The 72,089-nt window shown below is 39.7% G+C and overlaps 1 pseudogene; it reads right to left on the reverse strand.

Moving 5' to 3' along the window:
* Nucleotides 1–43,357: 43,357 nt before the first annotated feature.
* LOC141462692 (U2 spliceosomal RNA) lies at nt 43,358–43,537 on the reverse strand (annotated as a pseudogene).
* Between the last annotated feature and the right edge of the window lie 28,552 nt (nt 43,538–72,089).

Raw genomic sequence — 72,089 nt, forward strand, 5'->3', positions numbered from 1 at the left:
CAGCGTGAACCTGTCAGACATTGCAAATCCATATTTCCCAGGGAGAGAGAAAGCAGGAGTTGGAGGCAGGAATTTGGTAGGACAGTAATAAGTAATTGTATTAGGAAAACATGGCATGGTGGGGTATAAAGCTTTGATTATAGTTGTATATATATACACATAGGCAATATATATCTGAGAAGAAAATAGATTCTCTTATTCATCTAGTGGGAAGGTCTGATAAGGATGCATTAGTACAGACCTGGTTTTCTTTGTCTAGGCTCATCTCAGTTGGTTTCCTCTTTTTCCAAGGAACTTCACCTCCAAATTAGGCAAATATTAGCATCATCGTTCTGTAATTAGTTATACTTACATACGCTGTCTTTGTTTGACAGAAGTGGCTATGCCCAGCTGAAATGGATGTTTCCCACTCTGGTTTCCCACTGGCCTTTTTTATCAAGTAGGCAACTTTCTGTGAAGAACCGCTGCCTGTGCTCACTGATGCAATCATGCCTCTATTTACCAAATAGATATGGTATGTATATGGTAGTACATATATGACTCTCTCCTTAGGCAACTGGCAGGGAACACTCAAGCACAAAGGGGTCTCTGGAGGAGATGGGTGTTAAAGAGGGTGATTAGGGAAGAAGCTAACATAGTTAAGAGATCCAATCTTAAATTTCCAAGGTCTATTAATTTTCCATGCAGGAAATAAGGTAAAACATCTAAAATGTCCTCCTCCCCACACACATAACCCAAAAGCAGCTGCTGGAGCGGCTGATACAAAGAGGCAGCATTCAGACACCTTGCACAGCCCTACCACGGTGCAAGGCAAGTCAGATCAGATGTACAGTCCTGTTCCATTCCCTCACACCTCTCGTCAGCTTCCTTTCCACATCTCCTTCCCTTCCTCTTGGAGAATTTTTCCCCTTCAGTTGCTATTTTTGTAAAACCAAAACTTTTACAGAGTTCAGGGGTTGTTTCATGTGATGTCTTTGCACATCATAATTGGGAAATGTGTTAAATCAGCTGTTAGCTTTAGTAATTGAAACATGCTGACTGGGGCCCGCGAGGTGTGGAGTCCCCCAGCTGGGACTAACAACAGCCTTGGAGCTGAAAGCAGAAGCTGGGAAGAGCATGCAAGGAAGGTGGCTGGAAGCAGAGAGAAAGGCTTGGCGTGGGATCTGGAGAACCTGGCTCGGGGACCCCATTGTGCCTGGCACGGTATGAAACACAGTGCAGAGCCAAGTGTGGCCGCCCCCCTCCCCAGCTGCCAACAAAGACATAAGTGTACCCATTAGTTTCACTGCAGAGTAGCAATGAGTGAACTTCTAACAGTTTGGAGGTCATTTCACTACATGGTCGGGGTGATTATCTGAGCCCCTTGGGCCTGCAAGACCAACCTTAAATCTCATGTAAACAAGCTTAATTGTGAGACGGTGAATGTTTTTACTTCCCCTTCCCAGACAGTGCAGAATGGTTTGAAAAGCTGAACTTTTAAAACCTGAGGAAGACATTACTTCATTTTCACTTGCAGATGAGAGTTTGTAACATTTCTTATTTCTTATCCATCATTTCATTTCTTATTTCATCAGAAATGTTGGGCATCCCCACACCCAGATAAGTGCAGCATTCACTAAGCCTTACAGGCACTTATTTGGGGTGGCAAAATTGTAGCACTTGGTATGCATGTCTATGCATTAAGGAAAATTGATTTGCAGCATTTCTCTCTGTACGTTCAGCTGATCCAATCTAGTGTCTATCACCCCTCTTTCTCAGCCCCAGCCACACAATCTCATTGGCATTAATAAAAATATTAAGATGAGAAGAGCCTCATATTTCTTATCCAAGAAACAATCCTGATTTCTTAATTCTTAAGGCCTTCAATCTGCTTGCATTAGTTGTTGACAGTGACCTTGCTTTCATACATAGTTTTCTGAGTAAAATTTGTGAACAAGGAATCTATAGTACACTTATGTTTTCACCCAAATCACTACTACACAGGCTTGTCTGCCCAGCTGCACATACCTTACCCGTATGTTCAACACCTCCTTACTCCACGGTCTGCTGAACTCCCCCAGGTTGCTCTCTACTGAATTGCACTGCTGAATACAACCTGTGAACGCCAGCATCTTACCTTGCTGTCTGGCTGACAGCCCTGTGCACACAGATGCTTCCACTGTTCTTTAAACCTTCCCAAATTGTGTGACCCTGTCATTGAAATCTGGTGGAGTCTGCAACGGTACAGGGTTTATGTATGTGTGGAATACTTTCATGGCCTAGAGGGGCAAAAGCTATGCAAAATTAACCTGATTCTTAAGGGGTTGCAGATTGCACAGGCACCAGCGTGCTAAAATGGGAGATGCTCCTTCATTCACTTTAAAAACCTCACCAGTAAAGTCTCATGAGAGACTCATGAGTCTCATGAGTTTTCCAGCTTTTAATTGATACATCCCGGGGACTGATGAGGAATAGAGACAGCACTCCCACCCGCTGCGGCAGCACACGGTGGGGAGTCCAGCGGTTCCTTTAGCACAGCTATGTGCAGTGTGGCACATGGCTTAGGTAGCCCTAAAATGTATAATCGGTTAAGCTCCTCTTTTACAACATGTATCATCACCGCAGGGAACTTTCCCACCTATTCCCAAACCACATCCCCAGGGCTACGTCAGGAAGGAGCCTTAGCAGGGCAATCTCCACTGGCTGTCCCACCTGCACTGCAGTGACCGGGACACGGCCTGACCAAGTCCCTCCTGGCTTTGTGCAGAAATCATGCAGTTAAGCCTAGAAATCCTGGGTGTGGAGAGAAACTCTTAGCCTGCAAAGCCAGAGAGCTTCTCCATCGGGTGAATTTGATTTTTAAGTTAAGACCAGAAGCGCATTCCCCTGTTGGGGGGGTGACTTGGTGAATCCCATTAACTGCTCATCTCTCCTGGCTATCTGCAGGTACTATCAATACACCTTCCACTGCCTCTCCTGGGATAGCTGAGACACTTGGCAATTAATTTGCAGGATCTCAAGCAGAAAATTATCTCTCTGTAGAACGAGCAAACCCTGACTGGTCTCCATTTTAAGACAGATAGTATAGAAATGGCTGCTATTCCCATGAAATCCTGAGTGTGCACCCCTCCTCCCACTTATCCCTTCTTACTCCTTCTGGGATTTATATAGGTGATAAAGGACAGCGCTGTTGTACAGAAAAATCACAGCCTAAGCGCGGCCAGAACTGCACCCAAAACTGAGCAGAAGCTCTTATGGAGCCATCTGACTATCACTGCCTGCATCTGTGTGAAAATACTGGTTCTAGCCGGCTCTTTGGAGCAGGCTCAAATAGCTGGGTATACAGAAAGTGTTTCCTTCTTTCTTTTAATTTTCACCATGGAAAACAGTGCCTTTAACACATAAGAATCAGGACCTGCACATTGCAGAAAAGAGACAGAATTTCTATTTTCTACATGCAGAGAAATCATTGAAGCGAATATGTTTCATTGACTATTTTGATTGTCGATCTGGAGAATAGGATCTATTCCAAGTGACATCTGCCATTTAAAACTTTAGCAACATGATAATTAAATAAAAGTCTGTTAACATTTAATTTATTTTTATCAATTTATTTTCCAGAACTACTAAACTGTGTTCCAGACTAGACAGTGCCCTCCTCAGAATTTAAAATGTATCATATTAAGGTTCTTTATAGATACTTGGAATTTCCTTGTGAAATTGAAATCTGTTGCTATGAATACTCATGTTCAATACAAGTAACTATGACTCTTACCATGCAAATCAAGAAGAAAAATGAATTCTAACTGAAAGAAATGTTTTTCTTGGAACAGCTTCACAGGGATATCAAAAATAGTAATAAAATGGTGATATAAAAATGTGTATAAAATGAAATGCTAAATGCCATACTTTCTATTTAATATTTATCTAAAATAAAAATCCTAGCTTTCTGTGAATACTGCAATCTGCTTCCTGTTACTATAAATATGATAACACCTATTCTAAGAAGAATTTTCTTTGACTGTGAGGTGGGAACTTTGTAAATTGATCAGGTATGTGAATAACAAAGAAAAGCCAGATCAGTCCAAATCTGGTGCTACTGATTCATTTTCCCCACTTCCAGGTGAGTTAGTTCACAGCAGCTCAGCAGATTCAGACCTACATTCTTAATGAAATCATGAACATTTCTTTAAAGTTCCCACAAAACTGGTTAATTCATAATCAGGGCATGAGCAGTAAACTTCTTTTCTCTCACCTAACATTAAAGTAACATTAATTACTTAACATTAATTAAAATAATGTTAATTATTTTATGAAAAGACCTTTCTTCTCCCAAGTTCCCACTCAATTAAAGCCTCACCCATACTTTGAACAAATAGATCCTAAAAATAAACAAAAGCAAATCCCAGAACCCCTGGAAGTGCTCTCCTGCCTGGAAATGTCCTGGCAAAATCTGTCTGCTTATCCATTTGAGACGCTGATATTGCCTCCAACAGCAGGCTTCCTGAGTACCTCTCTGTATTAAAGGTGTTTGCTGCCCAGCCTCTCTGTGCCATTACCCTGTGAGTCAGAGATACAAAGCACAATGTTTGTCTGCCCTAATTTGAGTAGCTAAAGTTAGATGTCACCCCAGGCTCATCTGCTGAATAGCCCTCCGGAAACTTGCCCGTCTCTACCTCTGCTGCTAGGGCAGTGCAAAGTCATCGGCTCAAACTTAGATGTCTTAATATTAGATCAGAGTCAGATGAAATGTAGCCCAGCCCAAGTGGTTTCCCTAAAGTGCAATACTGAGAAAAAGATCTCATCTTTCAAGCCCAGCCAGCTACTAGACTATTCTTTCTCTGCCCCAGTTCAAAATGGAGCAACTGCCATTGTTTCAAGCAGTACTTACACAATTTACATATTTTAATGCTCTAGCATTGACGTCTGGTTAATTAGACAATGATTTTATTACATGGAAAAGTTAGAGAGCATTTCACAAAAAACACACATGATTTATATAGTATTTGGGAAGAGATATATATTTTTTTAACATTATCCTCACTTAAAATGTTTCCAATACGGAATTCATGATATCTTTCAAAATTAGATGAGATTTTATTATCAATTATATATATGTGGGTGTTCATAATTTTATTATTATTTATAATTATAATTACCATAGAATTATTTGGGGTGAATCTCAGTGCATCCCATTTTTGTATAAAAATGAAAGAGATAGCCAGAGAGTTTAATGAGTCAGCATACACAATGCATGAGCATAAAGTGTCCCACATGTTTATGAAGTGAAGAAAAAGGCAGCTACAAAGGGCAAATGGTCACAATGACAGGAACAGGATCAACATAAGTAACACATTAGGAGATATTCTGTAAGATTTGGTTAACTACTAGGTAAAAAAAAGCCATTAATATTTTATAATCTCTTTATAAATAGACCCTCCTTGCAAAGTCTCACCTTAAAAATCTATAAGGATCTAGGCATCACATCAAAAATATCTTCTAGCTACTTTTATTGAGAGTGCTGTGCCTGATGTCTCCAGCCCAATAGATGAACCTTTCCAAGTCTGGCCCATCTAAAACCAACCAGCAGCCATGTGTTTGTAAATAGACTTGACAATAGATACCAAAAAAAGCTGTATTTAACCCAGAAATCATGTACTTATGTTATAAACAAGGAATAAATGCTCAGCAAAGAGATTTCTTAACTAGACACAGTTTATTATGCATGTACTCAAGGTTATGGAGATCTAGGGAGATGTAAGTAACAAAAATCCTTTGGATAATGCCTTGCCTCATCCACAAACCCCATATTTGTTCACTTTTCAGCCAGAATAGAGGAACCCCTGTCCGCTTTCTAGTCTGTAGGTTGACGTGGTAGTTGTTGGGCTCTCAGTAGCAGCTTTTTAATAGTGGTTGAAAAGATGTCTCTGTGCATACTGGTTTTAGAAGGCTTCATGAATACGGTACAGCTACAACTACAAGTGACAACCCTTTTCCATTATCATTTTCATCTCCCACTTTCGGACTGCAAAACAAACCAAAACCATCAACTCTATTAAAAAAAAATTTATTCAAATTTGGCAAATTGCTCTTCTTGTAGGATTGCACCTTCAGAACATAGGTGCTAAACCTTTATTGCATAGAGTTCACATTTTTTTTTCAAAACTGTAACAAGAGAGTGAAATTGCTCCTGCTTTATCATTTACAACATAAGGAGGATCTGAACCATGGGTTTCATGTCGGGAAGATGCTTGATTGATTTTAGAATAGAATTTTCAATGTTTTATACAGGTTTTTTTTATACACCAGTCGAAGTAAAAATTCAACTCTGATTGTACAATTGCCTGCTAAGAAGAAAAAGAACACAGAGGTTTTTTGCAGACATTTATTTCTAGTCCTTATGAGTCTCTTGGTATGTCATTATAAACTGGGGAAAACACTGACTGGAGATATTAATGGCTTTGTTCTCATTTTCTTGTCTTAAAAAAGGATAAGATAAAATGAACTGAATTCAAACTTGTTGTGAGCCTCATGAATTTACATCCAAACGGATGGTAAAAATAAATAAAATGAAATGCTTCTACTTTGATGAGCTACACTGTTCATCTTGGGTAGAACTGTCTTTTATATCCTCCTGGACATTATTTTTTGTAAATTCCTGTGTTAGGCTGTGTGTTAAACTTTTTCATCAGTAACTATAAAGGTAAGAAAACATAACATTTTATCTGATATGCGAGTGAGAACAAACTGTAAACAAGATATAAACTTTAAAAATCTTCCTTGGAGAGTTTCCAAATCCAGCACTGAAGCACTGGGTCTGTTATTTCCTTAGCTTAAAAGCCCATTTAGAATATATCACTTTCCATTTCCAGCAACAAATAGCCTGCTAAAATAATTTTGATTTAAAGGGTCATATTGCCAACCATAATGGACCATACTGAGTATGTCTGATAAGGTCTCCACCGAGATGTGATTTTTGATATGCAGAGATCATAACTTCTTTAAATATAGTGGAAATCACAGTTCAGAGGTTGGCTCATGCAAGAGGAACGTTTTTTTTCTGGTGACTTGCTAGGGTGGTTCTTCTCTCAGAAAATGTGTAGATTTCCCCAGGGAAAACCACCAAGAAACGTATTCTTGACTGTCCAAAAACAAGTAGGGGAACAACACTAGAAAACAAAAAAACATGAGGGCAAAAAAACCTTGTATGAATGGGTGGGCTATAAGAAACAGCAGTATTTCACACACATGTCCTGCTCAGCATCCCCAGGACAGGCGAGTGGGTTCCTGTCCACCCCCAGTGGCACCGACAGACAGTTCTCAAGTGAACAATACCAAATTACAACAGCTTAATAATTTACCGCCTCCCAGTTGAGCGACCAAACCCCAACTTTCATTTGATAGAGCCCTCCCCATTGATGAGTTAAAACAGCAGCTGAAACTTCTTCCCAACTGCATTAGCCTGTCTATTTTATTGAGGTTTGGACTAACTCTATCTCCCAGTTCAGCCAGGTTCACCCTGCACACAGGGACAATTAGGGCAGCTCCTCTGGCGGGTGGTAACACATGACACTGGTAGTACTTAACCTTTGACAATCACATGCTAGTCTCATCTCCAGCCAGAGCTTAACCCTTCTCTATGATAGATTACTTTTACTGTATATAGTCTTAAATCTTCCTGACAAAACATGCCTTTTCCTTTTTAAACAATGTCATACTAGTTTTTTAATACTACTACTGCATAGCATAAATAGGAAATCAAAGATATCATTAATACATTTTTATATATATAATTCTATTAGATGCTATATATTTATGTTCTTTACCAGTATATAGTATAGGTCTCATAGGCATACCCTCCAGCCACGTGTTCCGCACCACATTTGATACCTGCCATTTATGTTTTATTCCCTCACTGCTCTTCTCTCCAGGGAGAGAACAGGGAGTGCAGTAGAGCGCTTGGTTTTGTCAGAGCCTTTGGTTTGGTTCTGGTTTTAAACATACACATTGCTCCATGATTTTGTCAGGGTCTGAGAGGTCCAAGAGGTGCTTCTTGCTCTGGAGCAGCAGATGAGGAGGTGGCCAGTGCTCCTGCAGGAGGACATTTGCTCCCACCCCAGTACTGCAGAGACCCTCAGCCCTCTGCACAGAGGAATTTCAAGCTAAATCTATGAATTCACGTGTAAAAAGGAAGCTGTTTCGGAATGCAAAACCACAGCATAAACATTCAAGGAAGCTTTCTATTATAAAGAAGTAGTTGATATGTCATGATTGAATGTGCTAACACACTTGAAACTGAAATAGCTTCACAGAACATTTTTCTCTGTAATGGCCAGAAAAGGCATTTCGGCAGCGGGGCGGGAGGAAGTCGGCTCTGTCACTCCACTAGTTCCTCCCGAGAATAAGCAGACAATAGGAAATGTGAGTATAAAATAGATGCCTCCAAGTAAAATGCCCTCTGCCACCAGCACGATGAGTTAATTTTGGCAAGCTGACATCTCTGATTGTTTCGCTGGGAACCAACACTTCCTATGCCTGGAAATTATCTTTCAGATTTCCAGTGAGGATGGGGACAGATTTTACTCTTGTCACTCATGGGTTGCAAAGACAGATCTTGTGACAAGAACTAAAAGTCTGGAACTCATTTTAAAAGTATATCTGATATAACACTAGCCATTGGAATACATCCAATTTATAATTATAAGACTGGAAAACTTTAAATTAGGTCAAACTTCAGCTCCAAATTAAAATGAAAGCATTCAAGGGCTTAATGCATACCAGCAAGACATGCAATGTTGCATCTGCTTTCACACTGGTGACTTGAAGGCTAAATTGATATTAAAAGCAAGAATGTTAAATAAGTGGATTTCTTTTTAATCAAGAGGTGGTGGTTTTGTTGCTCATCATTTTGTGCTAGAGGGCCATGAAACTATCTCAGCAAAACTGTCAGTGCTTGCAGCCTCTGTAGCCTACTCCCCAGTGAAGCTGAGCTACTTATTTAGCTGTAAAAATGTTTCACTAGTTGGAGTTTCTAAAAGTACACACGGAAACAAGAAAAAAGGTTGATAAAACTCTCCTGGATATAATGGCGAACATCAAGAAAATTACCTTTAAAAAATTTATTTACCAGAGCCAATTCAGTTTAGATGAAGTATTTGCTTTTCCACAAGGTTTTGCTTTTCCACAATTTAACAGCAACGTTGACTGCTAAAAAGAAAAGATGGTGACTTGCGACAAACCACATAATGAAATGGTGGCTTTGTTTACAATAAATGCTAGAACTCTGCTGACTCCCACATTTTTAACCCTCACCATCCTGACATCTTACTGCAGACTGGCAGGAGCCAAACTGGGTCCTTTTCTTCTTCCAACACAGAGAGTGACAGTGACATAGGGAGAGAAGTGGTGATGTGCCCCGCTCTCTGTATTAGGCTGCTGGGCACAGGTCTGAAATGAGACAGTAAGAAATAAAATAAAATAAAATAAAATAAAATAAAATAAAATAAAATAAAACAAAACAAAACAAAACAGTCAGAAAAAGAGACCCAGTTAATGGTAAAATGATTTCTATTTGGATTATGAAGAAAATCTGCAGGCTTTGGAGTGAAACAAAGCCTTCCCTAAGCCGAAAGGGCAAGCGGCTTACATCCTTGTTGTTTCTTTTAAAATTCCCATTTTATGACAGTAAGACTAGTGAACTCTCTACCATGAACCCACCTCTCAAAGACATTTCATCAAAGTAACAAGGTTACCTACTGGAAATCTAGCATCAAAGATATGGTGCTGTCACACAGGGCAGGGGCAAAAAGTACAGGGAATTCATTGTTTCCAACTTAACTGCAGATAGAAAGAAGGAAGTTCAGTGATTATTTTTACAGGTTTTTTTTTTTTTTTCATGTGTGTATGTGAAGGCAATTACACTAGAAAATAACAAAAAAAAACCCAACAAAAAAAACCCCAAACCATAATCCCTTCTCCCCCTTAAAATATCCCCTGCTAAATTACCACTATGCCTGTTCAATTATATCTATATCTTTTCCCTTCACCTATTTTGAGAGCTGAAATAGACTGCAAATATTAGACATCATGTTTGGATAGTACAACAGAGAATTGCTTGAATTAATTAATGCAAACTATTTTCCACTCTGTCCAGGGATGCAAAAAACAAATGTAACTAACAGATGGGCAAAATAATAAATATTCCATTTTATTTTGACTTTTAATCACTTTCCCCATGTTGTATTAAAAAGAACATAGATAAACAGCCTCTTTTTAATATGAGCATGCTAAATATAACCTATTCCTTAAAACCACAATATGCAAAAATAAATAGCTTGCTTGAAATTGAGCTATTAGCTTATCGAAGCTGGAGCAGCAGATAGAAAATTTATACAGGAGTTTGGGATTTTGTTTTGTTTCTTTTTACATCACAGACTGTGGTTTAAAAAAAAGAAGAAAAAAACCCAACAGGAAGCAACCATTAAAAAAAAGGAAACGGGCATCTACTTAATTGTGGTTGAGGTCTCTCTGTATCTGTGCCCCTGCAGCCTCCAGCGCAGTATCACACTTTCCTCCCACTGCCTCCAGGATGTCATTCCTCTCCCCGGTACCATCAGCAGTGGCTGCCTCCATGGCGTAGAGAAGGAATCCACCAGGGCAGGGTGTCACCCCCAAAGCCATCCTGCTTGTAGGTAGAAGAGGGGGCTCAGCCCCGTAGTTTGGGGACACAGCCCCCTAGGGCAGGATGGCCACCCCAGAAGTTACTCCAGGCTGGGGCTGGGTATGGTCCATCCTTATTCTGCAAAAAATTCCAAGTCCAAACACTTCTTTCATTTTCTTGCTGGGGCAATGGTGTTTTGGGGCTTTTTGCTTGAACACCAGACCCACGTTTTAAAGGTGTGCTGTGTTTCTGCTCAGAGGGCAGGCAGTGCAGCGGCTGAAACCCACCACCCCACCATGTTGCTGCCCCATCACCTTGCTCTTCCAGATCTGCATCCCGCTCTCTAGAAAAGACCGTGAAACACCTGTTCATCATCTCCTACCTTCAGGCGATTTTTTTTTCTTTTCGAGTGGTAGTTTATTCAACACAGTGCTTGCAAGTCTTTGATGGCGTGAGGTAGGAAATCATCGCACAAAGAGCGTAACTCCCGGCAATCTGAACTCTGCTTTTAACACAAAGCAACATTAGCTTTATCAAAAGATATATTGTTTCTACCTGCAGTTTAGAACCTTTTTGTTTTCATTTTGCCGAGCCGTTCCTTATGTTTCTTTCATCAACTGCCTTTCAAGAGAGGAAAGAATATAGCTTTCTTTCTTCAGAAGCAGACTGCCCAGACAAATCCCCCTTGCCCTAGAAATCCCTATTTAGGGTCAAATTTCTTTCTTAGATACTTGATTAGGGACTTTCAGAAAAATCAATGGGAGCTGCTTTCAGGCCTTTAAAGTCTGGTCCTGCTGAAGATAAGGAAATATAAAATTCCAACAGAAGAATCCGCCTTTTCAGAAGAAATCCTTTCAAACATTCAAGTTAACTAGACACTTGTTCTTCCATTCACTTTCAAAGAAACAGAGCAGTACACTTAAGTATAGTGACCTAACTCGCCTTTTAAACAAAAAGACAAATAAGAAAATAAAAGCTGTTTTGAGCCCTTAGTTTAAAAAACCCAACCTCCTACAACATTAGCTGCATGAGGATATGAAATATTGGATGTATATTCTTTGGGGAAAATATTGTAATCTCTCACCAGGATGAAATGTATACACAGAAGTGTGGTCATCAATTTGGGAAATTTATATACTTGAAATAAATACCAGCATAGTCAAATACATTGTTGAAATGCAAGTGAGTCTTTTACAGGCTATAAACATATCGGTCCCATTACTTGAGTGCAGCATTCACATATATTTAATGACAAATAATCAAAAGCTTTGAAAAATTAGGGTGCAGTTAGATCTAAAATGGCCAGGGTAATGAACAATTCTGCTACAGCATCACCTTTGAGCCACTAAGAATATCTACTTCTTGCACATAAAATAAACATGGAAAAATATAGCAAGGGAAGGATAGATTTTAAAGTGGATTTTGATATAAATTTGGCAATATGTCAATGAAGAAAATACCACTCTGAAATGTGAATTGTTCACTTAAAGATAAGACCATTGTCCTCAACAAAACAACTATCCAATAAAGATTCAATGTTTTATAGGATTGTAGTCACAAGGGAAAAGTTAATTTAAAAGTACACATATTCTATACATTTTTAAATCTGCACAGATCCAAGCCCCAGTCAAATAAACCAATTTGGGTAGTTCTTTTCATTAGTCACATGCCAACATGCATTGCTAAATTAGCAAGAGAGCACAGAACACTTTCAACAATAATGGCCAGGCTTTCTTTGGCTGCTGTAAGGTCAGGATTTCAAGTTGTTTCACTACATATACGTTAAAAATTTCTACCAAGACCAGTACTGCGTCGCTAATGCAGAGCTTTGGAAGAATGATCTAAGTTCTCTTCTGCCTTCTGTATTGTTAGCAAAGGTGCTGGAAAGCATTCCCAGAGCACACAACATAAAATTCTAAGTAGCAGAAAAAAATCCAGATCCATCTTAAGATGTTAGATCTTAAGATGCTCAGTGTTCAGTCTTCTAAACTGAACACATTTGATATAAAAGATAGTGAGAGGTACATTGCATCAGGATTTTAGGAAGGCATAGTAAAGTATTATGTTAAAGTATAATTATTTTTTAAGGATGTAAGTGCTTTCATACTTCATTTTTTTGAAAAAAGTCTATAAATAGCTGACACTTCATCCCCGTAGTCATGAATATCAAGACAACCTGTAAGAAAAAATGGGATATCAGCAATTAAACTAATTATCCTGAGTCTTCTTTGAAGCTTTCAAAGAAAGAGAATTGAAAATGTTGGAAACAGGACAAATGAGTTTTAAAGTTTTATTACAGAAATAAATAAACAGCAGAACAGTTTCAGTGGTTATAAACCAGCTGAATTTATGAAGTGACATTTGGAAAATGAATAGGAAAAGTCAGCTATCCCCTTCATTTGTAAGGAAAAATAATCACAGTGTGCTGTTCTCAAGGCTACTATGTGAACATGTGCCCATTAAAAGAAAAAAAAAACACAAAACAATAGTAAAATGATACCTTGCACAAGAGAATATCAAATAACAGCAGTGAAAATGCAAGCAGCCTTGCAAGCTACCATAAAATAAAGAAGTATTGTAAAATTAACAAAAATAGACAACTACCACTGATATTCAGAGATACATACCAGAAGTTTGACTGATGGGAAAAGCAAATTTTTGAAAGAATTCATGCACAAAATTTACGGGACCAGCATTGGGACAGTGTATGGGTATGGTGCAAGATTCCCCTAGGACTCTGCCTGCACAACTCAATGCGTTCAATTAGCCACATTATATGCTTGCAGGGTGTCACATCTTTTCATGATAGTGGAAAAGCTGGGCATGGTACAATAATCTACCAACATTTTGAATGCACAAAGATCAATGTGCCAGAGATGGTTGCAGGTGGAGGAACTGCTTGCAGATCAGGAAATCACATTTGAGAGCCCGATGGATCTTCCTTTACCTCTGTCTCAGCAAAGGAAACAGTATGAGCTGTCTTACTCTCGTTAATTTTGGTCTGAAAGACACAAGCTGTAAGTGAGCACCTACCAGTAAACAGCATTTGTGTTTCTAAAAACTAATGTTTCCAAAAGTGAGGGATGATCTTGTAATAGAGAAGTCTTTGCATGCAACACAGCTCACTTTCGTAGACGTCAGTGTGACAGTCTGAGTCGCACCACTGGGAGCAGACAGTTGCCCCAGGGCAACTGAAAGGGGAGGTTGCATCAGGCGGAATCTGTCCTTTTCTTCAGATGTGGGAGGAAGCACTAATAAGTCATCTTTTGAACACTCTCAAATTCCAAATTAACATTTCTATCATTGTCCCAGAGTAGAGCACGTAGCTATGAAGATAGTGTTAAATCTGAACCTGTGTGCATGCTTCAGCTTCTGCAAGATAATATGGAAATAAGGAACTCAAACTGGACTTTAATCAGTGGCAGAGAATGACCAGGTGAGGTTAGGAAGCTGGGAAGAGAAGGGTGCTGCTGGACATGGGCATACAAAAATTGACAATGGGGGAAAGTACATGCTGGGGTTCAAATCAAGCAGGTGTAGGGTGGCAAAAAGAAGAGACTTTCCTGTTTTACCTAATGTGGATTGGAAGCAAAGCCCTCCTTTAAGATAATTCCACCAATTTCTCTTATTTACAAATGCCAGTAACAAAGCAGATATTAGCTTGAGACCAACCACTAGCTCAATGACAGGCTGAAGAAATTTTTCTTCAGAATCTTCAAGAATGCTTCCTAATGTGGCCATCTTTCCACTAGCTTAGCCAAAGTGTGTATGAAACACCTTTCACGTATCCTCTATTTCAACTGGTTGTCTGGATAAAACAAGATTCATCCAGGTGCTCTGTCTTCATGGTGATCGCATGGCCTGATGCAACGCCTCCTACCCCCTCATGTCCAAGCACGGTGCCTGGGTGAGTAGCACCCTTAGGGCGGGTGGCACCCTATGGGAGCCACCTTCTCCAGAAGGAGAATGACAAAGAAATACTACTGATATATACCGGAAGACTGTATTGCTTATTTCTCTACAGCTCCCTGATAGCTACTGTTTCCACACTTGGAATCATGTTACTTTTATTCAGGCACTGTAAAAAAAAAAAAAAAAAAAAAAACCCAAACAGAAAATACAAAGGAAGAGATTAAAGAAAAAAAAAGGAAAAATAGCTGAGGCTAGTAATCCAAACACTTTATTATGAATAACAAATATTGTTGGGGTCAGAAATCAAAAGGTTGGATTTCTCTTTTAGAATATTTATTACAGAAATTAAATCACTGTTTTTATCTCTAGTTTGGGGAATGCACTTGCAGAAAAGATGAGTTTGCTTCTTTTGCTATCTACCAGCATGATAATGTCCTATTTCATTTTCCTGTTAGAATATTACTTTTCTTGTGATTATGGCTGTGTCAAAGTGTACTTTCTTTAAGCACACAGAAGCAGCATAATATCTTTCTATGAAATGAGAGAAATTCTGAAGTTATTTGAATTGTGTGATCCATTATAATGTAATATCTGGCTTGATGCAGAGGCATATTAGCTAACTTCCTCTACAGCCTGAAATTCTTGTAAATACTTACCCCTGTGACACGGTTTCAGGCCCTGTAACATGCCAGTGGTGAACTTATAGCCATTTAGATCTTAGTCCTCAGAATTCTAAGGGAATGTTTTATTTCTTATCTCTGCCATTTATTCCTTCCTACAGTGTGTCATTAAGAAAATTTTCAAGTGTGTGACTAAAAATATTTAGAAATTTCAAAAACCCCACTGTGTATTCTGAATGTTCTTTTGCAAATACTCATACAAAATTAAGAGTGACAGTATTAGAGCTTTTGAAGAGCAATTAAAGATGATGAGGCAAAATTTTGGATCTACTCACTTTAATGGAAAAATTCCCAGTAGAATTCCCAGTGGTTTTCCCTGCAGGACATTTACAATCTCTGTGTTTTTATCTCACCCATTCCGACACTTACAAAGGAATGAATAACTTTGTGGATTTCTAGATTCAATAGGGGATGAGAGCGGCTTAGCTGAGCTTGTGCAGATGAGGCCAATGTCACAGTATTGGACTGAGGGAAGAAACCAGACATGTTGCAAAGATGATATTTTTTTTCAGTTGAAGTCTACAGAGTAGGAGCTGCGTTATATCTGAGCTCTTTTCAGGACATGAAAAAGCCTCAGAAACCCCAAAGCCTTTCCTGACTCACAGCTCTGATGTTAGCGCTCCAACACAGACCAAACTGTCTTACTGCCAGGCAATTACAGTGATAATGAGCGGTGGCTGGGAATAATTGTGGGGATTGACCAGCAACCTGAACCAGAAGAAGATACCTACTGGCCTCTTATGGATTTCCAGGCACTGTTCTAAATATGCTATAAAAGCCTTCAAATGATATCAGACCATTCAAATGTCTGTGTGGCCTCTACCAAAGTTACCCTGTACCAGCTCGCTCCATCTATGTCAGCCTCTGCGTCCCAGGGGCTGAGAAATTCCTTAATCAGGTATATTGCCTTTTGGTTAGATAAAATCCTTTGCAATTTGTGTGGCATATCTTTCTTTGGAAATAAATTCTTGAGCAATTTGAGGAGCAGAAATACCACACAGGTATTTCTGTGTGTATTGCCTTTTGGTTAGATAAAATCCTTTGCAATTTGTATGGCATATCTTTCTTTGGAAATAAATTCTTGAGCAATTTGAGGAGCAGAAATACCACACAGGTAATGGTTTATTTTCCAGTTTGAAAATATCTATAATTCAAGCCAGGTCTCAGAATTAAAACAAACACACACAAAAGATAAAAAGACAAGTAAAACAAACATGGGAGAAGTGTAATCTTGCAGTTCAATCTATCAAGTCTATATTATTATATCCAGTGTATGATAATATATTAAAATAACATAATATAATACATCAGAATGGATTAAAAAGTGCTAAAAAACACATTTAGGAGTTTAACCTATGTTACAGTATGCATATTTAGCCCTAACCTTTACTTCACTCTAGCTCTAAGTTAATGTAAGAATACAGGTTCTGGTGACCTTACATTAAAAGAGTGAAAAAAGAGTATCTGTTTGCAAGCATGAATCCCATTAAAAAATGAAACTGCATGGGATGAGCTAAAATAATTTTAACTGCCAGCAACAAACCTTTAACAGAAAAGGAACTTATTTTTTAGAAATAAAAACAAGAAGTATTCTTCTTGTTGTTGATTAGTGGCATGCAGAAATTACAGCGAATGGTAAGTATCCTAGTCATCCACTCTAATTAAAATTTAAATTGAAAACTGGGTTCTAATGAAGAGGAGCTTAGTGCTGGTCTTGAGGGATGTCCTGTCAGTGGGCAAAGGAAAAAAGTGCACAAAGGCAAAAGAGATTTCACTCAGGCATTTACTTGGTGTATGCTGTACTCTAATATAAAAAGGAGTGGACGCTGCCTCTTTTTCAGAAAAAGAACCAGTGCAGATGATACAGCTGCTCTTCATGATACTGCAATCTAGTGAGAAAATCTTTAAGTCTAGCAGAGGAGCAAACAGTGATAAGGAAGAAATGATCCCACAATTTTGCCCACCTGAGCAAAGTTGTTATATTATTGTTCCCTTTGGATTGTTTGAGAGCTCCACTCTGCCAGCCCACCCAAATTGCTGATAATGAACATAGTGGAGGGTGAGCCCAGACATATCTTCCTAGACCTGCACCTGCTCAGACTCCATGTCTGAATGGTCAACACTTGCTGAACAGCTACAAAGAGCATCCAAGCGAAGTGTAAACAAGCTCTTCGACACTTTTGGTTTGAAAACACTGGTATATTTGTTTTTAAACTTCAAACTGATGTTTTAATGTACTTCTAAATGTAGTAAAACCAAAAATCCATCACACCCTTAAGCCAATAAATTGCCCAATGCATTGAAAAATTTCCTATGCATCAAATGATAACCTGCTAAATGAATGAAAATGCTAAAGACAAAGCATCTTCCAGAAATAGCTATGTATCTCTAATGGTCTAATACAAGATAATGGAAAATACAGCAAGCTTATTGTATTTTTAAAGCCTGTTTCTGTGCCACCTCAGAAGCAGAAATTTAAATGAACGGTTATAACCTAATTCAATGTCAAAACATTCTACCAAGGACTGCCAGTAGCTGTGATTTAAACAGAAAAAAAAAAAAATCAGAAAAATGTAGGAGATACAAAAGATTAACCAGATCACCTCAGTTTATACAAGAAAATAGGTTATGCGGTATTTCCCTATATGGACATTTAATTATGCTTTGTGCAAGTGTAATAAATTACCTTCTTAAATCCTATTCTGAATAATGAAAAAAAAAACCCCAAACCTGGAGCTCTCGCTTGTTGCAGATCCTTTGCAGGGTTGCTTTTTGTTTTTTGTTGCCCCCCCTCCCCAACAAAGTAATAAATGTGGTATTAAAGCAGTCTCTCTCCCTGGCTGTGAGCTTTTTGTAGATGAAAGTTAACTCCTGTCTTTCAAAACACTGTGAGTGGCAGGTTGCATACCAGTGCGGAAGAGAAATCTCGCCACTAATCTATCACGAACAAAATACAATGTCTCTGCACAAACCTCCCTCTGTCACTGTGCTCAGAAGGTTGCAACAGCAATATTTCTCTGGCTACACTTACAGTAGAGAACACAGAAACCATAAAAAAAATCTCAAGGACAGATTTGGCATAGACAACTGGTTGAGTTTGATTAAAATGTACTAAAATTGTAATTTTTTCTTTTATTTAACAGTAAGCTTCGGTCAATGTTGTTTAATGTCAGTACTGTTAATGAAGTTGTCAGGCTTGTCACTTTCGTTGAATACCAACTTTGCTAAGAAACTGGTACTACAATTACCTCCAGCTCTATACGATTAAATCCATCAAAGCACACCAAGGCTCCAGATTGTGCCAGACCTTTGAAGAATTTCCCCATGGCTTTGCAGTCTCGTCCATCAGAACAGTTCAACACAATGCACTACCAAAAGAAAAAAGCTTAAAAAGATCATGGTTTTTTATTATTATTATTATTTAAAATGTATAGGTTTTGGCAACATTTGCTTTTACTGCCTGTAATTCAGCCTCCCCCACCACCAGTCCCCACCTCCAGAATTTCCCCTTATTTATCCAATCTAAGTCTGTAATATAAAAGCAGCTCATGCGGTTCTTAACTAACTCGATCTTTCACAGTAGCATGTGAAATGCATTTACACACAAATTTAAAAATAAATCTCTAACAGCAGGAAGACAAAGTTAAAAGAGAACCGGCAGCAGTTTCATGTCCACCCAACTCTTGCACTTAGATATGCATCTCAGCATCCCTCAGCAAAAAATCAATTCTTTTAAAGAAATCATGTAACTTTCAGGAAAAAAAAAAAAAAAAAAAAAAAAGAAAGATTAAAAAAACGATGCAAAACTACTCCAAAACTAGTGATCAGGTGAGGGAAAAATGTTTCTTGGTTGAAAAAGTCAGTGGCAGAAAAGAAGTTTCTGGATTCCTCTCCTTTCTCTGTTGACATAAGGAAACTCCTCCAGGATGAGTTGACCACTCACCACAAGGCACTTGGTCAAGAGCTAACTTTCTCCTCCACCCCGACATCTTCCTCTCCCAATAGGCTGCCTGGTGGCCTGAGAAGGATCCAACATCCCTAGATCCCAATTCCAGCTGTGCAGCCCAGGGGCAGGTACCTCTTTGGGCACACCGTGGGCTGGGCACTTCTCCTTGGCAGCCTAGAGGGGACACAAAAGCAAATATAGCAACCCAGGTGTCCCTTGATTTTTTCAAGTCATTAGGTTTGCTCTATGTTCTTTATACCATCCCGGAAATGGATACGCACCATCTGAAGACCTAGCAGGAGAAAACACTGTCCACAGATGTAATTTTGTGGAAACTGAAATATATATGAAAACAAAGACGTAAGACACAAAAAAATCTGAAAACAAGCATGCTGATTCACACTATGCTGGATGCACGCTTGTGCTGCTGTAGCTGGGTTGAAGAGTGCAGAGGGTGAAAAGGTGAATGCTGTACCACTGGTGTCAAAGCTAATTTGATAACACACAGTGTAGTCTAGAGGAAAGCGCAGTGCTTGCTTGGGCTACATATACCATCCAGAATAAAATTCTCAAATATATCCACAGAAAAATGACATTAAGAGGAAAATGAAGTCTTGAGTCTACATTGCAAGTTCAAGACCATGTTGTGATTTCCAGACAGCTACTCACAAGCTCTTCCTCAAGTAACCACTGCTTTTGGTTTGGTGAATGAGTAACACAGAAGGACATCCAATGCAGCTGCAGAGAAGTAATTTCCTCCTGGCTTCCTACACACTGTGCTTCCCTCCCTGGGCTGTGCTTATAAATACAACACATCTAAAACTCTCAGGTTTATACTTCAAGACAAATGAAGTAGAGAGACTTTGACAGATAGATCACCTGTGGACCATCAGGCTCCAACTCATAGAGGCAGAAAGCACCAAGTAGGGTCTCACCTGCCACTCTCAGAAACCTCAGCTCTGAAGTATATAGAAATATAGGAGATGCAGAAACAGCCCAAATGGGTCACACCAGTAGCCCCTGTAATCCACCAGAGGTCAATCTTTGCACATGAGCCAGTGAAGGCAATGTGAGCTGTCTTTGGGACTGAAAGGGAGAGGTGACAAAGCAAGAAAACCACCATGGATTTGTATTAACAGGAGTTATCTGATCAGGCCATAAAATTTTGGGAGGATGGACCTATTCCTAATAGGATCAGAGACAAAACAAGGAAGAGAATAATGTATCAAATTCACTGATTATCTTAAGACATCTTCATACCAACACACAAGTATGTGGAATAAACAAGAGAAGACTGAAGTCTTCATACATGAAAATTATTGCTTACTTGGCCTAAGAGGCTCCGTTCAATCACGTTCTCAGATATGAAACTTGTTCAAGAAGTATAGGTAGGTGAAAAAGGAAGGATCTGATATTTCAGATATTAAGGACATATTTATTTGCTCTGAGATCGCAGAATGCAGAGGACTTGAGCAATTGAAGAGCTCTTAAGTAAAGATTAAAGGGAAATACATGTGATGGGGAATCTATTAACATCCTCTAAAACAGGATGATCTGGCGGAAGAGGCTTTTTATGAGCAATAAGCAGACTCATTTAAATGAAAAGTCTTGGCAGCGCTCAAGCATTTCAGCTGCGGAGGCAACTAATGTAAACTGCATATACCTGGACACAGAATCCCCTTCTCCTTCAGATGGCAACAACTAGGCAATACAGATGGCAGAGAAACCTCCAGAAACAAAGTATTTCTATATTTGATTCTAACTAATGGCACAAGTAATTTGAACACCTGAACACAGAAAACAGCTCAAGTGAGCATCATTATGGAGGAAGAATAGCAAAACAGAAACCAATGGACTTCAAAATACTGACAACCTCAAAAACTTGACTGGTCAGCTCTCCAGGAGCTAAGCTGAAAGGGAAAAATAGTGCAAGAGAGATGGCAGTTCCTCAACATGGCTGCACTAAGGACACAAGTGCGAACTATAGTAAGCAGAAACTAACAGAGAGAGTTCAGTGAACAATAATCTTTTCACTCATCAGGAATACTTGAAAACATACAGGAGGCAAAAATGTCAGCTTACAGGCAGGCTTACAGAAATAGCAAAAGGCGATAGAGATGGACTCACAAAAGCATGAAATGAGATACAGCTATGAAGTGACATGGTGCATAACTAGAAATCATTCAAGAACATTAGTAATACTAGGAGATGAAAAAATATGTCGGAACATGAATTGCAAAGGAAAAATTATCAATAGGTAGTGATGCCAAGAACAAAGCATACTGCTTTTTTGTATCTGGCTTTACTAGAGAGGCTAGCTACAATACAGTAGCCAGCAATACCAATGGCAGTGGGGCTACCTTAGGTTAATGCAGGCACGTAAGAGTCTAAAAAGCAATTATCTCAACAATTGTATTTAAAGATCTTGATGAAGCAATGTCAGAATCATTAGCCACTATCTTTGAGGATTAATGGGTGACTAGGGAGATACTAGAAAAGTGGGAAAGGCCAACAGAAAGCTGGTATTCATACAGGAGGAGCCAGAGAATTACCAGCCCAATTTCAAACCCCCCAAAAGCAGTGGAACAAACAATTAAACAAAGGACTTTTCATATGCCCTGAAAAGAAAACAAGATAAGCAACAGTCTGAGCTGATTTGTCGGGATCAATCACAACAAAACAATCTAATTTCTTCCTGTGACAGGAGAATGACTAGTGGATATGGAAGTTATAGTAGATGTCACACATCTTCTCTTCAGTAAGGCTTTTGACACCATCTCACGAGGAAAGCTAGGGAAAACTGTTCTGTGGGACATTATTTCAGGCTGTGTATAACTGCTGGAAAAACATAGTTTAAATGTAGCTACCAGTGGTTGATTGTCAAGCAGAGGACTATGTCAAGCAGGGCTTTGCAGTGCAGTGCACCTGAGTCTGCTGTTCTCTGATATTTCCATTAGCCACTTGCATGACAGAACAGAATGTAAAATTTAAAGACCTTACTAATGTGAATAACCAAAGCCTTATTGTTTAAAAAATGCTGTCATGAGAGGTCAAGAAGCATAGAGAGATGCTCACAAAATAAGCATCCAGCACTGAAGAATCTCCAGCTAAAATGCTGTGCTGAGTTTTGAAGGAACTGAAAAAAACCTATACACCATTGGAGAGCATCTAGAAAGACAAATGGGAATGTTTTACAATGGATCATTTCATGGGACTGACAAAGACAATAACAAGCACCAGAAAAAGGCTTCTTTAAAAACAAAGAGAATAATATATTTTTTGTGACAGCAGTGGATGGGCAGGCTGTGGAATGTCGATGCTTTTATCTCAAAGACAGACAAATGTGCATGAGGACACATGGCTTTATTGGTCCAGGTCTATCGAAGAGAGACAGACTAGGATGATCTTGAACTCTTCTCAATCTATCTTATCACATGATTCTAAAATCAGAGAAAGGTGCAAGGAAAATGATCTAATCTCTGACATTGTCAGTTTTAAGGCAGCAGGCACAGTGCAGTGCCATGGAGACATACCCAAACTCCCTATAAACCTAGTAATCTCAAATGCCTCAAGTGACAAAAAGTGCAATTCTGGGTGAGATCTCTGCCCCACCTCTTGCTCAGTTAATTCAGTCATAGCTGCACAGCACTCCTTTCTGCAATGGAGACATGATCCTGGCAATTAGTTCATGTCCAAAAACTTCATATTTTTTAATCCCAATTAATAAGAATGGTATAAAAAGAGCATCCTATCTGCAGATAGGATGGCTGTTTCATTACCCAAGCAAATGTTTGGTTCTTGTTTCAGCTCACAGTATCTGAAAGTATCTTTAATCACTGGATATACCGGTTAAAATATTTTTTTCTTTTTTTTTCTTTTTTTTTTTTTAAAGTTCATTTTTTTTCAGCTTTACTTTGTCTTCTCACATATGTTGTTAAGCAAAAGGGAACACAGGAGTAACCTTCCTCTTCTGGGCAATGACCCTTCCATACATAACAGTCCTGACATTTTTCAACCTCTTCTCATTTCAAAATCATAGAACAGCCCAGGCTGGAAGGGATCTTGAAAGATCATTTAGTCTAACCAAAATCTCGCTCTGTCTTAAACCGTGCCAGAAATTTGTATTTTGATCCCCTCCCTCTTGTTGTTATATCTTTCTAAGACAGAGTTGCTTGAGCTGAGGAGCAGCATGGAGTTAGAGGGAGGAGTCCTTTAAAATCATAGAATCATAGAATCAAAGAATAGTCTAGGTTGGAAGGGATCTTAAGATCACCGAGTCCAACTGTTAACCTAGCATTGCCAAGTCCACTGCTAAACCATGTCCCTAAGCACCATGTTTACTCACCTTTTAAGTACTTCTAGGGATGGCAATTCCATCACTTCCCTGGGCAGCCTGTTCCAATATTTGATAACCCTTTTGATGAAGAAATTTTTTCTAATGTCCATCCTAAAACTCCCCTGGCACAACTTGAGGCCATTTCTTCTTGTCCTGTCTCTTGTTACTTCGAAGAGACTGACCACCACCTTGCTACAACCTCCTTTCAGGTAGTTGCAGAGAGCAATAAGATCTCCCTTCAGCCTCCTTTTCTCCAGGCTGAACAACCCCAGTTCCCTCAGCTGCTCCTCATAAGACTTGTGCTCTAGACCCCTCACCAGCTCCTGAAACTGTCAATGTTTTCAGTATTTTTCTGTATCCAGTTTGTTAAATAACCGGTTTGGCTAGGTCACTTTCTTAATTGACTGCTTCACATTTGCATATTAAGCAGAGGTTTACAGTGACCTCTCCACGGTGATATCCTTGTCTTTTTCTTTAGTGGTTATAGCTAACCTCAAAGCAGCAAAGTGCATTAATACCTCAGATTATTCTCTCTGAATTCCATTAACCTGTCTTCATCAGCATTGTTTTCATTTGCTGCTGTGCTGCCTGGTGCTTTTGCTTTGGTCTGCCTGAATTTCCTACTTTGCTTCATCAGAGCTCAAGGCTGGAGACCAGTGGGGAATGGCATAGGCATACAAATCTCCCAAGAGTGGGGGCTGAACATCGATGTCTTAACTCTAAGGAAAGGCCAGGACATCACCTTGACTACTCTAGAAGTAGATCTGGGTTTGGTCCCCTCTGTGGGTCTGACACACGTACCTGCTCTGGTAAAGCCACTTCCAAATATCTACAAAAGTAGTAGAGTTACACCGAGTGAGGGAGATAGTACAGCATGTGCTACCAGCTGTTTTGAGCTTTTTGTATCCCTCAACTACCATTTCTTTGCATTGCATTTTCCCTTTTGTTCATTCCCTTGCTTCCTTCTGTTACTGTGTGAGACCAGAGGTGTGGGTAATCCATTATGCCATTTTTTGATTTTAGATCTCAATTATTCTTTTTAACATGATTTCCTTTTCTGTCAACATTTCCTCTTCCTCCTAACCTTGTATTTTCTTCCTTTTCTTAACTGCCCAAGACTGATTTAAATAAATCCATGGGAAAGTAATATGAATGGGACTTTTGCCTGCAAAGACTAAAAGCAAGGGACTTGCTCCATTGGCACTGCATTTCTACACCATATGTGCTGCAGAAAGCTACATGCATATGGTCAGAAAGTTATGTATCTGGAGACAAGGAGGAAAGCTGACTAGAGCTTTTTGTCCCTCACAGAAGCAGCACCCTCAATCATACCCATGACAGGGACTCAAATGATTCTTTGGAAATGTCTCAACCAACAGGAGTGTTAAATCCTGAACATCACATGACGCAGGAAATTCTGCATTTCACTGTCTTAGACTTTCTAATGAAGTATCTTTCTCTGCAATGTTCATATGACTGCATTTTCTGAACCAACAATGTCTCTCTCAAACCTCTTTCAGTGTATGATTTGTCTCTCTCCTCTCCCCCCCTCATGCTTTTCTCCCCATATTGTGAACACTTCTCTGGCTTCTTAGCTTTTTCTTTTACCTAAAGACTCTAGTCTCTTTCAACTCAGGAAGACTGAAGAGTTGTGCCATTTTGCGCTGCTTGACAATTGACATCCTCTGAGATGTTAACACTTTGCTGTTGTTGAGCAAGGAGTGTTGAACAGTTGAAGTGTGTCTGCCAAGAACTGGAAGAGCAACTTGCTGAGCACAGGCATTCCTGTTCTTCAGTAATAGTTTTTAGCTCTTACTTTTGACCACCAATCTGTGACTCTCCTCGCAATTCTCCATGAAGTACAGGCTGAGAGCAACAGCAGAGCATCATAGACAAGTCAGGAAGCTCCTTTCCCAGAGAAGGAGCCTGAATTCACTGGCCTGAATGGATAAACAAGGACCTACAATAGGGGTTTCAGTAGGTGGCTTGGGGCACTGCACCAGTAGTTAGCCCAAAAGCATTTTGTTTAACCAATAGAAATAAACATGCTCTTAAAGTTAAGCACACACTGATGAGTCAAAATTAGCTAAAAATTAGAAACCAGCCTTGGGAAGTTTTACTATTACATATATGTCTATGTTGGGACCTATTTCTTTTCATTTGCATGTGTTTATGTACTTAAGAGATATTCATAAGCAAATCCTCCCTCTCCAACATATTTATTTTCTTAATGAAAATATACTATAATGTGTTGCTTTAGAAGCACTAGACTTTCATCTGTCAGATACAAGGATTTTAGAACATTTCCTTACGTCCTTATTTTGTATTTCCTTCCGCTTGTATTTTATGATTTAAGAAGATGTAAAACTATCAACAAAAGATATCTAAGAGCCATCTGAATGCATTATTATAAAAGAAGGCAAAGCTCACAGTCACATTACTATACAGTCCCAGCAAATACTAATAACTGTTTGTATGCATAATAAAAATATATATGTATAAAACATTGTATATAGAGTTATACAGCAATGAAAAATATCCCTCTGGGACTTCTACTGTTATTGTCTCAATGAAATTCAGATCCTCTTTTCTCCACTAATTTAGCAGCACACAAAACCAGAATCCTTCCAGTCCCACACTGTGCCTCAAAAACGCTTGTGTACACAGACTGTGTTCCTTTAATCAGTGTAAATTCACCCTGCAATTTTCTCTCCCCACTGCTACCCCCTTGAGCAACAGCTTAATAAATAAATAAATAAAATCCATTTAGCTACTCCCCGAGTTGAGTGCAGCCAGACATTCTCTCTAGGTCTTTAGGTAGATGAGCAACCGTGCTGACTCCAGTGACTCACACACTTGTAATTATGTGCACACAGGGAATCTACATCCTTAATTTGTTTTTTGCCTCCTGTGGTGTTTAAATCATGAGGCTTTTTTTTTTTTTTTTTTAACCTGCTTGTTGTTCTAGTCTGGTCTTAGCAAGTTTCTTTTTTCCCTGTTCTAGCTGGCTTTTCAGGTGCTCCAACAAAGTATAAGGCTCCCACCAGAGTCCTTAAAGAAGAAAGATTTCCGGGGTGAGTATACTATATTAATAAATGAAACCCAACCTTTTAAAAATTACACTGTCAGAAAAACCCATTAGGCTGTAAAAGAGTTGAAGTAAACATTAGATTTTAATATCTACTGCTGCTTAGATTTTTCTGAACTGAAAATCCCCAGTGAGCACTTAAAACTTCATTACTACGCTGAAAGGTTGTGAAAGGCTATTTAAAGGTTTTCAATTTTGCTGAAGTCTAGAGGTTATTACAGCTTGAAAGAATACAAACCCTAATATTACATGGAATGAAAGGAATCAAATTTATGTTCTCATCTCCCCTGTAGTTTAATCCAGTTCTATTAGATTCAATGGAGAAAATTAGGGCAGGTTGAAACTTTTCAGAGGGCTGATGAAAAATAATATTTGGTCATTGTAGAAAACATTTCTGTCTATTACTCACACTTAAAGGATATTTCTATCTCTTGGTCCCACAGTCACAACTTATAGTGTTATCAGCCTCCTGCTCAGAAACCCATGGGCTATGACCTGTGTCAGATTCATACCAAAATGTCCAGAATTACACAAGAAAAATGAGAATATCTGACTCCATCTCAGAACTGAGGTTATCTATAACTTGATATGCAGGCTTTCATTATAAATATTTTAAGCTCTTTTCCTCCTTTACTTAATTTGGGAAGGAATATTGGGTGACTCAAACATTATGGGCTATATATCATCATAGGAGACAGCTATAATGGACGTTGACCAAACAGTGCAGTGCAAATTATGATAAAGAAGAACTTTTATACTCATCTACTGAGCAGTACATCAGACTCCAAGTTTGGCCAATCCCAAGTGCTAAATGAAGAAAAGCATGTGCCTGATGTGCAGCTGTAGCTGTGTGAAGAGCTGTTCAACACTACTGGGACTGGAGAGATTAACAGCCCATTTCTTTTCATTTTGGTGCTCTAGCCATCTCAGGCTCTCACAACTGAAAGGGATAGGGACCCAACTACAGAGATTTCCCTCAAAGTGTATTATCTTATCATAAAATAGTAAAAAACATTTTGTGTTTTGCTTAATACCACCCAGACCTGAATGTCTCTATGCCAGCATTTCTACCTTGAGCCAACATACTGCTGTTTATTTTAAACACACCTGATGTTAATTGCTTAAATGCTTGTACATGACAATAACTGTTGTGACATAAATCCTGGAGGGTAAAAAGAGACAGAAAAGAAAGAAAATAGACAAACAGTCCTCTGCATTAAAAACCCCCCACACCTTTATTGAATTTGTGCATTAAAAGAATACCCTTAGTAGAGACAGGGTCCCTGTAAAACGAAATAAAATTACTAGATCACCTTTTAATGGCTGAAGCATATCACCCTCTCAGACATAGCAGTAACGGTGCAGTGGAGGAGGGAAGAACAAATAAAAGCCTTGGTGATCTTTCTGCCTTCCTTTGCCTGCTGCTTTGGGACATGGCAGGAAGAAGAATAACCCATGAGGCAGCTATGCACAATGCTGGTTATCTCACTCCTTGAAGGACTTCTTTTGGTTGTCTGACATGCCAGAGCTCAACATTCTCCATTGCTGCTCCTCCATCAAGCTCTTGGAAAGACCAGTCCAGAAGATAAGCCCTTACCACCAACAGCATTATCCTGAAGAGAGCTTCATATATCCACATTACCTCTTTTATATAACACCGTTCCTCTCTGTTGGAGATGTTCGGTTCCAGACTTTGGTCCTAATTAAAAAAGTGAGCAGAGAGGTACTAGAAATGTTGACAGTTAATGTTAAGCCCTAACCTTAACAAATCTGTGCCTTTGACTTCTCCCCACATTCCTCCTTTGCACCATCTATTAGCCCTTTAACTCCTTCCGAAATCACATGATTCTTCAAGCAATGCATGCATGAACTGGCAAGGAAGTACAAAATGTTTCAGGGACTCACAGAACAAAGTAGCTGGAAGGAATCTCCAGAAGTCGTCTGGTCCAACCTCCCACTCAAAGCAGGTCCAGCGAAGGAAGGTTGCTCAAGGCCTTCTCAACTTGAGTGTTGAATCTCTGACATGGAGATATCACCATCTCTGCAGGCCTTTGGGCGTGAAAGAGTATTCATCTATGTTTTTATATAGGAGCATCTTCAGCTATAAAGACACAGAAAGACATACTACATTTCCAACAATTATTTCTTGTCTTGAAACCCAGAAGGCGTGTGAATAGGCAGAATGCTACTATCAACTGTGCTCAATGAGGTATAGTGGTTTTAAGATGCAAATTGCTCTTCAACTTCAAATCTTAATTTCATTCTCTTGGGAGAATTGCAACTTGCACTTAATATGTGGACAGAAACTTTTACTGGAATTTTTCTGGTAGTGCTGGCTGTTACAAAAGTCACTTATTCAACACATCATTTTGAAATATTCATCTACATTTCAGAATAGATACATTTCACATTATTCTAATACATCTTTAAATTTATATTAAGTAAGTAGGATTTCTACCCTTTGTTGGCAGCAGAGTTTGTATTTTTTCTGTATAAGTGCCAGAGAATAGATCCTGCTCTTTCCTTTATGTTTGTTTAGAGATGAGATATAAAAAGGCATTAATTTCTTAAATATTGGCACGTGTGCAGTTTTCACCATTCCTGTAAAGGTCAGTGAGTATGTTGTCAGTGGAGGAGAAGCAAATAAGTGCTCCTTTGCCCAGGAAGGCAGGTGTTATTTGAATCATTCTTGCTAGGTAATTTTCATTTTCCTTTGAATTTATTACTTTTGTCAGCATCAGCGACAATAAATCAAGCACAAGTTGCCTGTCCGCATGGACACTTCTGTTGTCTCATAACATGGGAAGCTAATGAGGAGGAGGAAATGACACTGCGTCAGTGATGCAGGTAAGCATACTCCCTGGGGGAGGGTGTGAGGACAGTATTTGTCCCAGCTCCCACTTATTCCAGTGCAAAAGGCACAGTTTATGGATTGCCTTTGGGCCATGGACTTCTCTATACTGTAGCTTCTCAGCTGTGGAGTCCAGCTGAAGTTAGTAAAAAAAAAGATTTCAAGAGAATCTAACTTATAAACAGCACCTTGGAATCACATGGGAATACAAATTTTATATTAGCGTATATAAAGTGCACGTCCCATACTACCATACAAGGATCACATTAATTTCCGGTCCTCAAAAGTACTCAGGTCTTCAGGGAAGCCACAGCTTTGCTCAGCTGGATCTGAGTCTAACCCAATACTGTGCCATTGGCAGTGGCTAACTAACCAGCAGCAAGTGTTTCTTTAGCCTGACACTGTTTCCAGTCTCTGTTCTTTTCCTTAGAGCCCTAAGTGAGCAGAAACCAAGTTATGAGGTTGATGACATCCAAGCCCTTGGTCCTCTGCAGGAACTGTCTCTTGTGTGGATGCAATGGCTGGCAACATCCAGCCTTGAATCCAGTGGGGCTTGGAAATGTTCAGGAAAAAGCAGATGAGTAACACATATACAGATGCAACACACCAAAATCAGAAAAAAACATAAGTTTTTATGTGTATTTTTATGTCTCCAGCAGGCTTACTTTCTTTTGCAAAAAAAATAAAAAAATAAGGCAAGCAATATCTCTGCTGACATTCTGTAATAATTTGCAAGTAAGAAACTTTATGGCTTATGCTTATGTCTCCTGATTAAACTGAGTTGAAAGATACACAGTTTCAGGCTCTTTTCCCTTTTGCTTATGGTGTTTCCAGAATATGGTCCCAAAATACACATTTCAGAATTAACAGGGGCTGAATGGCTGATAAATGAAAAATGCATCTCAGCTTTAACCATGGACTGCAGCAGATACCTCCATAGCTTCCTCAGAGAAAAGTGCTACATTTCTATAACACTTCAAATATTTCTTCAAAGGGTTATAAAAGGAGATGCTAATGCACACACGCACACAGAGAAAGGCAGATGCAGTCAGCATTACTGGGCTAACTTTATAATACAAGAATCCATCCACATTAACTTCATAAATACCCTTTACTGGGGAATCAGCAGTTTCTTAACCCATCCAAATGCTTTGGTAAGGGAACTTTTTCTGCCATCAGTGCTCAAATAGTACTTTTGAGTCTTTTGGTCTGAGAATGCATCCAGGAGGAAACTTCAGGTCCACTCTTGGTCTGGAGCACATATTTTGTTAACTCAGGGTAATTCCCTGTGCAACACTGTCGCACAGCTCCCATGGGGTGACTTTGAGGGGCACAGCATTTAAGGGGTTAAACATATAATGATGATATACTGAAGTTTCTAATGCTAATGCTTAAATGGAATCTAGTTGATTAATGAGGTCTTTCATTTGCAGTCACTACAAAAATATTTTTTTTTATCTTACTTGCACAGTCTACAGTACTTTCAAAGACATTGGCTGCTCATTATGAATAATCACAGTGTTCATGAAAGAAGAGTACACTGAAAATGACAAAATCCTCAAGTTATTAATGTGCAAATATTCAGTGTAAAGTGAAAATTATTTATAAAAAACACTCTGAAATCTTGTAATGTCGTTTGTATAATTTCACAGTGGAAAAAAAAAAGAGGATGCGCTCTTACCTTTTATCATTTTTCTAATATTTTCTATGCCCAGGATTAATTTTCAAGCAAAATGTAAGTCATCTTTTTAGACAGCTGCTCCTTTGAGACTTAAAAAAATATTTAAAGAAAACAATTTGCTTTAAGATAGTAAGTATATAAACACTGTACAATTAGCTGTTAATGATATTGCAAATCTGTTTCTTAAGAAACATATTTAACTCCTGATTTTAGAACTAATCATTAGTTTTACATTAAAATATATTTTACTCTCTCAATTTCTGTTCTGACATTCAAAGGGGTCCTTTTTCTCTGGAAACATATTGATACAGAATCAGTGCAATTACCTGTTTTGTGAGCTTCTGTGTTTCAGGTATCAAAATAATAACAAAGACAAAGAAAGGATGGGAATTTGACAACATCAGATGTAACAAATTCAAAGATAAGTCCTTTGTATACGATGAACATTTAACTTATAGAAGACTTGAAAACTAAAAAGCATCTTGGAGGCAAGGAATAGGTGGGAGTCAGCCTGTGGCTGTTGGAAGCAGGCAGGGAAATTATTAGGGCAGAATATTTTGTGCCTACCTCAGGAAGGAATCCCTACCCTTTCCCTTTAAGTTGGTAACAGCCATATGAAATTAGTATTTAAATGTAGGCACCTGACTTTATACTGGTTACATTTTCATCTATAGTATATCTAAGGTATCCACTACCTCAGAACACGATCCTCTAAGTTACCTCCCATTTGAGATGCCCTTTTCTTAGAGACAAAGTAGAGAGACTAGGACTGTGAGCATGACATGCTGTGGTGTGTCACGTGAAGGTACACCAAACAAAACAAGGATCTGACCTGGGTATGTCGTGGTTGAAGAAATACAAGTTGCAGCCTTGAGGGGAAAAAAAAAAAAAAAAAAGAAAAAAGATTTGAAGCCCACAAAAGTAATGAATTTGCTTAATTTTCCTACCATGGAGCTATTTGCTGGCATTTGTTTGCTCATCTGGCAGTCAGATTCAATATTTGACTGTCAAGTATTACTTGACATACCTACATCTAGGGCTCAGAGATTTCTAGGAGACTTTTTTTCCTTCCCAAACACAATAAGCACACATATGTTATCCTGATGCAGATCTCCACCTTTCCACCATGCTCCTTAATGATACCAAAAGAAAAGAGACATAGGATGGGCTGTGATTTGAAAATAGTTTTAGCCTCTATAGGGTTTTGAAGGTCTTTGAAATGTGTTCTGAGTTTCATGTAACACCATTTCTCCAAAGCAATGAAAAGCTTAAATTAGTGTTGCTTGAGAACATTTCAAGACCGATTTTTCTGTAAATTAATTTCTTGTGCTATTTTCACTGCTTTTGGCTTGCAGTAATTTAATCAGAGTCTGTAATCTTCTATCAGTTATCATGCCACCCTATAATGTTCCTTTACACTCGAGTGGAGTCCCTCAGTACACTTCCAACCTTTTGAGGGGACATATTCTAGGTGCTGCTAGTCCCAAACTTCACATTTCAGTGTCTGAGAAGCACAGAAATAATTAAAATAGGTCAATGTCAGCTTTAAATATTCTATTTTTCTCATTATGTGCACTGAGGATAACTTACCTTCACAGACTCATTTTAAGTCCTATATTCTACTGATAGTTGTTTCATGCCTCAATGGAGATTGTTTCAAAAATATAGAGCTTCCTTAGATAGGAGTATATGAAATATCCTAAAAAAGAAAAAAAAAACACAACACAAATCCTGATTGTGCAGACCATTTGCACAAAAAAAAATTGTTTCTGGCTGTAATTTTTATTTGTTGTTTATGTCAACTTACAATGGGCTTTTGCCACAAATCCTAGGCAGAATCTATCAATCTTTCTGCCATAAAGCAAAACAATGCTTCACTCCCTTTGTGTGACCCTGGTGCTGTAATATTTTTCTAATTAAGACCACTATAAAATTCATTTTTCCTCTACTTCCTCCTCCACATCCCACTCCTAATTTTCTCTCAGAATAAGAAGGCTACCGTTTCTGTCTACTACCAACATAAATCAATTCATAGCAAATAGCCTAGTGTGATATCTATTAACTTGTCACCAGGGATGAAATTTATTTAAAAGTTAAGAAGTGTTTTGCAATATAAAATGCTACCCAGTGCTGCAGTAAATAGTATATGCTTCCTTAATAAAGCACTTTTTCAGGCATCATTTTTAGAAATACAATCTACCGATACTGGAAGACTGAACGAAATTCACACACCATGAACATCTTTAGTGATTAGCGTCTTAGGAGCAACACTTACTTTTCTGGACAGCTTGCCTTGTATTATGTCAACAAGATTTTCCATTGGTTTACTGTCCCTTCCTTTTTTCTTGTTTTCCCAAATAAGATAGGGATAGGGACCTAAAAAAAACACAAAGCAGATGGATAGTCCAAATAATTTTCTGATAGAAGTTGTGGCATGGAACTCAGCTAATTCCATTTTTCTTTTCTGTAGGTTTTATGGTAATTTGATTTTAGTCGCACAAATATGAATGCATTTGTTAATCAACTGTGGCATGTCCAAAACTGTGTAAGAAACGTTCTTATATTTTCTAAGCAGATTTGAAAAACTCTTTTTTGGAGGAAATCACCTCTCTTGATAGGTGTATAAAATAAAGTAGGGTAAAATATGCACTACAGCATTTGTTTGCTTAGTCACATCACTTGGATTTTTCTGTTTTCCTCTGTTTATTAATATCTAATGAGAAAGAAGAATGAGAAAAAGACACAGAAATCACAGGAAAAGGAAAACAAATGGCAATATTTCAGCAGATTACATGCAAAAAGGAAGAAAAGAATTCATCTCCAAAGACTTACATGAATCTTTTTAAAGATAACAAGCATAAAGAAAATAGTTGGCATTGCACGTTAAAGTTCTCTTTAAAATCCCATTCATTCGTAAAGCAGAAAACATCACTGTATTTTTCCAGTTCCATGTACCACCCTGTGTTAACGTCTCCTCAGAGATATGTTGGATAGGTCATTTAGCAATTTTGCATAAATTGGAATGTTTCAGATTTCCCTTATCTAAGTATGATTCATTTAGCCACTAAAATTGCTATTGAAACCCATTTTGCATCATTAGCTGGTATTACTAAATCGTTCAGCATGCTCAGAAAACACAACCATGGGAAAACATATGTTCATGTGAAGCACTTTTGATAAGCTGTTATAAAGAGAGTTCCAGTACATAAACCCATAACTTCTGCCTATAAAATGAAATGTGCAACAAGTAGGCCAAATCTTGATTATACCTCTGATATTAAAGCAGCAATTTTGGTTTATTTTGCCACATGGTGATTATGCCATCTGTGAATGACCCCTTTAAAGTCCTCTGCAGTTTTCTGTACAAAGTAGGAAAGAACCATTTTTATGGTTTGCTTTCATTTAATATTTAGGTTTTGTTTTAAACAATCCCAGTTTGTGATTTCTGGCCTTGCCTGGGAATAAGGAGATCTCAGGTTTTCCTCACAGCTCTCTGGCCATAATGCAGCTCTGGGATGAGGGGATGCTCCCTGCAGCACTGAGGGGACCAAACCAGGAGCCTGCCAGTGACTCTGGAGAATTTCCCAATTAACAGAGTGTGGTGGATAGATCTCTCCCTTACTCATAATAGTCAAGCAAGGCAAGAACCAACTCTTTCTTATTCATCATAGTCAAGCAAGGCAAGAACCACCATAAAACATTTTTACAAGCAACCAGTTGCCACGGGGTTATAATTTTTCTTTGAAAATCCGCAGCAACCATATTGATTCTTTGTTGGAAAAAAGTACTGGAGAGCCAAAGCTGTATGTGTATGCTTTTTTGACTGTATGATCAAAGCTCTTTAAAATACAATAGGGGCTTCTTTCCAGAAATCCAGTGCGCAAACTGGCATAATTTCTACCTTGCAGGTTTTTGCATGTTAAATCAAAAGACAGAACATTTCCATAATACTGCCTGGTCCAAAGCTGTGGTCTGGCACTTGGTGGCAGATCTGCTCCGGCCAGTCGCTGCCCCATCCAGCCATCCTTTCCAATGCCTTGGTCCTGGCTGTGAATCATTGTATCCCTGCTGCTGCACTTGTGTCCATGTGGTTAGGTAGGCTGGAGAAATTTGACCCATCTGAAAAACAACCTCTGGAAGAAAATAAACAAGAGTGTTTACTTTCCAGCTTGCTTCAGTGCCTGCCTGAAAAAGCAAGCTGTGCCAGCACGGGACTGCGGGATGAGGAGAGAGGCATGAAACACAGGGCAAGAGCCAACAGCAGGGGCACCTACTGCCTGAACTGCTGTGGCCACCGAAATGCTGCTCAGCACACCGTGCCCACAGCACCTTGCCTGTCAGCTATTTGATCGTCATCATCCTCTCTCTAATTGAAGTTCTATCTCCTTCCTTGTATTTCTCAGCAAGCAATTCCTCAGTGTGTATAGGCTTGAGCTCCACTTACCACTAATGCCTCTACTGCTCTGTGCAGAGGGAGAAGCACCAGCACTCGCTCAGGCAGGTCGTCAGAAATAGCTGTCCTTCCGTTTGGTCAACGGCATCAATGAGGTCATAACTGCCAGCAAATATTTCTTCACTGACTCGATCTACCAGCAAAACAAACTTCTCACGAAACCCAGTTAAATATAGTAAACCCACTGTTTGTCTTCCTCCCTGAGAGATATCACAAGGACATTTGGAAATTAATCTGGATGATCATTAAGCGCCTTTCTGACACAGGGTAAAGATCAATCTCACCAGCAGTTAACACACACAGGTTGTCAATGAGGTGCCCTTACAGAGGTAACAGAGGGGAGGTATTGAAGTCTTCGGCAATGCAGTGCTTCCTAAAGGCCTTTCCCTTGCGTTACATCAGTCCCCCGCAGCAGAGGGCAGCTGGCATGGCTTGGTTCCTTCAGTGTTGACAGATAGGACCCTTCCAGCAACATTTTGCAAGGCAAGTTGCATGCACTAAGCAGTGCTCTAGCAGGCAGCAACTATCAGTTTAGAAATATTACCAGCACAGAGAGCTAATTTGACATAGCCGTAAGCTGTGAGAAAATGCTCGGAAACACCAGTGTCTGCACTACCTAACTCGAAGGCACACGGGGGAAGGAAAGGGGGCTGGAAGTGGAGCAAGTTGCTGCCAAACACTTTTGAGGGCTAAGATGACCCTTCCTCTCTCCAGTGCCTGCAGCACAATGGCAAGACAGAGACAACCCACAGCTGATGAAAAGCATACTACTATTTTACCTAACCTGTGACTCATCAAAACAACCTTATTTGCTGATTTCTGGTGAGGATAACTCCTAGACAAAGCCCCTGATAGTATGCACACCGTGTTCAACGGAGACTATCGCCTCTCAGTACAGGCATGCAAAAAGATGAGAGGTTTTTAAAAAATATTGAAATGCCACCACTGTATGAACCTCTACATAGCAAACTAAAAGATTTTCTCCTTTCTAACGGCTTACATTAGTACATAGACAGACTTACATAGTACAGCTGCTTAGGTGCTATTTTTGTATCATATTGCTCAAAACCATTGCCATCTCACTGCAGAGAGGGGTGTTGGGCAGTAGGATGAAAGAGAAACAGTGATGTTGTGTCTAAGGAGACATTTTAGAAGCTCCATGAATTCAGTGTAGCTCCATAGAGGAGTGTTGTTAGCTGACAAGATACTCTCTGCCATTAATTAAAGCCTGTTTACTTAGGGATCATATCTTGATGCAGAGGAAGAGAATTATTTTTACAGAGATTTCACCTTTATTGCCATTGAATGAAATTAGTGTTAGCTGAATGGCTCACTTGGAAACATAAAAAGCAAAAGCATCTTAGAGTGCCAATTACAAGCATAAGGTCTGGAACGGCTCTCACCAGCAAGCAGCAGACACCAGTCCTTCTGCAACGACTCCGCAATGCCCTCTCTCTCTCTCCTTCCCGCTGTTGAATTTGCTGGCTTGTGATTCTTCAAAACAGCTAATTTCACTACACACAGAAGCAAGAACGATTAACCCGCTGTCCAAGCTGACCAAAAGCTATCCATGTTCATGGCAGCATGGCTACAACCCCAAACCTGCCCCTTTGAGTGAAATCATTATACAATATTTATTCTGAGCTGTTTGCCCAGTTTTACAGTGTATGTTTTGATGAGCTGGAGAGGCACCTTTCCCTGATGAAACCAGTCAGTTCAGGGACAGCTTTGATCTTTGCGTGTCTTCCATCCAGCAAAAGGATTTTGCAAACAGCAACCTTGAAGGAAGTTGGCTTTCAGCCATGAGCAGGAAAAAGTAAATATTACACAACAGTTTAGAATTTTATAGAGAATTCGGGGTTAAGACTTTGGTTTAATAGAAAGCAAATTTGGGAGAACTGAAATTTTTCTGTCATGTTTCAATTTCCAATGCGCAAAATGAAAATGAAGCAGATTGGGTTAGGTTGGATTGATCCATGCAGAACTAATTTAGTTTGCTAAATACCTTTCCTTGAGCTGCCACAGTGCTTCACGGGAGCTACAGTTTATTCTCTTCTGAGACAGGTACCTGACAGACCACATGCCTCATGGTCCACACAATTTTTAAATGAGACTGGGCAAAATAAAGCCATTGCTTTGTGATATTTTACCTTTCCTTAAACGCAAAAACACAGTGAAAGTTTGGATGAGAATTTAGCAATCCACCTGCCTAGAAAGCTAAAATTTTGTTTGTACCAGGGTCTGCAAAGCACAGAAGTAGAAAATACCTGGCCCTCCAGGTAAGGGGAGAACTGCCTGGCTCTTTGGAAATGAATGGCTTCTGCAGGTAACTTTGGAGAACAAGGACAGTGGTGCATAAACAACAGCTCAGATCCCTGAAGGTGGACTGGGAAAACAACCTCAAGGTCCATCACCTAGACTTTTACATTGCAACACTTCTCTGCAGACATCATCTCCTGTGATTGCAAAGGTGTGATTTTATTGCTCTAAAAGCTGTCTGAATTGTGGCATTCAAGAATAAAGGCAGCAGCTCTCCCCTCCAAACATCTTTGCACAGCTGGATACCTTGTCATTGAATACTTTCTCTCAGGGTTTTTTTTTTTTTCTTTCCAGTGCAGTTTCAAAATTGATCCCTTTTCTTTCAATAAGCTCAGGATTTTGAAGGGTTCAGCTGTAGATGTAACAACCAGTTTTCACCACTGAAAATGCAAGGGTGGAACAGTACACACTTAGAAGTAGAGTTTCAACATTTTATTTTCACAGAAAGGCTATTTCTTTCTAGGACACTAATGAGGAGAAGCCTGTATAGGAAAAAAAAATCGACACACACAGGTGGCAAAGAAACTGCATAAGAGTTTCACCCTTTAGTGAAGGCATATTAATGTCAGCCTGCTGTTACTCCAGGCGGCTGGTTGAGCCGAGCCAGGTCACTCCAATCGCTCTTGCTGGAACTCTCTCTCCTGGGGAGACTGGGAGGACAGATCACATGGGGGAGTCAGCTGCCGCTGGGCACTGGGAGCTGAAAACTTCCAATTGATCTTTCAATTGATCTTCTATCATGGGACTTTAGAAACACTTAGTGGGTGGGATTTTTGCAGGGAATGAGAAGGGGGGGCATTAAAATTTTAAACAAATCTTCTTAATGATACTTTCATTATTTCAGTGGTGACTTTGAACCTACACACACATGCACCCCCTCCCCAGCATATTGTTCACAGGATAAGAAGCTTAGAGATAAACAATTACCTTCTTTTCACTTCAGCTATACCACAAGGAAAAACAAATACATAATGCGACAAATCCCCAAACAGTGAAGAATGCGACAAATCCCCAGGGAAGTCAGTGGAGGACACTGATTTACACCAGCTAAAGACTGAGAGTGGAGCACACAATTTCTCTTTTCTTGAGGGAGCAGATTCCTTATTTCTTTTCTAGGATTTTTCCTGTAGGCTACATGGATCATTAGAAACGAACTAATTATACAGAATGTTTTAAAGATATTTTATTTAACTAGTGACGCACTTCTAATTTAATCAATACCATATGACAGGCCATATATTACACTAGATGGAACTAGGTGTTTGTCATGAATCAAGAAATGGCATTTCCTTTGCCTAACATGTCTGCTTCCTAGCATCTCACTGGAGGTGTCTTTTCTAACTTCAGCAATGTAGTAACTTCCTAAATTTTGTTGGGGGACTCTATGTCAGAATCCAGGTAAAGATTAAAGTTAAAATCTTATGAGTTTGTGCCCCAGTTTCAAAATAAATTTATCCTATATGCCCTTAAGTCTTGCCAAAATTCAGTCGTAAGCTTTTAAGTGCTCATTGTATTGAAAAGTAGATTTAGATGATTCTGAGTACCTTATCTGCTGCCCAATCCATAATGAATGGTAGCAGTGAACAAATTATTATGTTAACATGATTGCCGTATTATTTTTGAAGCTTCATCTGGTCACAGCTTAATGTTCTGTTTAAGTTTAGCTTCATCTGCACTTATTGTTAAAAAGAACTCATTACTAAATATATTTTCCTGTCATTCTCACTGTAATCACAAGACTGAATCAATTTTAGCAACAACAAAATTTAAAAATATAGCAAAGAAACAAAAAGACAAAACTCAAAGAGATCACTTTTAGGGGTATAAACTTCAAGACATGATTATCCATTGATGACTACAAAGGTATTCTATATTTTAAGTACTAATATTTATGGGCTTCTATTGGTGGTAAAAGTACTGTGTTACAAATAGTGACTTTCCAAAGGACCTTATTGGCAGGCAGCACAGTGGGTATGATTCTGATTTCTCTTGTGTAAATACTGCAGTTTATCCTGCTGTGATTGACATTTGTGTGCTGATATTCTCTGCTTCTAAATTTATTTCACCATTTTCACTGCATTATCCCTTACTTCAAGCCTGCTTTAATTTGCCTTCTAATAATTTTTAATAATACGTAAACTGGGGAAATTGGAGCTCTTGCTCTCCCTGTACCTGGAGTTTGCAGAAATCCCTCCTGCCCAGGCCTAAGAAAGCAGGGATGCCAGCAGGCGGGAGACATTATGTCAAGGGAAGAGGACAGAATCTCTCTTGTTTTGATGCATCACCTCAGATTCCATCCGATATGCAAGGAGTCATCCTAGCAGGCTTGACTGTTGTTTGAAATACTACCTCCCAATCAAGAGACCCGTGCATGTGCAGGTCCAAAGTTTTATACTTGTGCTGAGGAAGTAGAGAGGGTAAGCACCTGAGAAAGATGGGATTTTTCTCTAACTGAATGGTTTAAAAGCTGTGGGTGTTGAATCCACGAGCACCCTGTCCCAGTCCCCACCCCTCAAAACCCCTCTCAGATGCTCAGATGTGGCCCTTGAAATCACACAGGCTAAGGAAAAAAAAGTTATGTTTGATAGCAAATTTGAAACATCTTCCCCAAGCTGTCAACTCAAGCTTGAATGAGCTGGAGAGAAGATAGAGTGCCGAGCTTGTGCTGGCTGCCCTCTCTACTTCAGGGGACAGGGACAAGAGAATAGACCTGGCTGCCCCATGACTGCCTGGGTTAAGATGAAATACTAGAATTTTGTTTCAGTTTTTGCAGAGATTGCAAGTAAGAGAACAAAAAATGTGGGGGAAAAAGGGACTAAAGGGAATAGGAAAAAAAAAGAGAGCCTGAAACCAGCATTCGTGCCTCTATTCTTGATCAAACTGTGCATGAGAAGCATTCTGGATTTCTTTTCATTACCCAACAGTTCCTGAACCAAAGGGAAAGACTGAATACAAATATTATTGACTAGGATGTGAGAGACCCCATCCTAATCTCTGACTGAACCAAGCAGAATATGTATCTTTTTAAACACAAGGGTATCAGCTTTGCCGAAGGAAACCCTCAGCCTCTTGGAAGCTCAGGGACTCTAAGGTCTCTGTTTAGCATTCCCTTGGTCCTCTACTAGCCATTGATGGAAACAGAATATTGGATTTGGGGCAGTTTGGTCTCACCCATTGCGTCCTTTTCTGTGTTCCTAGAGGGTCAGGGTTGGACTGCAAGCTCCATCCTGGACCTGAAAAACATCTCTTAAAAAAAATTAATGATTAATTGGTAAATCTTGCCTAGTCATGCAGAAAAAATCCTGCTTCATCAAATCTGCATTTTACAATAAAAAAAAGTGCTTTATGAAAAGCCTCATGACCAGATCTAATGCTCACATTGTTGTCAGCTGGGGGACTCAGAGGTATCCTCAGGAGAGGCTGGACTGGATTTTTCTCAACTCCACTGAACTCTTACGTAGAAACATCACCATCTTTTCACAGTCAGGATGGCCTAGGAGAAGGGAAAGTAAGGAAAAGCTGATACCACTAGGTTTTCTGTCTGAATTACACCTTCTGTAAGATCACCAAAGGCAGCCACAACCAGCAAGCGACCCCAACAGCACTGGAAATGGCACCTGGGAAGTGGTGGCCATGCCAGGGTGTCCGCCACGTACCCCTCACCTGTCGAAGAATTCCTCAAGCTCGAGTGCTTTCAGGAGCGGTCTCCAAAGGACTTTAATGTCCCTACACTGCCCCAGTGCTACAAGCTGAACACAGGGAGCAGAGACACAGCCAAGTGTTGCCTAAGATATTTACAACGTATATCACAGAATCACGGAATTGTCAGAGTTGGAAGGGACCTCTAGAGATCATCTAGTTCAACTCCCCTGCCAAAGCAGGATTGCCTAGAGCCCATTACTCAGGACTGCATCAAGGCGGGTCTTGAAAATCTCCAGAGAAGGGGACTCCATGACCTCCCTGGGCAGCCTGTTCCAGTGCTCTGTCACCCTCACCGTAAAGAAGTTTTTCCTCATATTTGAATGGAACTTCCTATGTTCCAACTTGTGCCTGTTGCCCCTCGTCCTATCACTGGGAACCACTGAAAAGAGTCCGGCTCCATCATCCTTCAACCCATCCTTTAGGTACTTGTAACATAGATAAGGTCTCCCCTCAGCCTTCTCTTCACCAGGCTAAAGGCTCCTTGAGCCTTTCCTCATAAGGGACGTGCTCTAATCTCTTAATCATCTTAGTTGCCCTACGTTGGACTCTCTCTAGTAGTTCCCTGTCTCTCTTGAACTGGGGAGCCCAGAACTGGACGCAGTATTCCAGTTGTGGCCTCACCAGTGCGGAGTAGAGGGGGAGAATGACCTCCCACAACCTACTGGCCACACTCTTTCCTATGCAGCCCAGGATTCCATTGGCCCTCTTGGCAACAAGGGCACATTGCTGGCTCATGGAAAGTTTGCTATCCACCAGGACCCCAGATCCTTCTCCTCAGTAGTGCTTTCCAGAAGATCCACCCCTAATCTATATTGGTGCCTGGGGTTCTTCCTCCCCAGGTGCAGGACCCTACACTTGCCCTTGTTGAACCTCATTAGGTTCTTCTCTGCCCAGCTTTCCAGCCTGTCCAGGTCACGCTGGATGGCAGCACAGCCCTCGGGAGCGTTGGCCAGCCCTCCCAGTTTGGTATCATCAGCAAACTTGCTGAGGATACACTCTGTCCCCTCATCCAGGTCATTGATGAATATGTTGAACAGGACTGGGCCGAGTATTGACCCCTGAGGGACACCGCTGGTTACAGGCCTCCAACTTGACCCTGCTCCATTAATTACAACCCTCTGAGTTCTGTCTCACAGCCAGCTCTCAATCCACCTCACTGCCCCCTCATCTAGCCCACACTTCCTTAATTTTCTAATGAGGATGTTATGGGAGACTGTCAAAAGCCTTGCTGAAGTCAAGGTAGATGGTATACTGTAAATCCGTGTTGACCACTTCCAATAACTTCTTGATCTTCAATGTGTTTGGAGATGACCCCCAGAACGAGTCGCTCCATTATTTTCCCAGGGACAGAGGTGAAACTAATTGGCCTGTAGTTCCCTGGGTCCTCCTTCTTGCCCTTTTTGTAGACTGGTGTGATATTTGCCTTCTTCCAGTCCTCAGGCACTTCTGTTCTCCAAGACCTCTCAAAATGATGGAGAGTGGCTCAGCAATAACATCTGCCAGTTCTCTCAGCACTCATGGCTGCATCCCATCAGGGCCCATGGACTTATGGATATCTAGTTTGGCCAAGCGGTCTCTAACCCAGTCCTCCCCAACAGAGGGAAAGTCTTCATCCTTCCAGACCTTCCCCCTTGTCTCCAGGGTCTGGGATTCATGAGGGGCAGCTTTGGCAGTGAAGACTGAAGCAAAGAAGGCATTCAGCAGCTCCGCTTTCTCTGTGTCTTCCACCACCAAGGCACCCACCTCATTCATCAGTGTTACCATTGCCGGAGACACTGCAATACTGGGACGATGCGCAGAGCGGAGGGAGCAAGCTCCGGGTCCAACTCCGGAGCCCAAAAATCTGTTTCATATAAAGTCCTCTCATCGAGGACACATCAGATATTAAACTCATAAGAACCGATACTACTAGTACTACTACTACAATGATCCCATATCATTGGGATCTTGTGATAAACATAAAAAATGGTCAAACTGCTACCCAGCAACATTTTCTTCCCAACATTTTCATTGCTGTGGAAGGTAGGCATGACCAGACCAAACACCTGCTTGGCCCCTCCAGCACTGTACCCTGCCTCGAACAGTCTGCAGCTCAGAGGGTGCTGGGCCAGGGGCAGCAACCCTGCACCACAGAAACTCTGCTGGGTGCACACTGCATTTCTGATATACAGATTGCCACTACTTTTATACATATATTTTGTACACTGCTGAAGTAAAACAGCTGGAAACCCAATCTACTAAGTAAGGTTAGCAGGTAAAACATTTGTATTTCATCTTTATAACTATAGAAGCAAAGGGAAGTGAATGAGTTACAGTGTGGAACATTTTACTTCAATTGCATGCAAGAAATTGAAAGGTAAGGTTGTTATGGGGTTTGCGTGGCAAGGTTTTGGTAGTGGGGTAACTACAGAGGTGGCTTCTGTGAGAAGCTATTAGAAGCTTCCCCTATGTCTGATAGAGCCAATGCCAACTGGCTCCAAGTTGGACCCACCACTGCCCAAGGCTATGCGCATCAAGGACAGTGGTAGTGCCCCTGGGATAACATATTCAGGAAGGGGGGAAAAAACCCAACTGTGCAATTGCAGCCTGAGGGAGATGGGAGAATATGTTGAGGGAAACAACTCTGTAGACACCAAGGTCAGTGACGAAGGAGGGAGAGGAGGTGCTCCAGGCACTGGAACAGAGATTCCCCTGCAGCCCATGGAGGTTCACGGTGGAGCAGATATCCACCTGCAGCCCATGAAGGACCCCCCACCGGACAGGGGGATGCCCAAAGGAGGCTGTGACCCTGTGAGAAGCCTGCACTGGAGCAGGGTCCTGGCAGGACCTGTGGCCCCAGGGAGAGAGAGAAGCCCATGCTGGAGCAGGTTTGCTGGCAGAACTTGTGACCCAATGGGGAACTCAAACTGGAGCAGCCTGTTCCTGATGGACTGCACCCTGCGGAAGGGACCCACGTTGGAGCAGCTCATGAAGAACTGCAGCCTGTGGGAAGGACTCACATTGGAGAGACTGTCTCCCATGGGAGGGACCCCATGCTGGAGTAGGGGAAGAGTGTGAGGAGTCCTCCCCATGAAGAGGAAGGAGCAGCAGAGACAACGTGTGATGAATTGACTGCAAACCCCATTCTCTATCTGTGCTGCTGCAGAGGGAGGAGGTAGAGGAGGTAGAGAAATCGAGACTGAAGTTGAACCTAGGAAGGAGAGGAGTGGGGAAAGGTGTTTTAAGATTTGGATTTACTTCTCATTATCCTACTCTGGTTTCATTGGTAACAAATTAAATTGATTTTCCCCAAGTTGAGTCTGTTTTGTCCATGACAGTATTTGCTGAATGATCTCTCCCTGTCCTTATCTCGACCCACAACCCTTTCATTGTATTTTTTCTCCCCTGCCCAGTTGAAGAGGAGGAGTGATAGAGCAGTTTTGGTGGGCACCTGGCATCCAGCCAGGGTCAACCCACCACACAGACACACAGTGAAGGATCATAATGGGCTTAGGAAGAGAGAAAAACCCTCCACTGTTGTCCATAACCAGGGAGACGACTGGCATATACAGCTACCGCATTTTATCATTAAGCAGCATCTTTCAAACGCCAAACTTATTTACTTGAACTTACAGTTCTATTTTATCTCTTACAAGCAATGCAAATAAGTAATATGCTTCATATAGATTAATCCCTGTAATTCTACACTGCTTACTCACAGAGATAACTCTCACTCACTTTGTCTTCTCATTATCTAAACAGACATGCCTTTCCTTAAGTCATCAACAGAGGTCATCACACAAATGCCCTTGTGGAATATTCATTAATCAAACAACTAATTTGAAATGGATCTTCAAAGCATTATTCATTCCCCATCATTCTTCATACATCAATTTAAATGCTTTATGTGTATAATGATTAGGTTGATGTTTAATTAATTGTGAAAATGTGAATTAAAACTAAATTACAAGACAAATTATTCCACAGCACACAAAAAGCTTAATTCTCTATAGTTAAGTTTCAAAATCTAGGCAAGTTTCCATGAACACCTTTGTTAGCTTTGCACTGTGAGATTATAGCAGATCATTTGGCTACACTGTTTAATAAAGGTTATAGTCTCAGTGCCACTAATTTACTTCCTCCAATGGCAGAATAAACAAAGGTTAATGCAAATACACATCACCTATTTGTAATTATGAATAAATAGGGTATTTATTATTTGAGAGGCAGCCCAGAGGGCCCTAGACAGAAGGAGATACACTAGAGATGTACTTCAGCTTGAAAATTTATGTAATCTCATAAAGCCTTTAGATCTAATAATTAATTTCTCGGAGATCACCAAAGATAATCCACCATCTATAGATTACGAAGCAGGTGACATACTATATGACATATATGTCTCAGACATGGCAAAAGTTGGTTTTATGGCAGAGTAGCATCCAAATTGTGGCACATTAGTTACACCTGTTCAATTTACAAACCAGTGGCTCTGCGTTTCAACTGGATAAACCATTATTTATGTTCCTTCCTACAGGTTTTCACACATTGTTGCTCTTGCAGAATGGATATTGCTTCTAAACGCCAGGAGGGCATTTCATAAATGGATGACTGATCTCAGTACGCTGTAACCCAAAGTATTTTGGTATGCCTTCTGCTGAAATATATGAAGTAAAAATACAGTAAGTTGATTTAAAAAAAGAACTTCCAAAATTTACACATTAAAAATAGTGAAATATTTTTATGTAACAAGCATTAGAACAACTTAAACATTTCTATTTCTGTATAGCTGAAATACATATATATATATGTGTGTGTATATAAATATACCCAAAGAGTCTATATATGGCCAAGAGGTCCATAGCATGATGCATGATTGAAAAATATTTATGGTAGGTAAGGATCACATCTAATTTTTATTACAAAAGTAAATATAACTTCTAAACAGATTTATTTTTAGCGGGTTATTTAATGGAGGTAGGACAAAAAAGGCCACTCATTAAAAATTTTTCTTCTGCTCACAAAACGAGTATGACAAAAGCTGTGCAAAAGGCATCATATTGAATTCAAACAAAATCAGACAGGGAATGCATTTTACAGGACAGGGTGACAGCAATTGGTCCCAATGTGGCAAGGCAGTAAGCACAGGCATTTTTTAGCACTGTTCTGATCCTTCCTTGCATAGAGGTCACATATGCTCTAGTAACAGGATCCAAAACCACATCCTTTAGGCCTATCCATATGCAGTATTTCACTGAAGTAAGAATTAATGTTCCATTAGATATGCGCTTAAATGTATTGTATGATAAGGCTACATTATTGAATGGACGATGCCTGAAGGATAAGCAGTAAGATTTGAACAGAACTGCTCAGAATGAGGGAGTTTTTCTCTCTCCTTTACAAAAGCCTGCATGAGCCAGTCTGAGGTGCCTCCTTATTTGTATGGTTCAACAATGAGAAATGCTGAACATCTACAGCTCTCACTGACTCAGAATCAGATGCACATACAGTAAGAGACAAGTTCTCTTAGATTTACTTTCTGTAAGCAATCAAGGAAAAACACTGACTTCTACAAAACACTGCTATTTCAGCAGCAAATACTTCAGTGCACAGACCTGGGACACCAAAGCAATATGAATATTAAAAATGTTGACTATTAGTCAAGATGAAATTTCAGATCAAATTAATATCAAAATACAATGTAGAAAAAGCCAAATAGTCAAGCAGCATTTCATTAATTTTCCTGTTTGGGGAAAGTTCAGTAGAGGTTTTCAGATGAACCAAGAGTTTTCAATTTGCTCAGCTGGCTTGAATAATAAGTACCTGTTTTCCCTTTCTTCTTTTTTTTTTTTCTCCTTTTTTTTTTAACCCCTCCAGCTGGGATAATAGCTTTATGGTCTACAAGCCACACATGCTAAGAAGCAGCAATGTCCGAGTTCCACTTCAGCACATCACAGCCCTTAGCAACTGATAAAGCAACATTAATAAACCTGGTCTCATCCAAGTCAAAGCAGATATTCAGAAGACGTAAAATACAGCAAAAAGGATTGAAGTATATGTCTAGTTTTCAGCAATTTATTTATGAAATTCCTAGGGGACATAGCCACAGAAAGGTCTCAAAGCTGTGATCTGTGGTAAATAGTATGTCATAATATATTTAACAAATGATAATTCAAACCACAGAAAACTATACAGGGAAAGGTTCAGAAAATGTTTCCTAGCTGGGAAGTTACCGAATATTTGGTTTTGCCAGTTTTATTATAGCTTAGGGGTAAAGTCACTGCTGACTCTACAAATAAAAAATTTTCCTCCTCTGTAGTAACAGAGTTTTTGCTCACATTAAGACTGTTCAAATCCTAGAAAAATTACAGGTCAAGAGGCAGAAGTTTCTGTGAACATGTCCCTGTGGATCATCAGACACTAATGAAGGAATAGTTTCACATATGGCAGTAAGCTTTCGGAGGTTTTTCAGAACCAGTAAGTATAAGAATAAAATATGAGCAAAAGAAAATTTATTTAGTATCAGAGAAAACCTCAGGTGGTATATCATCCCAGTTCTCAGATTTAATCACTGGAAAATAAAGGGAAATACTGTTCAGGTTTCTGTATTTGATTCTATAGTGCCAAGTGTCTGTTTGTAACTGTAAATGGTCTGTAACTGTAAACAGCAACCCTATGCTTCCTCTCAAAAGGTCATTCCCTCATCTGGTACGGCTGCTAGAATCAGCATTTACAAGAAGTCAGCCAGAATTTTCCAGCCCTCTACTCCATAGCTTTATTGCCCTTTTTTTAATGCCATAAGCAATTGTTTCCTTCCCTTGATGCTTGGATATGCCAAGTACTATGCAGGAAATACCATTATCAAACCTCATTGACACCTCTCATAGTACATCTCTCTTGTTCTGCTTCCTGCTGCATATCACAACTGATTTGCTCCATACCACACTGCTGCCAGCATGCAAACCACTTCCCGGGAGTTTAGCTACATCACCTTTCAGTGTCCAATACTACATTTTGCAGGATATACACTTATAGGATATATGTTTTCACTGTTGGCTGCTTTTACTAAGAGAACTCTGCAGAGGATCCACTACGTTTCCATTTTTACAAACACATGAATAATGTTAAACATTGAAAAAAAATTACAGGAATTTAGTTGGGTTTTGTCTGGCATATCCTACTATGCTAGCAAAAGCTTTAGGCTGGAAAGTCTGTCCTGCTTGCCTGCTCTCACTTCAAATGCTCGGAGAAGAATGATGTGTGTGGAGAAACCCTAAGCTATGGATCTGTGTCAGAGGAAACCTCTGAGTCTCTGCCTTTGATTATGCAAAAGCCTCCTGCCAAAGTCCATACGGGCTCTGCTCAGGTTCTCTCTCTAGCACAGTTGGGTTCTGACTATCCTTTTCTTGTTGCTCCTTTCTTTCCTCTATTATTTCCATTAACTTTTTCTATTAAAGAAACCAAATAACAAACACAAAAGCCATAAACAGTCTCACTAAGCCTGAATACAAAGTTCATCATATGTGAGGACTGTGCAGAAATGTCATTCTTTACATACAAGCAAGATGCTTAAAAATCCCAGCCATATCTTTGCCTGGATCCCAGGAGATCATCCTATAACTTGTCATGTTCAAATTAATTAATTCAGGGCTTGTTTATTTTGTCCCAGACTTTTTTTTTTTTCTTTTTGTTTTGTTTTGGTTTGGTTTGTTTGTTTGTTTTGTTTTTGTTTTTGATTTTTTAATGAAAGGCTACTGGATGGTTACAATGAAAAGGGCAAAAGTCACAGAGATAAAGTCTTCTGAAAGGTCAAGCCATTAAGAATTTGCTTATATCCTTCATTGTGTCTGCACTTTTGCTACTGATATCCAAAAGCTGAATCCCAAAGCCGAGCAAGAGAGTCAACTCTCCCGGTCCCAGTGGATGCTGCATCAACCTCCATTCATCTGCTCTGTGTAACTTGGCTCCACTCAAGGTTCTTACTGAAATTACCTCCAGTGTTTACCATCACAGACCTTCCACTCTGTGTAAACAATTCAAAATATTAGAAGCCATTAATAACCTTTTTAAAACATTGCGTCCTTGGAATCCTTCACTACTGTGACAGAGTGAAGAAAAATGCAGATTTAACAGCATATTATCAAAAACCTCAAAATTACTACAGTGAGGGAGAGGGTATACCTGCTACCAATCTTCTAGCCATTTTAATTGTCTGGTCTAAGATTTTTCCTTATTCCTTTTATTGATTGAAGAGTAAAATGTTTGAGAATGTCTATATTGCTGCTACACACAGATTATTGTTGAGTACAGATAACGATCATCAAAGCAAAATAAAAGACCAGTTTATTATCATTTGCCCCTTGAACACTACCTGCTCAATCAGGAGAAAAATCAGGAACAAGAGATAATGAAATAAAACTCTTTTAGAAGAAAACATTTTTACCAGCAAGGAAAATAGCCTGTTCAATTAGCTTTTACTGTTCACTGCTGTTAGAAGTGGTCTTGCCCACAGACTTCTATTTTCTCCTGGAACTCCAGGAAGATAATTCCAGCTGATGAATTGTGGAGCTTCCAATTCCCACCTTTTATTCTTTAGCAAGCAGTAGAGAGAAACATCTTTAACAGCTTAAAGCTTCAGTTCCTTTACTAGCACTATTACTTGTCTTCAAAATGTATTTTCCATCACCCATCCAACAACATTTCCCAGTTTTGATGCAATACAATAGCAAAGCCTGAGGGTTAGCAGTACGTTTCACATTCCTTGCATTTAAAATATTTGGTACCAAAACCTACTGTCTCTCAACAATAACCCCATGAAAAATGTGCAATTAGTCAACAAAGTAATTATTTGCAAGGACCTTCATTCCATAAACAGTGGAAAATGTCTCTTTCTTTCTCTCTCTTCATCTGTTTTTAAGACAAATAAATTTCAGAAGCAAGAGATACCTGAAACAGAACTCTGTATTTTAGTTAATGTCAATCAGTAAATTGTCCTGAAGTCATTGAATTTAATGTGACAGACTAAAATATTTTTCTTTTAAAAGATGATGGGGATATTTAGTGGCTTCTGATGACATCATGATGATGGTTTTGGGGTACTTACAGTAGTAACTTGCCAAAGCTAGGAGGAACATTGCTTTGGTACCCTCATATAACCCCATCCCTGTTGTTTTTCCACCCGGAATATCCTTCACTGATTTTAGCTTTGATTTTTGCTACTCTGAAAACAATGTGAGACATTAATCTTTTCCAGGTTAATCATGCAGCCTCTGAGGTCTCTCATTTTCCTTTGGTGAAATGAAAAGTGAAGGTCTCTGGATCTTAAAGACGTTTCAGGACAGTCATAAGCATGATGACTTTTAGATCTGCAAGCACAGTACCAAGCCAGCAGTGTCTCCAGGCTGTGGACTGCAAACCAGTGGTGGTGCAGACACCATCTATAGGACATTTGATAGAAACTTTGGAAAATAAGGGTTCCTGTGATGAATTGTGAAAAATGGCAATGGTCCTTGAGCTAATACCATCCTCCAGGGCATCTATTTCAGTTGTATTTACAACAGTTGCACTTCTAACATGCCTGGACTGGTCATCTCAGAGCATGGCGTCAATATTGCAATTACATCTTTTCTACCAGTCATAGCTGACCTGGGTCTCAGCCTTAGCACTAGGCTCACCCTGAAAACAGCATCCCCAGCAGATATCACCCACCCCTTGCGTCACTGGTCTTTTCACCATAAATAGTTAATGCCATTTCCCAGCAGTGTGAGGCAATCTTACAGTCATTTGGGGATAAAAGGATAAAGCCCTGACAGGTGTGTGGTCTTAATACTCCAGGATCAAAACTGGGTATGAACACAGATTCACCCACAGAAAATGCTTTTATCAGCACAAGTTATTTTGGTTTTAGTTCCCATAGAGAAGTAAACTCTACTGGCAGAAGGTACTGTGGTGCTTATCGAGTTGTACCTGTGCTCAGTTACAACTTTGAGAGAAAAAAAGCTCATACCTCTATCAGACAGAGCTACAGCAATTAAAAAACTGCAGTCAAGTGGAAGCCTAGAACAACATAAGCAATACACATGCACAAAAGCTGATGACATTTTGCTTTTGTGGACCTCAGGCCAGCTGGGAGTGCACAAGGGAGGATGACTGGTGCCAACACCCTGAAACAGTCGCAGCTCTCCTGGCCACCTCCCAATCTAATCACACACGCACATTTCAGCATTATCAGCACAGCTGTTTCTGCGCCACACAGCAAACCAGCCTGGGGGTTAATTGGTTGAAAAATTAACGTAGAAAGTGAAGAGGAAGAGGAAGTTGTGGGGTCTTTTGCCTCAAATCACAAGGCTGTCACATGCAAGCAGTTGAGCTGGCACTGCTGGAGAGAAGGCCATTCCCTTTGGGAGGCATTATCCTGGTTTGTTAGCAAAGGTTTTGCACTGTGAAGTCACAAGCTGTGACGCTGTCTTGTCCCTATCATCATTTTGATGCATTATATAGATGCATTGCTAGTCTCTCTTTCTAGCCAGATGTGGACCTACTTCCATTTCCACACTAAGTGCCTCCCTCCTGCCAAAATAAAGCACATATTTCAAATTCTTTAGCAACAGGTTATCATCACCACATCCCATTTTACTCCCTTCTACCTGTTTTGGAAAGGGGAAAGACTTGTATATTGCTATTTACACATTTTCCTTTTCACTCTCTAGGTACAGCCTCAAGTACCTGGATATGTATCAGAAAGCTCTTATAATATCAGTCAGCAAAACCTGTATGTAGTTTCAAGCAATATCTACTCCTCTGTTGTAGTCTAACCACAGTTTCACTTATCAAAATCACTACTTCTACAGGAAGACAAGACACTGGCAATATCCTTGATTCCTTCTGCCCTCTTCCTCTGTGTTACATAGGTAAATGAAAGATGGACTGTCTTATCTTGCTGGGGTGTTTTTCATAATTTTCAGTGCACTTCTCCATCTGAGCAAGGTTTGGCTGAAAAGCTCCCTTAGCAGATCACAGGCACCATCTTCACCAAAATTGTCAACTATGGGAACATGGGTATCTGGCATCAAAATTGACCTAGGTAGGATTTACAAACCACTCAAACAATGACAAACTGCAACAACAAAAACATAAGACTTCCAAAGTAAGTGATGTGGAAATGCAGAAAGATAGGGTGTTCTTAGCTACACTGAGAAATGGTGATTCTTACTTCTTTTAGAGGCTCTGCTAAGAACCATGGAGTATGAATGTCAGTCTCAGTTGCCATATCCATCAAGCCAGTGTTGCATCCTGCTGCTCTGGACTACAGCCATTATCTCAAATACTTGCTACCAGTTCAAACAGAATCATCTTGGAATTCCTCTACACATCACACTATTGTTATAGTCTTGATCTCAGTTACCTGATCAGTGATTGAAGTGATAAACCTCTGAAACTCAGTGGATTATGAGAAAGTACTTAAGAAACAGGGACAAAATCGCACTTGAACAGTGCTGGCTATACCTGCTAGGAGGAATTCTCTAACTTCTGCAGCTAAATTCTGGAGAAAAAAAATTTAAAAGGTGTTATGATTATTTGCACTGTCTCCCTTCAGCAGATAGCAGTCATCTGTATAAGTCAAGTGGTACCGGTTATGTTGCCAACTCTCATGCTTAGGACTAACATATATTTTTGCCCGTAAGTTAAAAGATTAAATAGTTAAATAAACCAAAGGACAGCAGTTCACCCAAGTGTAATAGCTAGCATTAGTGGAAAGGTAACAGAAGTCTCCGTACTCCTTGGGTACCAGAATTCTTATAGTTTAAAATACAGGTCTCTCACACCTTCCATTTACCTCAGTGAGAATTACAGGGTCTTAAAACTTCCCATTTTAGAGACTGCAGTCAGAAGCTTTCTGCGGCACTGAAAATGTCACCTCATATATGAAAATGACAGGCAAAATGTTGTTTTGCTCAGTAGGCAACAGGTTCAGGTGTTACTTACCAAATACAGATGATGTCTCCTTGCAACGTGGTCCACCAACCTCTTCCACTCCTCAGACACCACCTGTGCCAGAACATTCATGAAAGGAAGTCCTCTGTAGCCTGAAGACTCTCTGAATCTAGTGAGAAAATTCTGGGTTCAGAAAAGCACTTTTAGTGGGAGTATTTCAGGATTTTAAAAGCACCAGACACTGCAAACACTCAGTGATAAGGAGGTTTGTGGTCATCACAAGTAAAGTTGGGAGCTGTGGGGAGAGCTTAGAGGCTCCCATCTTTTTTTCTCTGTAGTTATGAGATAAGGATTAAGTTTTTCCTCTTTGTGGAGTGAGTCAGTATTTTTTCTGAAACACTTGGTGAAGTCCTCTGTCAACCTTGCTGCTCCTTGCCATAAACTTTGGCTCGCTCACTCATAAGGATGAGTAATACTGCAAAATAATCCAGAATCATTCCTTTTGTCTCCCACTGTGGCTTGAAAGAGCTATCATATTGCAGATCTTTTTTATTTAATTTTAAGGCATTTAAAGAAAGATTTTGATGTCAGTCTTTGAAAAGGATATTGGACCATGAAGAGCATGCAATTAGGAGATACATACCCAGATGTTGACTCAAGTGTTTGTTTCTGATATTTTTGTAGGATATGACCTGGCTGGTTTCTGTCTACTCCTGAGTAAAAGCTACTGAATGAATGTGCAGTACAACAAAAATAGCAGAAACAACCAAACCAAAGCAACAAAAAAAATGTTTTTCAATAGAAGTAGTCACTGAAAAGACTGGATAAAACCTAAGGATGGAGCTTTTTCTTTCATCCACTGTTTTCTCTTACTGGAGTGAAGAGATACTACATCTAAGTATTCAACACAAACTCATTATTTCAGTTAAATAATAAATAGCATGTCAGCTTAGCCCATTCAAGGAATGTTTCAGCAATATCTTTGGTTTTCCTGTTGGAAGAGATATAGAATACTAAAAATGAAAGTCCAGTTTCATTACCATAAAGCAGGCTGTACCATACAGTGGGCTGAGCACATCTCTCTTCTGCCTCTGGTTTCTGTAGCTCTGTACCAGAAGCAGCAATGAGCGTGGAGCCCAGCACAGCTCCTCCTGCCACCCGAGAACCTCCAGTGCTTCAGTCAGCACTGAAGTTTGACACAGATTTGAAGCAAAACAGACTCACTGGGCTAGACCAAAATGAATGTTAGTGAGATGGGTAACAGGGAAAAGTGTAAAAGCGTTGACAACAAAGACCACAATGATGAAAAAAGTCAAAATATTTTTTTTTGGGGACGTGGGGTGAGGTGGGTGTCAGCCAGGTTTTAGGTGGTCTCTAGCTTTCTCACACATTTATATCTCAAGAAATGTTCCCTTTGTTCCCAGAATTCTTTTCCTTTCTTATTAAAGGGTAAACCCACAGTGCTCTGAATAAACACCAAGACAAACAATACAGGAATATTAACACATTTTTCTAAACTTGAAGAATCTTCAAGTCATATCTTCAGATACCGAAGTGCCAGGTCAACTGGATTCCGAATTTGGTCAAAAACTATTGGATCAAAGTGAAGATATCAAAAAACAGAAAAACCGAAATGCCAGATTTTAACCTTCCCAAAAGGAGTGTTTCTGTCCAGGGTGCAGCCAACATCCCTCAGAGGCAGCAGCAGAGCATGAGAGCGAGTTCAAGGCATGTTTCGGGGAAGAGGTGAATGCTAAACCTCGGGTGATTGTACGCTGCTAACTCCTGCCCTCCTCTCTGCAGTCCAGGAAAATCCTCTTGAAACACACGATGTGCAGTGAGCTGGGGAAAATTCCTGCACCAAAAGAAGAAAGACGAATAGTATTCGGTCAACAGCAGCTGCTTGGGGAGGGAGGGAAGGAAAACCAGAAATAAGGAATTTTTTAATTCTTAATAGGACTTGAACCTAGAAGCTGGGAATGTCATATTATCCCTTTCCTCTGAGCACAGTCTTGTGCTAAGGGCTGGTGCTTCAGTCAGCTGTGGAGCAGCTGCTGGAGGGGTGCTGGAGCATCCCACCAAGGTAGCGCCACACAGCCAAGGGACTAGTACACCATCAGTAATGAAATAACTTGGGGCCGTATTACCTTTAAATGAAAAGGGACACTGCTCCTACTGTTGGCAGCAGAGGACCCGAACAATTACAATTTTAATTGTGCTCACTGGGCTGCTATTTAAAGACTTGAAGAGACAGATTTCCAATCTGTCTTTGCTGACCCCAAGGCCCTCCCTATTTCAGGTTCACTTTCGTGCGTGTACCTTAGGTCAGACAGATACAGAAGTCTCTCCCTCTCTGTGACCTAACTGCTCACACAATTTAATTTGTGGATTTGTGCTGGCAGAATAAGAGGTCAGCTTCTGAAAGCCCAGCCTTAATGTGTCCTGTTGACAGCTTCTCAGATATTGCCTATCTGCTACCCATATCACAGCGCCTGTATTCTCTCCTCATAGCAGTAACAAACCTCCCTTCATTCTCTAACCTGTCATCTTTTCACCCTGTGAATTTCCAATAATGTCCTAAAAAAACATCAGAGGCTGAATGAAAGAGCTGAGAAAATAGTGCAACCAATGCTATGTTTCTGCATAATCCCCTAAACCATGGCATATATTATAAATCTATAATAAGGGTAAAGCCCTGGAACAAAACAGTACAGGTTTTCCCTTGTTTATTTGTTTGGGTTTCTCTTTGTCACTCTGTGTATGTTAATATAAAAGACTGTAAGTAGCGGTACACGACCAGTGCATTACTCACAGCTAATGCATGCCTATGAGGCATTCCAGCTGCTCCTTCAACCTGAGCTGTTTTGTAATGCATGTGAACCTTGTTTGAGCTGGCATGATATAGTATCTGGAAGAGCAATTTAATGCAATCTCTCATCTATTTCGCTGATTGCAACCATTTAGTGCAATCTTAAAGAAAGATGATTAGAACTCACTGGTTCTTAATGTTTAATTTATTTACATTCATGTCTGCTAGAGAGCCATTTCATTCATCTCCTAAATGATAGCATAAAATCATTGAAAAATGATGTGCAATAAACATTATTATTATACTGCTGTCCTCACTAGCAGATAACAACTGCTGTCATTCGTAACACTGATTGACCTATATGGCACAGCTCTTTAAATTCTAGCCATAATAAAAACATTACAGGCATAACAGTCCTATATTGATGCCTGGCACAATAACAGGTTTTTAGTTACAATAAAATTCAAGCAAAACTGGCATTTCTGTGCAGGTAGGTTGAAGCACAACCACTCTTTGCAAGAAAAAGACCCAACACATAAACATCATATTAGCTGAAAAGAAAGGGTGAGTTTTTGGAACCATGACTGCATCCTAATTGGCACTTCTGGTGTTGTTGCCTGGTGCAGAGGCATTCATATTAAGCTGAACAAATGCCACATTTGCATTTCCGATAAGTGCTAGCATTTTTCACATTTCTCATGCATCTCTTGTTTAAATAAGCATACCTGAAAAGTTACCTAAATTAGCCTGCCAAGATAGCTTACTATCTCATTCTCATTGGCAGAATTGTGGAATTTCTTTAATAATAACCTTGATTCAAGGTAAAGAACCTTGTCAACAACATTTGTGGGATTAAAATAAGAGCAACCTCAAAACATTAAAGCTACTGCAATGGATATCTTCTAACAAAGCAGCAGACAACAGCCTGTGCCAACAAACATGAAGTGTTTAACAAAGTTTCCAGTAAATTAATGCATTCGTGAGTGTAAAACTTTTTTTAACATAATACAGATATTTTGTGACTGCAGTGTTACAAAATGCTGTTTCTTTTGTGTGGCATAATAATATTTGTCATATTACTTCTTTTAAAGGTACTGTACTATTATAAGAGAAGGTATATATTTTTCTTGATGGAATCAAGGTTATGAATAATTGAAAGTTACTCTTCATTCCAGCTGTGCAGTGTGGCTTCTAAGTTTCCAGTAAAAAAACAATTGGTAGTAAAACTAAGTTACTCCTGCATAATGCATGGATACATATGTAGATATACAATAAATAAATAATTTTAAAAAACCCAACAAATAAATTAAGGTATAACATTTTAACTCACGCCCTCCCCAAAACACAACACTGGTTAGACCTATCAAAGTGTTCCTCTAATAATGAATCAAAATGCAGCTCTCATTCAGGAAATGACTATGTGAAATGAGTGCTTTCCCCTTATAAAATTAAAAAGGCATGTTACTTTCTGTGAAGTCCCAATGTCAAAAGAGACAGACAGATGGAAGGATGGATAGACCCTCTTCTCTCCACATCACACCACATTGCCATCTGAATTGCTTGCCAGGTTCCAGCCTGAAAAACATGGGCAAACCCTGGATATCAGTGTGGTTGCCCAGGTGTCACTACCCTTTGCCAGCCAAAATTATCTTACCAGTGATGACTCAGGAAAACTGAGCCTAACTCCAACTTTAGGCTGAACTTCCCCAGCTGAAAAGTAAAGGAACAACCATCTCATTTGATGCAGGCTGAAAATACAGCACACAAAATTAGTCAAGTGCAAAAAAACCCCACCAAAAACCCACCCCAAAATCATAACCCACTTTAAGTCCCTTTTCAGAGAACAAGCTAATGCTAGTTTTGGTAGTCCCATATTTTCACGGAGGCTTACCTGAAGAGCAGCAAAAACACCAGCGGATGAGTCAGGGCAAATCATGTCACACTTCCAATCACTTACTTGCACAGTGCAATTTACTTCAGGTTTATGGCTTTGGTGTCAGCTCCTTGCTCAGGGGTGCCTATTCTTACAAAGTCTGAGCTAGTCACACAGCAAGATTTAATGCCAATAACTCTACCTCCCAAATCCTTGTTATGTGTGTGTTGTGGACAGCACGGGATGGAGCAGGGAAAAGGCAGCAGCTACTCTCTTAAGCTCCTTTTGAAGCTTCTGGTATTTCATGGCTATCCGAGTGCCAATTAGGACTCTGATTTAAAGTTTCAGCAGTCCCCAAGGACAATAGCAGCCACAGCAGAAAAGTAAATACTTGAGTTTTCCTTTGCCTTACACTGATCAAGAAAACACTGACACCAATACATTTTCCCATTTCTCTGTGACTATTATTTGCAACCAAAAAATAACTTCTAGCCAAAAGAGCAGAGTCAGGCAGAATGGCGAATTGGGCCCAGTGTGGTTTTGTTCTTAGGAAACAAACAAAACTATGATGTTGTGCCAACCAGAACAAGGCTGCAAGAGTTGACCTACATGGATAATTCTTTTTATCTCATTGCCTCTAATACTGTACACACTTCTCTAGCAAGCAAGGGAAGGACCTGCCTGCTTGAAGCTATTCTCCAGTAAAGGACAGAGTCCAGTTGGAAACAGCAAAGCCTTCCTTAGGCAGAACTTCAGGGTCAAAATTGCTAGTGAAGATACTTGTAAAGCCTCTTAGATTTCTGAAATTCCCCACAAAATGTCATTAAAGTATTGTCATATACACCATTCAGTTTGGGTACCAGAATTTGGGTTGCCATGAGTTTTGATTAAAAAGAAAACAAATATTTATTTTTAAAGAAAAAGCTCTTAAATTGCCTCTTTTAGAGACAACTACATATCCTTTCTTTTTAAATCAGTGACCAAGAGCGTAAAATGAAGAATGAGAAATCTCAGGTGCCTAAGAAAGGCAATGAAAGTTGGTATGCATAGCAGTAGGCAACAATATATTTTTCCTTATTTCCTATTCTGAACTCATGTGCAAGATGGAGCTCACACTGCAGTATGGGGCAGTATGAACCAAAAGAGTAAATGGCAAGAATGAACACACCTTGGAAAGAGAAATAAGAATTAGTGAATGGGTGCTGCCTTGCAGGAAAGTGTAAACTGCACCAGTTTTGTTGCTATTGTGTGTCCTGAAGGAGGGAAAATCCAGTGTAGGTAGGCGGGAAATGGTAAGTCCCCTTTTTTTCAGCTGGGATAGAGTTAATTTTCTTCCTAGTAACTGCTGTGTTTTGGATTTAATATGAGAATAATGTTGATAAAACATATTGTTTTAGTTGTTGTTAAGTAATCCTTATATTAAGTAAAGGACTTTTTCAGCTTCCCATAGAAGCTGAGAGGGAGCATAGACAGGAGAAGCTCGCTAAAGGAATATTCCATACCATAGACGTCATGCCCAGTATATAAATGGGGGCTGGTCAGGGGGCAGAAATTGGCGATTGCTGCTTGGGATGGGCTGGGTGATCAGTCATTGGGTGATGAGCAATTTTATCACATCACTCAGTTTGTATGGTCCTTTACTACTACTATTAATAATAATAATATTATTATTATTATTTATCTCTTCCATTACTGTTCTATTAAATTGTCTTTATCTCAAACCAAAAGTTCTTTTTCTTCCTCTTCTCCCTATCCCATGGGGGTGAGGTGGGTTGGAGGGGATGGGGAGGGAATGAATGGCTGAGTGGTCCTAGTTTCTGGCTGGGGTTAAACCATGACAATAGGGTACATTAATTCAAATTGGAAAACAATCTACTTCATGTATATTTCACAAAAAAAAGACAACCTCTACTTATTTAAATCTAAAAATGTTTTGCATCTAGGTTTGCGCTTCTTACATTACCATCTGTAAATGGACAAATGATACCAGTCTTTTCATTACCTAGAAAGTAGCATTCAAGGAAATAAAGCCCTGGCTAATAGTTGTACCTTAAAAAAAAAAAAAAAAAAAAGTAATATACAGGAGAAACCTGGCTAGACTTAAAGGGTATTCAGCTTCTTCCTCAACCTACACAGCAATTGCCTTCTCAGGCTATAAATTGTGAGAATGGGAACGATTGGAATCTGAAAGTGCTTTTATGATTACCACTTACTGTTTGTGGAGCTGGTATGTTTTCAAAGGTATCACCATTACATGGCAAACTCTGATTAAAAAGACAAAACATAAGAGTTTTATTTATAAGTAATACTAAATAATCTCCAGCTCCTTTTTATTGCACATAAAACTAGATTAGAATTTAGAAGTTCTGTTGTTAAAGCTGCTGTTATTAGCTGGACCAAAATATTAAAAGAATGTTAACTAAATCATATATAAGGCACTAAAAGTGCATAGAGTTCAGATCCTGTTGCTATTTATATGAGTAAATACTTTGCCCCTAGCTTCTGGAGGAAGGGTTGAATCTGGGAACCATATAGGCAACAACTCATCCAGTGCAGGTCATCTTTCTTTTGTATAGTTTCACTGCCAACCTCCATCCCATTGTCCTGGTTTCAACCCTCTGAGGGCCTCCAACAACTTAGCAAAAAGGTTAGAGGATGAAGAGGACATTGTTTCCTCACTGCGCTAAACACCAGGGTGAGGTAGGGAAAGCCTAAGGAACTCCATTCCCCATCTGCAGCGTTATCAGAAGATGCCTCCTCCTAATCTGCTTTTGGGGTACCAGGAAACCAAATTACCTACTGCACCATAACCAGCACTACACACAAGCTGCTAAACATACCACCTTGCTTTCCTTTGATAATTCCTGAGGTACTTCCATATTGTTAATTCTTCTCTAATCACAATCATAGTAACTGTCTCCTGCTGTATTTGCATGCCAGTGTATTTGCAAATCTTTAATAATTTAGGCACCATCTGACTGACCATATTCTAAAAGATTATCTTCTGTGAAGGCCATCAGTGCCTCTTTGATTTTCTGCAGTTGCAACAGATTTACTCTTGGGGTACCCTTTATTTTCTTGTACCTTCTTTTTTTGTCTGAAATTCTAACTTTATTTTCCACCACTTACTGATTCCCAATGATCATATGTAATCTTCCCTCATAAATATAAGAATATCCATAGATCCCAGTGCAGTGCCCTTCCATCTGATAGCAACTTAAAGGGGCTGAGGGCCAGTATGCATATAAGCAAACCGCACAATGCTGTACCTAGACATCCTGTGACCTGGTAGTCTTTTGCCATCGAATAAAGGGAGGATAAAAAACCCAGCATATTTACATCACTGAATTTCAATGCCTTCAAAGAGCCTCCAGTCTTTCATTAGGACATTTTTGACAGCTAAAATAAAACCACTGCTATTCCAAAACAGGTGGTGGAAGTTACCATACTTTTCACATTCATCAATATCATCATGAATTGAAATTTTCTTATTGCAGTTATTTCTCTTCCTTAAATAAAGAGGCTGCTTTCAACATACTCTGAGCCAGGACATCAAATTTCTTCTCACTTCCTCTGCCAAGGCTGCAAAGGCCCATCCAAAACCGTAGCTGAAACCTTACCAGTGCACACCAAGGCCACTCCTCTGTGTGTGCTGCTGAAATCACTACCAGACGTCTGGTAACCAGAGTATCTTTCTACGGTGTGTGGTGCTTAACAAACAGCCCAAAATAGGATACAACTGACACGTCCTGACACCTCGGCTTGTAACATTCAGTCTGGAAACAGGTCAAATTCAGCTTCCTTTCTTCCCCATGGCTGCAACTGATTACTGAACATCTATCCAATATCACTGTGAACTGCAGGATGGCTGTAGCTTTGCACTAGAGACAAGGCTGAACAGAAACTACTGGCTGGTGCCTCCCTGCTCCCTGCCACCGCCCAGCAGTTACCAGGCACATAGAAATATCTGGCTTCTTGTCCAAAATCATCCACTGCTCTTCTGAAAGCGTCTCTGAAAGCAAAAGTACTGTGAGTAAATTCCTGCCTTTTATGCATTATGTACAAACACAGCACAGTGTTATTATTCCCCTAAACATGTTTTGATACAGAAAAATGTAGCGCAAGAAAGGGGTATATAAATCCTCTCTTTCATTCCTGTAAGCCAACAGACTTTAGCTGCAGCTTGCTGAGCAACTCAAAGTAGTAGTCACAGCACGTTCCCCGCCATGCAGAACAAGCCTAGTGCTCACCAGAATGACAGTACCTGTGCAATTCCCAAGGCACCAAGGATTTGTCTTATTCCTTTGTCACTGCTGAGCTGGAAGGAGATATTTCTTGTTTTCAATGGGTGGGAAACAAAACCTCCTTGTTTCTTAGATCTGTGTTAATACAACATATTAAAATCTCTCTTCAGCGGGCAGGACTTTTGGGGTTATGTAGCAACTTTTACAACATTGTAAAAGTATTTTGATCTTCTCTGCCGAACTTCTTTCTGGAATGAAAGCTACATAGAAGTTTTTTTAGAATCTGTAGTGACTTCCTGGATGTTTTTTATTTATATAGTTATATATTTGAAACTATTCATATCTCTATGTAGCAACAGATACAGAGCTCACATATTTTTAGCAAATGAGACTGTTACTAGGTGTGTACTATGAATTGCCTGGAGATACTACCACAGAACTGTATGTTTTATCATGCAAGTTGAAAACTAAATTGTTTTGTACCCTTGTTGACTGCAATACACACAAGGAACTCTGTTAACTCTAAATTACAGCTGCCAAACTTTTGCGCATTCCCTAGTCAATTCAACAAAAACAAAATGGGTTCTTGAAATCATTATAATCTGAAGCAACCTGGAAAATATGTAGGTGGAAGGAAGAAAAAATGCGCAAGGATAAAGAAGGAAGAAAAAACGCACCAGGATTCATAGATTCATAGATTGGTCCAGGCCAGAAGGGACCTCCAAAGGTCATCTAGTCCGACCTTCCCGCAGTCAGCAGGGACACCCCCAACTAGAGAAGGTTTCCCAGGGCCTTGTCGAGCTTCACCTTGAATATCTCAAGGGAAGGGGCCTCAACCACCTCCCTGGGCAACCTGTTCCAGTGTTCCACCACCCTCACAGTAAAGAACTTTTTCCTAATATCCAATCTAAATCTCCCCTTCTCCAACTTAAAACCATTGCCCCTCGTCCTGTCACTGCAGGCCTTTGTAAACAGACTCTCCCCAGCCTTCCTGTAGGCCCCCCTCAGGTACTGGAAGGCTGCTATGAGGTCTTCCCGGAGCCTCCTCTTCTCCAGGCTGAACAACCCCAGCTCCCTCAGCCTGTCCTCATAGCAGAGGTGCTCCAACCCCCTGATCATTTTAGTGACCCGTATAACTGCTTCCTTGAAGTTTACTGCTTACATGCCCATCAATGGAGAGAGACGCAGCAGCTGAGACAAATGATATAGTGCAAATCTGAAATCAGTTATGCTTGTCATGCTACACAATGCCAAGGTTCTAATCTACATTAATGTACCCAGCATATCAGTTTTGATGCTACCTGTTCAAAAGCCATGGAATCACTGGAGTCCCAAATATTAAAACACAGTCAGTCAAAATTACAAATGACAATTGCAAAGCTGTCTTAAGAAATTAATATGTAAGGCTCAGGAGCTCAGCAAAGTCATGAGACTATATAGCCAAAGAGCCTTCTTCCAGTCCAAAGAGGAAGAGTCTCCAGTCTCTGTGTCTGTGAAAGAGAAGGTATTCCACCACCCAGCTGCCCAGAAGCCATATAAAATGAAAAAAAATATGGAGAAGTTAAGGGTCAGTATTTGAGTATCTGCCGCTATCATATTTTCTTACATTCCATTGTGGAGGGCAAATTCTTTTTTGGGCTGGCTGAAAATACAAAGGAAACTTTTTAAAGAAACTATGGACATATCAGCTCCAAGCATTCAAAAATCACACACAAATGCATGACCTTTAGGAGTCATAAATTCAGCTTAAACATCTGAGATGAAGATGGATTCTCAGTGAAGTAGATGGCAGATTTGATTTCAACAGAGTATAGGTTCCACTCTGTCAGATTTCCTAAGAAGCTTCAGGTTGATTTTATTTGCAGGTCAGGTTTTTAAGCCTGCAAGGTGCATTCAAGTTACATTTTCAATTTTTCCCTGCAGAAGAGCTAAAAAAAATACTTAGATTTTGGAAGAACTGAGCTTCTCATTAAAAACAAAATGGAGAGGCACACACCTGGAACTTTAAAATATGCCACATTTGAGACATACAATGAGGCAATACTTCTGCAGTTCAGGGCTGTCAAAATCCAGGGACTAGTATTTTCAACTCTGCTGAAACCTGATTTGTTTTGGTTTTTAAATAATGGGTTCTAAATTAACCCCATAAAATAAAAAGCTTAAGTTTAATTTCAAGAAAAGTCATTTTTGGGTATGATAAAAGAGCCCCCCTCCTAACCTGGTATGCACCAGGGTCCCGAGTTTCAAAAAAATCAGCAATAAATTCTACTATTCACCTTAGTAAGACAGAATTTCAAATGGGGATAAAGTCTCTTCTACCTAGGCAGGGAATTTTTGCCAGCAACCTTTCTGAATAAAAGTTGTGCAGTGCTAAAAATAATAAAACCACAACCTGTTCAATTTATCAATGATATACAGTGATAAGAAGCACAATTTGTATAGAGCAGTCAAATTGAGAGAACAGAGGAGTGCAATGGGCTCTAGTATGTTTTTAGTGGAAATGTAAACTCTATGCACAAACACAAATTTAGGTCATTATAGCCTACCAAAATGGAGTTTTTGAAAGCCATTAAGAACCAAAGAGGCAGCTTGTCTCCCAAAAGCACTGGAAAGAGAAGGTAAACCCTTAACAAAAAAGAAAGAAGGAAAATATTTTAATCAGTCCACTCAGAACATTACTTGACATAACAATTTAGGTGGCCCACAGGACTACATGAGGACATACAAGTCCCCCCAAATGTGCTCATGTTGGCTGTGAGATGCACAGCCTGTTTCTCAGTTTCTGCTTTCCTATCTGTCAATAAATCTGATTAAATTGTGCTTGCTTAGTGAAGGGCAAAGGAAAGAGGAGATGGAACTGGCTGGGATTGAAAAGAAAAGTAAGGAAATGAAAAAGGCAAGAAATAGAAGTTGGGTTATTTTTTTTAAACCTTCTGTACCCTATGACACTTAACACTGCAATTTAAAACAGAAAGGGTTTTGGAAAAGCTCAGAACAAATACTGTAACACAAAGGAAAAAACCAGCTCCAGATAAAACATTTTTCTAAGCCTGTTCCCAGATTACATTGTAATAACATAAGCAGAGGCAGGGGTTGATTTTTAAGTTACCTGTTAGACTCCAAACTAATCTGACATGTAACTAGCTTAAAAATTTGGAAGCTTTTCTCCACTTCGAAGAATTACAGAGTTAGACATCAGTTCTTCATACCGCTATATAAGCTTTTATGTCATGACCACTGAAAAGAGTTCTCCTGAATACACTTCAGACACAGGCATGGAAACCAAATAGAGAAAGTACTGGTTTTGTTTTGTTTTAATCTCCTGAACAAGAAATCATAGGCTGAGAGAGGAGGTGAAACTCAGTTTTCAAACCCTACATTTGTTCAGGGTGCAGTGTTACTGTCAGTTGTGTTGAATGCTGCCCTGTAAAGGAATTTGAGAAGGATTTTCTAAAAAAAAAAAGCTAATAAAGAAAAATCCGCACCACTTGATCAGGTTCACCGCCACACTTTTTAGCTGACTACTCCATATGATCTTTTGTCTGTCTCCACTCCTCCCCGTCTGTTCAGATGGAACAGTGCCCACTCGCAAATTGGACAGTCCCTGTTGCAGAGACGCCAGATGCAGAATGAATACTTGAACAACAGGAAAAAAAAGTAGCTTACAGACACTTCTGACTGCCAGTGAGATATGGCTGCACTGCAGAAAGCACATTAAAAAAACCCACAAACCTACATCTAAAAAACAAGAAACAAATGTGACTAACTTTCAAAAAGATGTAGCTGAATTACAGTTGCAAAATAGAAAATTGCCTCCTCAGTCGTGCGTGTGAGTGCATTGGCAGGACAACAGGTATTGGCAGCAGAAAGTTATCAAGAGTTAAGACTTCCTAGATGCATTAATCAAAGAAAAGAAAACTTTTAAGTGGGTCGGCTCAGTGGGTGCATTATTTTCAATGTGCATCTCGATGCCAGAGGAAGTCCTGGCTGGCAATTGTTTATCTAACATTTCTCATACTTCTGCTCATAAGATAGTGATAGGCTGCAAACATTACTAGGTCTGAGAAGTAACATTTCCTACATTTTTTACTGCGCTAGAGCCCCAGGAAATGTTGCTTGCCTGCACATTTACTTCATCAAATATTGAGATTGACATTTTATTCAAATCTATCCCATTTGCTTGTCGATAATTGCAAAACAGTATATTCTATTGTACAATAGGGAAATAAGGGAAAAAAACAGAGACATGAAGGGAAAATCCAGCTACTGAAAAGTGCACGCACCAAAGCTTCAGACAGAGTGATGCTCCCCCCTACCACCATCCTAGAGCCTGCACCTGTTAAAACTACTTTTATTTTTAGATTTCTTCCAGTCTCTATGGAAATGGGTTCAGGGAAACACAAAAAGCAGCCAGTCAGGTATATAACCAGGGTCAAGTCTTGTCAGAAGTTCAGGGAAAGAAGTCTAGAAGAGGAGAGCAGCTTTCACTGATGGCTGAAAAGGTAGTGATGATCCATTGAACTGCTGCTTTGCCAGGATGAGAGGTGAACCTGGAGGCACCGTTTGACTGTTTTATGACCACAGTGTACCTTCATGTAAATAGCTGAGATAGATACTGCTTAAATTCTGGGCTAGGTGGTATAACTTTTAGGATCAATCTTTCAAGTGCACAGTCCCAACCAATTTCAGTGGCCCATCAAAAAGCCCAGCAGATGCCATTGCTTCCCCCACACCCCCAACCCCCACTACAGCTTCAACTCTATGTCCTTTTGCCTTAAACTGCTACAAAAATGACTGGATAGGGAATACGTTTTTAAGCAGGGAGCAGTTATTAAATGCTAAATTTCCACCGATATAAGTAATTTAGTATTAATAATTTCACTTCATAATTAACTTTGCATAACAATAGTAGCCGGATACCCTCATACTGTGATAAGCAACAGGCTCCTCTGCCCTGGAGACAGTACAATCAAAACTGACAAAAGAGTAAAAAGGGATAATGTACGGTGAGATTAAGTGAATGTCCAAGGTCACAAAGACTGTGTGCCAAAGAGCTGGAGCTGAACCCAAAGATTGGGATTTACTGGCAACTGCTGTTATTTAAATGTTCCTAAAGCAGGCAGCCCTAAGGTGGCACACCAAAGAAAGGTGTATTACAGATCTAACTTTCATCTGAGGATTAGTTATCCCTGAGGTCATCCAAATTGACCAGCAGAGCAGGGTCAGATCCATCTTTGGTTTAGAAGGAGGTCCTTTATCGATCACAGCTCTACAGTGAAGGATGAAAGAGTTAACAGACATCTTCAGTGGCATCATTTCATTGGATGTTTTAGATTGACTGTTATGAATGCTACTGAGACAATGTGAAAGTAGATGAATGTCGCAGCAATATTAACATGGAGTGATGTTAATGTTTATTAACCTAAAAAGATTTGGGGAGCATTAAAGAATCAAAACATCTGGGTGTCTTGCAAAATCTTTTTCCCTGCCAAAACCTTGTCTCAATTGACTGCTTGCGACCATGAGTGTCACTTGCACTACTTTTCCTGGTTTTGTCCCTGAGTGCCTAAGCATTTTAAATATCCGGTGAGATAAGGACACTTCTTTATTTACGTGATGACAAAGAAAAGACAGGAAGGGCTGGCACTGCTTATCTGCTTTTTTATTGTTGGAGTATTAGCAGGTTATCAGTATCTCTAAACGCTATAGCAATTTGATTTTGAAATTGTTTTCATTGCTGCCCTTTTCACCTCATTTCTTAGAAGATTTGGAGTCACATTCTCCATTGATTCTCTGCTTCTAACCGTAGGGAGATTGAAGAGATACTTAGGTTCAGATGGAGTGTTCACTAAAAACTCAAGAAAATCTCTGTACAGTTTTTCCATCAAGGCTTTGTTTTATCAGTGTCCTGGCCTCTTTATCGTCTACTCAACAAGTTGCATATGTAAACATCATAGCGATTTTTAGTATATTTTTGGAAGTATCCAAGGGCTGATTATTAAGGTATGTTCAACAATCATCTGCTACCAAAACATAAACATATATGCAAATAGAATTTGTAGACAACAAATTCAGCTATGTTCCTTCTCCCATGCTGTGAGCAATTGTATGTTGTTTTTTCTTTCATTGGCTGAATCTTTGATACATATATGCATCCAATCATGAGCACTGTCTTTTAGATCTGAATAAAACTAATGATTTTTAGTGTTGCCTTCCATATTTGATCATGCAGAGCAGAAGGTATTTAGTTGAAAACATTATCTTTAGAACACAAAAATGCTAAGGTGGATACTCTGGACTCCCATGCTTGGGAGGAGGGTTAAGCATATCCCTGCAGTACTCCAAGTAGTTATGCCTGAACAAGAAAGCTTTAAAATTGATCCAGTGTTGGTAAGTAAGTCAATGATTTTGGCTAATAAATCTGGGTTATCTATGGCACAAATGACAACAAAACCATGCCCTTCTTTTGAATTACATTTTCTGATCATGTCCCTGTTTTGAGCAGGACTTTCAACTGCTCTCTCTGCTTGTGAAGGAGGTAATGGCTTGTAGAAAATGAGTTGCTTTTCTGCATACCACAGAAAAGCATTAATTCTTGTGAGTTCTATGTCCTTGTATTGAAGCTGCTTGCCTATTTCTTCTTTTCCAGCAACTCCCAGGTAAAGGAATCACTGTGATACTGCACCAGAAAAATCTATGGAGTGCATATATTTTATTTCATCTTTATCACTTATCCATTCAAATCATGTCTTCACTTGTCACGGTATTTCCACCATTGTAAAAAGGGTTTTATTCAAAGTGGATATTCTAAGAAAGAAGCTTCTGCCATCAAACTCTTCACATAACCAGTGTCTTCTGATACCTACCTTCAGATAGACTGGTACAAGCTACAGGCAATACTATGCCACTATTATTTTATATCACATCATTATCAATCACCATAAACCAAAAAAACATTCTTCTTTGGCCTAGGCAGGCATTAAGGACAAAAACACACATTGACAGTAACTTTACTACACTGACATATACTTTTTCCTTGGTACCAGATTATATTTAAATTTAAATCACTCAGATAAATAAATAAATCAACAATAGGCCAGGGAAGAATCTGATTCTTTGCAAATGAGAAACTCTGCTACTGATATCACCAGGTCAGCTAGGAGCAAACTGAGGCTTTTCAACTCAAATTGCCTGATCTGAGGTGAGTTCCCATTTTTAATGAGACATTTACTAAACTTCTGCATATATACAGAAAGCTAATTTACTTCTTGAGAGATCAGTCATGTTATCATTTCAATCTAATTAGAGCAAATTGTCTTTAAAACAATATTGATTTTAGATTAAAGCTTTCCATTGTATTACCAGTAGGCAGTGTTTCTCTTATTTAACCTTGCTGACAGATAACGTCAAATTCAACAAAAAACTATTTATTAAAGAGCATAGTCAAAGCAACTTTGACTCTTAAAAGAGAAAATTAGTTAAATTGTGCTAATTGCCCTATCAAATAAATATAATACATTCTGTTATAAGGGGAAAAGTTACATACACATTTTTTTTCATACATATTTCAGAAACATTAGAAAATGTTTCTGCTGCACAGATAAGATTTATTCATTTTTTACTGAACCTTCAGGTCACGGTCTGACTTCCATGCTGTTTCACTGTTAAGTTCCATGATTGTCCTCAAAAGTAGGTAGAAATTAGTATTCACCCATATCTTGTCTTGTCCATTAATAATCTATTTTGTTTTTTCATAAAATGTACATTTACCAACATAAATTAATTCTTCTGAAAGGAACAGGCTAAGCCAGAAGATCTTCCAGAAAACAAACACTTCAGTCAGTCAGAGCACACAAAATTTGGAAAGTTAAAGATAGTCACATTTATAACAGAAACTCAAGTGCCTCTTCCAGAGTAGTTTGAAGCAATGAGAGAAGTTGCTTCAGGAGAAGGGCTGTGGAGCTATTCCCACTTCCATCTTCAAAAGTACAGCAGACAAGCACAAATGGGAAACTGAAGTCTGGCACTAGGCTGAGAGCATTTATTCACACCAGATGTCTGCCAAAGGATCACAGGTGGTCAGCATAGATACTTGCTCGTGATTGTAAATAAGCCTTGATTTGAAGCAACAGAGGAAAAAAAAAGTCTACTGGCCCACTTGTGGACTCAGTAGCCAACAACCCAGGCTGTGAATGCACATTAAAAGGTGACGGCATTATGACCAAGTGGTATATCATTTTCCACTAACCCCAAGACAAGGAGGGTGAAGGCACAAAAAAACCCCACAAGTATGGAGAAAATGAGATAATTGTAAAGAGGGCTAGCAGTGAAGAGAGAATAATATTTGGCTTGACTCTAACTAAATATTTTAGCATTGCTACAGAAACCAGGACAAAGAGAAGCAGTTTACAGAAGTATGTTTGCAAGATTCCCGATTTTGAAGCTGATCTGTGCATTCAAAACATGTCTACACCCCTCAGCTACACTCATCATAGTAGACTGTAGTAGCTGCACTCTTGCAGGTAATGAGTAAATTCCAGTTATTTTGGTAATGTTGTTTTCAGTTCATCATGGTTACAATCGATATTTTCTTGCCACAGATTGTATGAATGATGGAGAATGTTGATAAATTTACATTTACTATCATTTTGGGTGTTGTTTTCTTGGTAATATAGGAGCTTGCTGTAATAAAAGCAGTCAGTGTGTATTGGATATTCAGTACAGTTTAGTGGGCGTCTGGTTCCCCAGAGAGGGTCTGGAATAGCTTCAATGAACACTGGAATGACTGGAATGCTGCAATAAGTGGCTATAAGCTCTTCAGAAGGAATAGGCAAGGAAGGAGGGGGGGGGGGGGTGTGGCTCTGTACATTAGGGAGTTGTTTGACTCTATAGAGATAGACTCCAGTGATGAAGAAGTGGAGTGTTTATGGATAAGGGTGAAAGGGAAGGCTAACAAAGGTGATTTTGTGCTGGGAGTCTGCTATAGACCACCCAACCAGGATGAGCAGGTTGATGAGGTATTCTATAAGCGGCTGGCTGCAGTCTCGCAAACGCCAGCCCTTGTTCTAGTTGGGGACTTCAACTTACCAGACATCTGCTGGAAATATAACACAGCAGAGAGCAGGCAGGCTAGGAGGTTCCTCGAGTGTATGGAGGATAACTTCCTGACACAAATGGTAGGTGAGCCTACCAGGGGAGGTGCCTTGCTAGACCTACTGTTCACAAATAAAGAACGGCTAGTTGGGGACGTGGAGGTCGGAGACAGTCTTGGGCTTAGTGATCATGAAATGGTTAAGTTTTCCATTCATAGTGAGGTAAGGAAGGGGATTAACAAAACCTCCATCTTGGACTTCCGGTGGGCAGACTTTAACCTGTTCAGAACCCTGGTTGGGAGAGTCCCGTGGGAGGTAGTCCTGAGAGACAAAGGAGCCCAGGAAGGCTGGACGCTCTTCAAGAGGGAAATCCTAAAGGCCCAGGAGCAGGCTGTCCCCATGAGGCGCAAAATTAAAGGGCGGGGAAAATGGCCGGCCTGGATGAACAAAGAGCTCTTGATGGGACTTAAGGAAAAAAGGAAGGTTTACCACCTTTGGAAGAGGGGACAGGCAACTCGGGAGGAGTACAGAGATTGTGTTAGGTCATACAGAGA

The sequence above is a fragment of the Numenius arquata genome, chromosome 2 (assembly GCF_964106895.1).
Source record: "Numenius arquata chromosome 2, bNumArq3.hap1.1, whole genome shotgun sequence".
NCBI classification, from domain to species: domain Eukaryota; kingdom Metazoa; phylum Chordata; class Aves; order Charadriiformes; family Scolopacidae; genus Numenius; species Numenius arquata.